We start from the raw sequence: 72,089 nt of genomic DNA, 5'->3' as shown, positions 1-72,089 counted from the left end.
TTCAACCAAATGTTGTTATTGTTGTTTAGGCACTAAGTCATGTCTGATTCTTTGTGACCCCATGGACAATAGCTGACCAGACTTCTCTGTCCGTGGTGTTTCTCAGGCAAGAATACTGGAGTGGATTCCATTTTCTTCTCCAGGGGATCTTTCTAACCCAGGGATGGAACCCATATCTCCTGCATCTCCGGCATTGGCAGGCAGATTCTTGACCAATGAGCCACCAGGAGAGCCCCATTTCAACCAAATACCCATATTCAAGTCTCAATGTTTTGTTTATACTGTGTGTAACCTAATCACTGGCTACCATGAGTTTAAAGGTCTCTTGGCATTTAAAAATTAAAAAATTAAAAACAGAGCTGCTGTATTGGGAGAAGTTGTAGAGAGCTGCCCTTTGGCCCTCCCCAGGGAACCCTAAGGTACTGAGGAGTACAGTTTGCAAGTCGCAGTTCATCCAACCTCTTCTTCGTACAGATGAGGACTGTGGGGATTACTGGCCTAGTTGTTTGTCAAAGATCACACAGATAATCAGACAGCCTGGGCTAGAAGCTGGATCTCCAATATCAAAGAAGATACCAACTAGCTATGGAAACTGGATATTATGCATGTCTGGATGTGATAGAAAATTGGGGGTCATTTTCTTCAAGTTGCATTAACAAAGCCTGGACCTTAGCCAGGTCCCATGCCCTTTGAGTTTCAGGTTCTCCACTGGACTTTTGGTTCTGAATAACTGCTACCTTAATATTCATTAACATGAAAAGAATGGTCATTTATATGCTCAGTGACGTACCAATTTTTCACTGAATGTTTTTATAAGTTTATGGATTTATTAGAAATGTATTCTCTAAGTAAAATACAAATATGTTGATGTTGTAATTAAGGAAAATCAATTTGAATAAAACATCCTTATGTAATCTGGAAATACACAGAATAAAAACTCAGAAATTGAACATTAAGTCTGATTTCTATTATTTATCTTCTCTGTGCTTCAAACAATGAAATTTATATGACTTTTAGGGAGAGGATTTATTTTTTAACACTTACTAAGAAATGTCAAATATACAAAATAAGATCTACTTGCCCTGACACCTGATTTTGAGCAAGGCAGAGTGACAGTGAAAAGAAATGCTTCGCTAAAATGCAATTCCTCCCTAATGGCAAAACTGAAGATTAAATGATTTGGGGTGTTATATATTGTATCACTTCCTTCTAGGGTGTGAACAACCAAAGGGAAGCGGAACTTCTTTCAATGCTCTGTCCCACTACCTGGGGTTGGCGGTAAAATGCTCAGCGCCCTCCAGGTCCTCCTTTAAAGTTCTCTCATTGCCGCATTAGCTTTCCTTGTGAAAACCCACAGACATCCTAGCCTGTGCTTTAAATCCTACTTCAAAGGCCTCAGATGGAAATAGGTAGGGGCTTCAACTAGAGAAGAGTAGATGAAGTGAGGTTCATTTACCCTCCACCAGCATCCCCTCCTACCAACAGCCCTGGACAGATATTTCTCTTTTTTTTTAACTGGCGTATAATTGCTTTACAATGTTGTGTTAGTTTCTGTTCTACAACAAAGTGAATCAGCCATATGTATACACGTATCCCCTCCCTCTGAAGCCTCCCTCCCAACAAGCCATTCTTCCCCAACACATACACTCAAAACAAAGGACACGAGTGCCCAGACCCTGCTGACAAGGTTTATTGTCTCAGTCAGTCAGTTGAGCCGCTCACTCATATCTGACTCTTTGCGACCCCATGGACTGCAGCACACCAGGCCTCCCTGTCCATCACCAACTCCCGGAGTTCATCCAAACTCATGTCCATCGAGTCCGTGATACCATCCAGCCATCTCATCCTCTGTCGTCCCCTTCTCCTCCTGCCCTCAATCCCTCCCAGCATCAGAGTCTTTTCCAATGAGTCAACTCTTCGCATGAGGTGGCCAAAGTACTGGAGTTTCAGCTTTAGCATCATTCCTTCCAAAGAAATCCCAGGGTTGATCTCCTTTAGGATGGACCTCCTTGCAGTCCAAGGGACTCTCAAGAGCCTTCTCCAACACCACAGTTCAAAAGCATCAATTCTTCGGCACTCAGCTTTCTTCACAGTCCAACTCTCACATCCATACATGACCACTGGAAAAACATTAGCCTTGACTAGATGGACCTTTGTTGGCAACGTAATGTCTCTGCTTTTCAATATGCTATCTAGATTGGTCATAACTTTCCTTCCAAGGAGGAAGCATCTTTTAATTTCATGGCTGCAATCACCATCTGCAGTGATTTTGGAGCCCAAAAAAATATAATCAGCCACTGTTTCCACTGTTTCCCCATCTATTTCCTAAGAAGTGATGGGACCAGATGCCATGATCTTCGTTTTCTGAATGTTGAGCTTGACGCCAACTTTTTCACTCTCCTCTTTCACTTTCATCAAGAGGCTTTTGAGTTCCTCTTCACTTTCTGCCATAAGGGTGGTGTCATCTGCATATCTGACGTTATTGATATTTCTCCCAGCAATCTTGATTCCAGCTTGTTTCTTCCAGCCCAGCATTTCTCATGATGTACTCTGCATAGAAGTTAAATAAGCAAGGTGACAATATACAGCCTTGATGTACTCCTTGTCCTTTTTGGAACCAGTCTGTTGTTCCTTGTCCAGTTCTAACTGTTGCTTCCTGGCCTGCATACGGGTTTCTCAAGAGGCAGGTCAGGTGGTCTCATATTCCCATCTCTTTCAGAATTTTCCACAGTTTATTGTGATCCACAGTCAAAGGCTTTGGCATAGTCAATAAAGCAGAAGTAAATGTTTTTCTGGAACTCTCTTGCTTTTTCCATGATCCAGCGGATGTTGGCAATTTGATCTCTCGTTCTTCTGCCTTTTCAAAAACCAGCTTGAACATGTGGAAGTTCATGGTTCATGTATTGCTGAAGCCTGGCTTGGAGAATTTTGAGCATTACTTTTTGGCCAACCACTTCAGTATTCTTGCCTTGAGAACCCCATGAACAGTACATGGACGTTAAAAGGGAACAAATGTTTCAGCAAAAGATGTCTGATACCAAGTGAGTAGAATAAATTGTAAATCGTCTGGGACTTTACAGAGAAATCATTGCTGGTATTTAGAAAAGACTTTGGCATAAAGATATGGACCATGAGCTAAGCCTTAAATAACAAGAATCAGATGGACAAGAAGGAGGGTGTTTCAGGTCGGGATGTTTTTCTGGATATTCTTGTGTATCCACAATTATTAAGGTCAACCCAAAATGGATACAGTTGTGCAGAATGAAGCTGAGGTAAGACCTCAGAGCCCACTCATAAAAGAGATGAGGGATCTTAAAACCTGTAATCATAGCAGTTGTGTTTATCTTAACCTACTGCTTTAGTGAGAACTTGTTATTTAGTGGCTAAATCGTGTCTGACTCTTTCGTGATGCCATGGACTGTAGCCCTCCAGGCCCCTCAGCCTACGGGATTTCCCAGGCAAGGAGTGAGTTGCCATTTCCTTTTCCAGGGGATCTTTCTGACTTAGGGATGGAACCTGTGTCTCCTGCACTGGCAGGTGGACTCTTTACCACTGAGTCACGAGGGACGCCCCTTAGTGAAATCTACCCAGTACTTAAAACCATGCAGCCCACACCTGCCAGTGACTCTCAGGGCAGATCAGCCCTCACTGGCAGCTTCTCATCCTGGTCTCTGATCTCCCTGTCTCTAATTTTCTGAGCTGTTGGAAGCCCTTCATCTGCTTCCCTACCATGCTCCTGGGGACAATGGGGTTTGTCGACAGACAGAGCAAATTTTTTTTCTTTTTTAATTCTTCCTATAAATGCAAACAAGCGACCAGCACTACAAGAGCTTTCATATTTGCAAATACCCCAGGGTGCTTCACAAAAATCAATCTGACCAAAACCCATAAAATATAAATTCACCTGCTACAAGCACAGGATGACTGCAGCGATTCCTACCCCCCACCTCCACCTTACACAGTGTCCATACAGATGATGGTGGGATCTGCACCAATTACCAGAGCCACGGGAAGAAGCTCAAAGTCAGGAGCATTTGCAGGGGAAAAGAAAGCAAATGAAATGCCTCTTTAAAGAGGTCCCTTACAAAAGAGTCTACTCCGAGGCAGATTTAAGCAAAAGTAGATGATTTGAACAAGAAATTTGCCATCTTCCCTTGGTGATGTTGCAACTCTCTGAGAATCACAGCCCCAGCATCCATTCCCAGAGGTGTTCCTAATCTGAAATCTTTGTGATGTGCTTCTGCTACTGGAGAAGAGGTGAGGGTTGTGCTGGGCATGGGGAAAGGCAGCCAGGAGGGGCAGAACTGCTGAATATTTAAACACATAAAATGTTTATCTTTTTAATTATAAAAAATGCTTCTTGTTGAAGCGTTACTTCTTGTTGAAACTTTAAAAATACAAGGGAAAAAATGTCACTCCTCATCCCTCTCTGGGCTTCCCAGGCAGCGCTAGTGTAAAGAACTCCCCTGCCAACGCAAGAGATGTGAGACATGAGTTCGATCCCTGGGTCAGAAAGATCCCTTAGACGAGGGCATGGCAACCCACTCCAGTATACTTGCCTGGAGAATCCCATGGAGAGAGGAATCTTCCAGGCTACAGTCTATAGGGTGGCAGAGTCAGACACGACTGAAGCAACTGAGCACACACATCCCTCTCTAACCATCGCTTGGCAGTACATCAACCAGCAGTCTCCCAGAGCCTGCAGCAGAATCTTCCTGTGCATACACAAAATCGGACTCCCAGGCCTGCCCCCTGCATCTGCAGAACCCACATTTCTGAGCATGGATGGGGCCCCAGCACCTGAATTTTGAAAGGCACCTCCAGCGATTCTTACGATGACTTCCTTTTGGAACTGCAAGCACTGCCAGTGCAGATATTTGGGTTTCTTCTATTCACTGTTTTATTCCTGAGCCTGCCACATGGGAGGTATTCAGTAAAGATGCACGGGATAAAATATAAATTCTTTTTTTTAAACCACATACACTTTTCTTTCTTTTTCTGAAACATGTCCTCATAGTTTCACTTAACGATAGATGAGAGATTTACCATGTACTTGTCACTGTCCTGAGTTGTGCAAGCATTATCACTTATACTAAACTCATTAAGCAATCATAATTTATAATCCCTATTTCAGATGAAAAATCCTAAACACAGAGAAACTGTAATTTGTCCAGTGCCACACAGCTAGTAAGTGATAGAAGCAGGTTTAAACCTCAGAACTATAGAAGACTGGAGCCTTTATGTTTCACGTTTGGATCCATTGAGCCTTTTCTCAGGCTTTCTACATTTTTATGTGATTGACTGACAAGAGCTTAATTTCCAAAATATATAAAAAGTTACTACAATTCAGTAACAAAAAACAAATAAACCAATCAAAAAATAGGCAGAAGACCTAAAGAGACATTTCTCCAAAGAAGACATACAGATGGCCAAGGGGAACATGGGAAGATGCTCATCACTGCTAATAATTAGAGAAATGAAAATCAAAACAGGAATGAGCTACCACCTCACACCGGTCAGAAAGGTCATCATTTAGAAGTCTACAAATAGTACATGCTGGAGAAGGTGTGGAGGAAAAGGGATGCTTTTACACTGCTGGTGGGAATGTAAACTGGTTCAGCTGCTATGGAAAACAGTATGGAGTTTCCTCAAAAAAAACCTAAAATTAGAGATGCCATATGATCCAGCAATCCCACTCCTAAGCATATGCTCAGATAAAAAAAAAAAAAAGAAACCTGTAATTCAAAAAGATACATGCACCTATACATTTATAGCAGCCTTATTTATAAAAGCCAAGACATGGAAGCAACCTAAACGTCCACTGATGGGTACAATGGACCATCGCGTGCATGCAAGCCAAGTTGCTTCAGTCGTGTCCAACTCTTTGCAACCCTATGGACTATAGCCCACAAGGCTCCTCTGTTCATGGGATTCTCCAGGCAAGAATAGTGGAGTGGGTTGTCCTGCCTTCCACCAAGGGATCTTCCTAACCTAGTAATTGAACCCTTGTCTCTTACGTCTCCTCCATTGGCAGGTGGGTTCTTTACCACCAGCACCACCCAGGAAGCCCACAATGGACTATTATGCAGCCACTAAAAAGAATGAAATAACCCCATTTGCCAGGACATGGATGCAACTAGAGATTATCGTACTAAGCAAAGTAAGTCAGAAAGAGAAAGACAAATATCATATGCTATTATTTTCATGTGTAATCAAAATATAACACAAATGAACATATCTATGAAATTAAAATAGCCTCACAGATATAGCAAACAGACTTGTGGTTGCCAGGGGGTAGATAGGGGAGAGAAGATTAGGAGTTTTGGATTAGCAGATGCAAACTATTATATATAGGATGGCTAAACAACAAGGTCCTACTGCATAGTACAAGGAATTATATTCAATATCCTATGATAAAGCAAAATGGAAAAGAATAAATATATTGTATATATGTATGTGTGTTTAATTGAATCACTTTGTTGTCAAGCAGAAATTAACACAACATTGTAAATCAACTATATTTCAATAAAATTTTTTAAAAAGCAATATCCTACTTTTTTAATGGTAATATGGTATTCCACTTACACATTCACTAGAATTTAAGAAATTAACAAACAGTTCCTCTCTATTTTTACAACACTGTTCCAGAAGCATGTTAACTAAATTTTCGCACAATCACACTTTTTCCTTTAACCATTTCCTAAAAGCAGATTGTCAGGTAAAAGGATATGATCACTTTTAGGACTCTTGATTCATGCTGACTGTTGTCCTACTAAAATGTTTTAATAATAAGACACAGATCTACCAGCATTATAAAGGTACCTATTTCTTCCATTAACAACATAGAAACTTTGAATATCATTTAAAAATATTTGCTTATGGACGTCAAGATTGGGGGCTTCTTCTAGTTCTTCTTTAAAAGGGGGCACTTCTAACAGGGCAGGACCTTGGAAGTACCAGATTTAGGCAGGGAAACACAGTTCATCTCCAAACCTCTGGTAACACCTGTTTTGGGGTTTGCTTTCTGTTTTTATTTTATCTTGTTTGACCTCTGCACCTTGACTGATGTTACACCCCCAGCTGCTGGGGATGTTTTCATTTCTGTGCATTCCACAAATTCACTCTGCCCCATTCCAGCTCTTGGTGACCCTGCTCCTCAGAAGATCTATGTAAGGTCTGCCGAGGGCCAGCAGAAACCTGGTCTCCTGTCGTTGTCCACAGAGCACAGATAAAGAAATCCAGGCTCAGCTAGGCTGAGTAAGCTGCCCAAGGTCACACAGCATGTGAAAAGGTAGAAAGGGGATTCTTAGAGCTGAAACTCTTCACCATCACCCCCCACTTCCTCTCCCTTGGCAACACTTGCTACCTGGGAGAGAAAATCTGAATAGTGAATCAACCATTGCCAGGGTGGACTAACTTAGCAACCCTTCAGTCAAAAAAGAAATTACATCTCCTCGTGCAGAGGAAGTGAGAAGGAAAGAGCCCCTACCCACAGCCCCAGCACTCCAAATATATGCAGCACTCAGCCCAGAGACACTGGCTCCAAACCCTCAGCCTCTGGTGGAACTGAAATCATCATTGCTCCAAAAGTGTTCTCTGAATGAGCTCACGGTCTACCTCAGCTGCCCGCTGGCCCGTCAGGTTCCTAGGAGCAGCTGCTTTCTTGGTCAGCTCTTCCAGGCTCATATTTACTCTGAGAAATTAGAAGTTAAAAGTAAAAGCAAATAGAGATGGAATTTAATTATATCGAGCAGATTTGCAACGTGCAAGGAATGCTGTTCTTCTCCTCTGAAAAGCAGAAGAGACAGCTGAGCTGGCACCCAGGCACTGCCTGTGCCGACAACTCCGTTCTCTTCCCTTCTCAGCATCTCTCCATCTATGGATTGCATGTAAACGCCATGGAGGCGAGGACTATGTTCCCGTCACTCAACATACTGCTATCTGTTACTATAGCTTTCAGCAGGAAATAACCGATAAAGAGGATGAGAATGTCTTGAACCATTCTGCACTGATTGTTTTTAAATGAGAAGCCCAGAGGAAGACAGCCTTAGAGTTGGTTTGGCAGCTTAACCAAACCATTAGGATCCAGACTCTCCTATGCAGTAATCCCCCTTATCCACAGTTTTGCTTCCTGTGGTCTCAGTTACTCCCCCATCCCCAGGTCAACTGAGGGGTGGGGCCGGGGGTGGGGGGGTTGGGGTAAGTGAATGCTGTCAACAAAGAAAGTGCAAACTCATGCCCACACAATTTGTATTTCCAGGCTGGTGACACGGGTTGCAAGTGAGCAAGACATGGTTGGCTACAGTTTTCCCACGTGGGGAATGTGGTTTACCTATATGCTCAGAGCAGGTGACACTGCTGGTGGAAAGCCCACCCGGGAAACCAGAGGTCAGTCTCTCTGTTAGGATCTGAGGATTCTGCAAACAGAACAGGAATCAAGGGAATGCTGGCAGCCAGGACCACCTCTAGGATGTACATGGAACCAGATTCACTGCTCTCTCACTGGGTCAGATGGTTCCGTGGATGAAAAAAGTTGCCTGCCATAACAGTAAACAAAGGCTGTTTCAGTCATCAAGCTACTACAGCCACCCCTGATGGTGAGCCCTGAGGAACTCAGGATGGAGACAGAGGGGCTGCCCACTGCCAAATCTTCAGCCATTGGAATCACTCCAACTGTGCAACACCGGATGGGAAAGAACAGGATGCTGGTTCTAGACAGCTGGGGTGCAAATGAATGGAATGGTTTCCGTGAGCCCAGACTCTTGCATCTTCCCATGCATAGAAAAGTACTAAATTCATTAACTTGAGATGTCTGGTTGTCTTTAAGTAACGGTAATCTTTTAATGTTCCGACAAGCTGGTCTTGGTTGCAAAAACCTCTAATGTCCTGTCTCCTTTCTTACCTCTTCTGAGTAGTCCTTCAGAGCTATCTGAGAGGTTGCGTCCCAAGACTGAAGTCCTCAGAAAGTCTGCCAAATAAAAGATAATTCTCAATTTTTAGGGTGTTCATTTGTTTTAAGTCAACTGTCACTTCTCTTTTGGGGGCCTCAATTTCCTCATTTATAAGATGCAGGAGGAAATAAAAAGAGGAAGAAATCACATTACATCTCTAAGGTCCTTTAACATTCATGTTCAATTTTGTTATAGAATCTACAAACAAGAAAAAAATGTTAAATCAGTGATGCAACAGAGGATATGAATAAAGATATGGCCCAACCATAACACAGTAAGATGCAATAGTTGAGAATCTGGGCTTGAGACTCAGCTGAACTTGGCCTCAGTGCCAAGATCTGTCACTTGTTTTTAAGCCCAAGATGAGTTTTCCTTGTCTACAAAATGGAGACAATAATAGCAATCTCATGAAAGAGTACTGAGAATTAAATAATATACTCATGTTGCCAGGTAAAGGACCAGGCACATACTAGGTGCTTCATAAACTTCACTCTCAACAAACGAAAAAGATAACTCCTTAGGAGTGGTGTCTGACTCTTTGCGATCCCATGGACTGTAGCCCACCAGACTCATCTGTCCATGGGGATTCTCAAGGCAAGAATACTGGAGTGGGTTGCCATTCCCTTCTCCAGAGCATCTTCTCGACCCAGGGATCGAACCTGGGTCTTCTGCACTGCAGGCGCATTCTTTACCATCTGAGCCACCAGGGAATGCAGACTTCCTTGGTGGTCAGGTGGTTAGAAATCCACTCTGCCAGTGCAGAGGACACAGGTTTGATCCCTAGTCTCGGAAGATTCCACATGCTGAGAGGCAGCTAAGCCACAGCTACTGAGCCCGTGAGCTGCAAATACTAAAGCCCACTCACCCTTGAGCCCATGCTCTACAACAAGAGAAGCCACCACAATGAGCAGCCCAAAAGCCACAATGAAGAGTAGTCCCCGCTCTCCACAGCTAGAGAAAGTTCGTGCACAGCAACTAAGCTCCAGCAGAGCCAAAAATAATTTTTTTAAGCTTAAAAAAAAATGAATCCTCAATTGATAATCTTCCTTTAAGACTTTAAAAATCCCCATATCTTAGTTTTGGTTTCCAAATCTTTGTTCCAAAAGAACCATCCTTTTTTCTGATTGCCAACTTTGAGTTCAAGGAAGATGCTGGGACCATCATTCTTCCTGAAAACTGGATGATTATGTGTTTTATAAAGAGGAATGCCGGGCTTCACTGTAGACTCAGGGAGGTGTGCAGAGGCCATCTATTCTGGCAAGGGTCCATCTTTCTTCCTTTCATGGGCCTTGTCTTGTTGGATAGCCAAATAAAAGGTTCTGCCCACTCACATTCAAAAATCTATTCATTAATGGGATGTAATTCACGTTATGTGCCACTAATTACCCTAGGAAAGCAGTAAAAATTAATAAGGAGCTACAGTTTAATTGTTTGATAATGACAGGGAGTTCCAAAGTGGTCTCCTGAGTAATAAAATTAACATTTAAACTAGTTCAGTCAAAGAACCTTCCGTTAAATATAACTCTTCACTATTAGTGTGGCTTATTTATTTCTTTATTATCTCTTTGGCAGCTCTAAAATATTACAAATATTTACTGAACATTGAGAATCTGCTCAGTGTTCCAGGACAGTGAGTAGCCTGTATGCAGAGTTTCAGGTGGACTGTGGGTGGTCCCCACCACCCACACACACAAACACACACACACACACTCACAAACACACACATTCACAAACACACACACAGTAAAATCAAATTGTTCTATGTTTATTTAACCAGGGGTAAAGAAGCTTCTCAGAAACTAAGGCATTTTCCCAAAGGGAGATGGGAGCTGGGAGAAGCTGCTAAAGCACTGCCTAGAGTAGGTCCTACAAAACCTCAGAAACGAAATTTTTGCTACAATGTTATTCTTTTACATTGGAGTGTATACTTCTATTCCAGGATACTCTCTGGGCTTTTAAGGGAATGTGGTAGTTTTAAAATATGCCTATAAGAACTGGAGTCTAATTTCCTCCCCCTTGAGAATGAGGAGGATTTAGTGCTTCTAACAAAATGTAGCAGAAGTGAGGTTGTGTGACTTGAAACTAGGTTCTAAAACGGGTTCAGCTTCCACCTGGCTGTCTCCTGAGATGCTTGCCCTTGGAACCCAGCCCCACGTTGTGAGGAAACCCAAACACAAGGAAAAGCCACACATGGATGTCTCGGCCAACAGACCCAGCTAGGCCCCCAGCCTGCAACAGCATCAACCGCCGGACTCATACTTGAAGGAGACCTTAGATCAGGGGTCCCCAGCCCCAAGCCATGGACCAGCACCCAGTCCATGGCCTGTTAGCAACCAAGTAGAGGTAATGAAGCTTCCTCTGCCACTCCCCATTGCTACCCATCACTCACATTACTGCTTGCACCATACCCCTCACCTCTATCTTCCTGAAAACCAGTCTCTGGTTCCAGACTCCAAAAAGGTTGGAGACCACTGCCTTAGATGATTCCAACACTCAGCCTTTGACCCTTCCTGCTTGTCACATAGCTGAGGCCCAGAGCTGGTGCATCAGATACAAAGCATGCCCCCTGTGCTCTAAATTCCTGACCCACAGAACCCGCGTGCTGTGCTGTGCTCAGTTGCTTCAGTTGTATTTGACTCTTTGTGACCCTGCAGACTACAGCCTGCCAGGCTCCTCTGTCGATGGGATTCTCCAGGCAAGAACACTGGAGTGGGTTGCCATGCCCTCCTCCAGGGGATCTTCCTGACCCAGGGATGGAACACACATCTCCTGCGCCTCCTGCAGGGCGGGTTGATTCTTCACTGCTGAGCCACTGGGGAAGCCCACAGAAACCATGTGAGAAATTCCATGATGATCATTATTTTAAGCTATGAAATTTGGAGAGAAGCTCTTACATGGCAATAGACACATACAGAAAATTGTATAGACACAGGGACTCTTGGTTCTGGAACCAAAACCTTAAGGCCAGCAAGGCATGACTCACACAGGTCACAGGGGAATGAAGAGAAGGGCTCAGTGTTGCTGACCACAGCCCCAGCCCCTAGCCTTTCAACATATTCATTACCTGCTGAATGATATACCTCAACAGAAGCTCTGTAGTTCTGAGCAACTTAAAGACTGAAGGGTTTACTTATAATTCACAGAGATAGGACTAAGTACTGTTTATCCACCTGGAATGTTTGCTTTCCCTGAAGAGTTAAGGATTGGCATTGATGATCCCTTGAAAGGTGGCTTTCAGAGAATCCCATCATGTAGCCCATTTTACACTTGCCTGAGACAGAGAAAAAGCCAACAAAGAAACGGCTGTGCTCTGAGACCAGTCATGCCCACTCCTCCACCCTCCACTCAGACTCCATGCCCGATGTCCATTCTCTCACACCAGCACTGCTATCTTCCCAGGCCGCCAGCTGTTTTCTTATTCGTTCATTCATTCACTCACTATGTATCTAGTGCCTACTGCATCAGGGGAGACAGACGTTAAACAACTAATCATACACACAAAGAATTCTACTCGGGACTTTCCTAGTGGTCCAGTGGCTCGGACTCAGCACTCCCAATACAGAAGAGCTGGGTTTGATGCCTGGTCTGGGAACTAGATTCCACATGCTGCAACTAAGATCCAGGGCAGACAAAGAAATAAATACTAAAAGAAAAAAAAGAATTCTTTTTGTCCTAAGCACTTAGAGGGAGAAGTCCTCTGGGGAGGTAGGGATATTTAAGCTGAGATGTAAAAAATTAAAGAATGAGTGAGGCAGACAGCGGTGGGGTGGGGTGTAGGGAAAGCATTCCAAACAAAATGCTGCTCTGTAGGGAAACAGAATGTGGTTTCTGGAGACTTAAAGACCAGGCAGGATGCCAGTCAGAATTGGAGGAAGCAAGAGAGTGCCCCCAGAAAAGTCTGGGCAAGGAGGGAACAACCAGATCATGTGAAGGAATATAGAAAGATCTTAACTATATTCTAATAACAGGCAACCCCAGAAGTGTTTAAAGCAGGACAATGGCTGGGTCAAATTTCATCTGTTAAAGCATCTCAGTCCCCTAACCCCACCATTTCCCTTCTATGTGCACACCTCTGTACAATCCAGATCACATTATATTAGTTAATTGTTTGGGTATCTTTCTCTCCCACAGTGCTTATGGGTCTCTTACCATATCTTATCATATTTGTAATTCCGTTAGGCTTCCTACTGCTCTTGGGATCAGAAGTAAACTCCCTCTGCAGCCTGCAAGGCCTTGTACCATTTGTCCTTTGCCCACATCCCCAGGATGGTCCTGAGTCACTTCCTTTGCACTTCAGTCATTCATCATGGTCCAGTCACTCTGAAAGATCTGTCATATCCTTCCAAGATGCCCTCGCTGGGATAAAGCCCCTGCTAAACACTCTCAGAGCAACCAACTCTTCTCCAGCAGAGCACCTAGCGGTATTCACATCACCACTCATACACATTATCAATTTAGTATCTGACTCCCCTCCTAAACTGTCAGTTTTATGAAAGCAGAGACCTCATATGCCTTGGCCACTGTCATATCTCCAGGACCTGGCATTTTGACACTTACAGTTGGCATTCCACAAAGAGATGTTGAATGACAGAATGAAGGAGTGGGAATGCATGAATGGATGATTTCATGTATGATCCCAGTGGTCACCTAGGCCAATATAACAGCTGATGCTGGACACCTCTCTCTGATCACCATTCAGGTCCTTCAGGGACATCACCTCTCTGCTGGCCTCACTGACTCTTCGCTGGAAGAAGCCGATGTTAGTGAAGGCTTTATGGAATAAATGGAAAGTAGAAATGTATAGAGAAAGCAAAGAAGGCATTTCTGGCAATCTCTGAGTAGCTATTATCTTAATCCTTCTGCCAAGCAAGAGAGGAAAGCTGGCAAACACCAATGCTCAGTCACCAAGTCCGTGTAAATGCTGATGTGTATAGGACTTCGGCTGTATTCATAAGCTTTCCAAATCCAGAGCACTTCAAAGTCCTTTATGGGAACTAATGGGGTCAAATACAGTCCTCCAGGTCAGTGCTTCTCAAACTGTCTCTGGTAAAGGGCCAAGTTTTAATTTCATTTTAAATCCATCACAGATCAATACTTTACAAAGATAACAGGAATTAAATACTTAGAGGAGGCTGCAATGTCAAATTTCTATAAAAGTTTTCCATATGCTTACTGACCATTTCTGTACTCAATTCCTCATGGGTAACAAATATTTGAAGACCTACATCCATCCGCGAATCACACTTTGAGCAGCACTGATCCAGGTCAGTACTTGCACGCCCACTGCCTCATTTTTCAGCCACAGCAGACACTGCTAATCAATCAACATGCATTTCCCCATGTAGCCCATGTTTGGGTTTAAAATCTTCCTCATCCCAGTGTTCAAGATAACCACTACCCTTCACACCTGTTAGAATGGCTATGATCAAAAAGACAAGAAATAACAAGTGTTGGTGAGGATGCAGAGCAAAGGGAAACTTCATGCACTGTTGTGAGAATGTGAATTGGTGCAGCCACTGTGGAAAACAGTTTGGAGGTTCCTTAAAAACTCAAAATACAACTATCATATGATCCATCAATTTCACTTCTGGGTATTTATCAGAAGAGGACAAAAATACTAACTCCAAAAATACATGCACTGCCATGTTCAATGAAGCATTATTTACAATAGGTAAGATATTGGAAACTACCTAAGTGTCTATCACTCAGGTGTCTTCACAGTCCAACTCTCACATCCATACATGACTACTGGAAAAACCATAGCTTTGACTAGATGGACCTTTGTTGGCAAAGTAATGTCTCTGCTTTTGAATATGCTATCTAAGTTGGTCATAACTTTCCTTCCAAGGAGTAAGCATCTTTTAATTTCATAGTTGCAGTCACCATCTGCAGTAATTTTGGAGCCCCAAAAAATAAAGTCTGACACTGTTTCCACTGTTTCCCCATCTATTTGCCATGAAGTGATGGGACCAGATGCCATGATCTTCATTTTCTGAATGTTGAGCTTGAAGCCAACTTTTTCACTCTCCTCTTTCACTTTCATCAAGAGGCTTTTTAGTTCCTCTTCACTTTCTGCCATAAAAGAATTGATGCTTTTGAACTGTGGTGTCGGAGAGGACGGGAGTCCCTTGGACTGCAAGGAGATCCAACCAGTCCATTCTGAAAGAGATCGGCCCTGGGATTTCTTTGGAGGGAATGATGCTGAAGCTGAAACTCCAGTACTTTCGCCACCTCATGCGAAGAGTTGACTCATTGGAAAAGAATCTGATGCTGGGAGGGATTGGGGCAGGAGGAGAAGGGGACGACAAAGGATGAGATGGCTGGATGGCATCACGGACTCGATGGACGTGAGTCTGAGTGAACTCCAGGAGTTGGTGATGGACAGGGAGGCCTGGCGTGCTGCGATTCACGGGGTCGCAAAGAGTCGGACACGACTGAGCGACTGAACTGAACTGAACTGAAGTGTCTATCATCAGATGAATGAAACTGTGGATTATATAACTACAATGGAATATTTTTCAGCCATTAATAGAATGAAACCTTGACGTTTGGAACAACATAGATAGATCTCAAGGGTGTGATGTTAAATGAAATAAGTCAGATTGAGAAAGATAAATTAGAGTTATGATATCTCTTATATGTAGACTCTTTAAAAAAAAAACTTATAGATACAGAGAACAAATTGGTGGTTGCCAGAGGGGAGGGATTGAGGGGAGAAATGGGAGGTAAAAATTAAGTTTTTAAAAGAAAGAAACCCTGTAAACTTTACCTGTCATCTTCCTATTCTTCCTTCCTCTACAATCCCAGGGCTAAGCAATCACTAATTTACTTTCTGCTTTCTATCTTTCCTATTCTGGACATTTTATATGTCTGAAAAATAAACAAAGCCAGCCACAACCATGTACACAATCGGGGTATGATGGGAAATTACACTTATTTACCATCCCTACTCTCCATCGTCCACAGGCTTGGCCATTTGTCATATGCACACCCAGGAAAAGGAAATGTCTGTGTTTTTGTTTCCAGTTTAATGAAAAGTTCATGAAGAATGACCATCTAATCAAAAGGAGTCCTTCCTGATCATTCAGTCCATTAACAACCTCTTTGCAACTTGCTGCTGCTGCTGCTAGGTCGCTTCAGTCATGTCCAACTCTGTGCAACCCCATAGACAGCAGCCCACCAGGCCCCACTGTCCCTGGGGTTCTCCAGGCAAGAACACTGGAGTGGGGTGCCATTGCCTTCTCCGCTTTGCAACTTGAGAAGCCCTTAATTAACACACACTAAGAGAAGATACAGCAATCGATACTATGAACAGAAACTTCTGGCATGTTCTCAGATGTAAACTATATGGATCGCATTTGGGAACCTGAAATCACTAGCCCTTTACTGCTTTGACCCTTTTCTCCCTCAAATTCTCCATCCCTATGGCTCACCTGCTTCTACTTCAAGGTGTCACAGGGCTCATTCACAGTGAGTTATTTTCACTTCTCAGTACACTTTTTAACAAAACAGTGAGGTTTTCATTCCTCCCACATTCATTCTTTTCCCCAAGCAAGATTAAAATTCCTGGACCTTTCTTGGGTCAATATAAGGCTGTAAGTCAACCTCCAGTCATAGTCACTGAGAGGACAGGGAAAAAACAGCCACAGGGTGGAGAGAATTGATCTGCTGTCTCCCAGCTTTAGATCTGAAACTCACTCTTGAGAAAGGCAAGTTTCACTTTGAAGCTTTTCTCTCAACCTTGCCTTTAAAGTTCTCTTTGAAAATTTTTTGTAACTTCCCCCTGATCCCTGCAAACCACAGAATCACAGACTGTTGGTGCTAGATACGCCTTAAAAGGCCTCTGATTCATCCAAAGTCCTCTTGTGAGTAGTGGGGGAAAACAGCGAGGTCAGTGTGAGGAGTCAGCAGACTTGGCCCCCTTGCTAGCCACTGATGTCCTCAGAAGAGTTAATCCATGTTTCCGAAACTGTTTCCAAGAAAGACAGATAAGATCCCTAAAATGAGGTGATTGTGACCCACTCATGGGCCTAGTTGAGAATAAAATCAGATGATATAAACAAAGTTGCCTTGAAACGAAAGCACCATATGAATGGCTAGGATTTTAACAGTCCTCAGCATCATAGTAAACTAAAGGCCAACATCAGTGTAGAAGCATAGGGAGGAGAAAGAGAGGGTGAGCCGAGGTGCCTTTTGCCAAAGATCTTTTTTGACCTGGAATTAATTTAAGGAAAGGAATTGGGGTGTTTTGGACCATCTTAGTCCAAGCAAGAAAGGAAAGTTGGTTATAATTTGATCTAGGATGGTGGTCATGATAGAAAAAAATGGACAAATTCAAAAACATTTACGATGTAAAATTATCAAGCTAAGTGCCCAACAGCAGGTGAATGGATAAAGACAATGTGAGAGAGATATACACACCATGGAATGTTATTAACCATGAAAAAAGAAGGAAATTCAGCCATTTGTGACAACATGGGTATTCCTTAAGGATATGATGCTAAGTGAAATAAGCCAAGCAGAGAAAGACAAATTATGTGTGTGTGTGTGTGTGTGTGTGTGTGTGTGTGTAGATCTTATATATATATGTAGAATCAAAAAAAAAAAATTAAACCAAACTCAAAAAAAGAGAACAGATGCGTGTTTACTAGAAACACAGTTGGGGTGTGGAGGAAATAGATGAAGGTGTTCAAAAGGCACAAACTTCCAATTATAAGGTAAATAAACTCCAGGGATGTCCTGTACAACATGGTGACTACAGTTAACACTGCTATACGATATATATGAAAGTTACTGAGCTAAAATCCTATCAGTTCTCATCACAAGGAAAAAACAGTTTTGTAACTGTATGAGATGGATGTTAACCAAACTAATCATTTTGTAATATGTGTGTGTCATTATGCTGTGTCCTTTAAACTTACACAGCAAGTCATTATGGTGTATGTCCATGATCTCTCAATAAAAATGGCAAAAAAAAAAATCATCAGGGCTAGGTGATGGACTGGATACAGGAAGAGAGAGGGAGAGGCTTATTTAACTGGAGATAAGAAAGATTAGAAGAGCTCCAGTTGGGTACAGAAGGGAGATCACAGACTTGCTTTTGCACATGTTGAGTTTGACTCACCTTTGGGATCTCCAAGCAGATATGCTATATAGGCCATTGGAGCTGAGAGACTCCGTGTAGCTCAAGATATAAAGGGTAAAGGATACCCATGTAGGTGGGAATTGAAGTAATTGGCTAGGATGAGAGACTACCAAGGGACAGAACACAGGGTGGGAAAAGAAGGGGGCCTAGGACAAGTCTGTGGACAAGGGACCATAATATTTAACAGCAGAAGAGGATGAACCTTAAGAGAAATTAAGGAGAGACCAGAGACATACGGAAAAGCAAAATAGTGTTTTTAAGAAATGAAAGAACATAATTTAGGAAGGAAGAAAAGGGACTCCCCTGGTGGACCAGTGGATAAGAATCTGCCTGCCAACGCGGGGGACACAGGTTCAATCCCTGGTCCAGGAAGATTCCACATGATTCAGAGCAACTAAGCCCATCGCCACAACTATTGAGCCTTCATGCTGCAACTACTGAAGCCTGTGCACCTGGAGCCTGTGCTCCACAAGAAATGCCGCCACCGTGAGAGGCCCACGCACCACGACAGAGCAGCCCCCACTCACCACTGTAACCAGAGAAAGCCTGCACGCAGCAACAAAGACCCAGAGCAACCAACATTAAATAAATAATAAAAATTAAAATTAAATAAAAGGGAAGGAAGAAATAAATAGCCAGTGGCAGCAAGTACTGACGAGGATTCATTTAAGATAAAGATAGAGAAATATCTATCAGAAATTGAGGTGCCCTTTCATGATAGCATCCCATTATGGGTCCTTTCCAAACACAGGTTATGACTTGTCCCCATGACCATCCAGGGTTCAAAAGAGACCTGAACTCTCTGGGAAAAACCAACCATTTATGAGATCCTGAATACTAGGGCTGTTTTCAACATGACAGTTTGAGGCTTCAGCTAAGCCTGTAACTTTCTGGAGCCACCACTACACCCTACAAACCAAGAAATCCTATCTCCTGAGATTGGTTTCCTCTAGATCACAGATGGCAAGTATGTGGCATGTCTATCCACACCCATCAAACCTGGGTCCACATCAGTTCAGTTCAGTCACTCAGTCATGTCCAGCCTTTTGTGACCCCATGGTCTATAGCACGCCAGACTTCTCTGTCCATCACCAACTCCTGGAGCTCAAACTCATGTCCATTGAATCAGTGATGTCAACCAACCATCTCATCCTCTGTTGTCCCTTTCTCCTCCTGCCTTTGATCTTTCCCAGCATCAGGGTCTTTTCAAATGAGTCAGTTCTTCACATCCGGTGGCCAAAATTGTAGAACTTCAGCTTCAGAACCCATCCTTCCAATGAATATTCAGGACTGATTTCCTTTAGAATGGACTGGTTGGATCTCCTTGCAGTCCAAAGGACTCTCAAGAGTCTTCTCCAGCACTACAGTTCAAAAGCATCAATTCTTCAGCACTCAGCTTTCTTTATGGTCCAACTCTCACATCCATACATGACTACTGGAAAAACCAGAGCTTTGACTAGATGGACCTTTGTCGGCAAAGTAATGTCTCTGCTTTTTACTATGCTGTCTAGGTTGGTCATAGCTTTTCTTCCAAGGAGCAAGCATCTTTTAATTGCATGGCTGCAGTCACCATCAGCAGTAATTTTGGAGCCCCCCAAAATAAAGTCTCTCACTGTTTCCATTGTTTCCCCATCTATTTGCCATGAAGTGATAGGACCGGATGCTATGATCATAGTTTTTTGAATGTTGAGTTTTAAGCCAGCTTTTTCACTCTCCTCTTTCACTTTCATCAAGAGGCTCTTTAGTTCCTCTTCACTTTCTGCCATAAGGTAATGTCTCCCAGCAATCTTGATTCCAGCTTGTGCTTCATCAGGCTCAGCATTTCATATGATATACTCTGCATAGAAGTTAAATAAGCAGGGTGACAATATACAGCCTTGACATACTCTTTTCCCAATTTGGAACCAGTCTGTTGTTTCATGTCCAGTTGTAACTGTTGCTTCTTGACCTGCATACAGATTTCTCAGGATGCAGGTCAGATGGTCTGGTATTCCCGTCTCTTTAAGAATTTTCCAGTTTGTTGTGATCCATACAGTCAAAGGCTTTGGTGTAGTCAATAAAGCAGAAGTAGATGCTTTTCTGGAACTCTCTTGCTTTTTTGATGATCCAACAGATGTTCGCAATGTGATCTCTGGTTCTTCTGGCTGTCCTAAATCCAGCTTGAACATCTGGAAGTTCTTGATTGATGTACAGTTGAAGCCTAGCTTGGAGAATTTTGAGCATTACTTTGCTAGCATGTGAAATGAGTGCAACTGTGTGGTAGTTTGAACATTCTTTGGCATTGCATCAGACATCACTAATTGACTAGAGGTCCCCACTGAAAAATGTGTCTCTGGGGGTCACTATGTCTACATGCCATGTTCCAGGATGGAGGCACACCTCTGAACCCTGGACCCCGGCCCACCTCATTGTCCCCCACTCCCCATCCTCTCCTAAGGAGATGGAGATGAGACACGCCATGCCACGTCTCTCTGTCCCTGACTGCACTCAGCCTGAGCCAGACTGTTGCATCTGTTCCCAATACTGATGTGATCTGCAGTTATTTGCTTTGGAAGTCAACGCCCGAGGACTGTCAGCTTTATCTGGAGAGCAGGGCCTGCTCCTCAGAGAAGGCAACAGCTCTGTACACAGCAGAGTCGTGTCTGTTTGGTTTGTCCTGGGGGACATGAATACCCACCGGATCCTGCCCCGCACAGACGAGGCACGTGCCTCCTTGCCAGTCTGATTTGGGAGGATAATAAGCTAAACAAAGGAGCAGACGATCATGGAGGTTTATTTGTAGTGTGTATGGTATATATTTAGCCATCTTGTGACTACACTGCTAGCGCTGTGTGGCAGTCGCCCTTGGGAAATTCAATCCTGGAGAGAGTAGAGGTGGGACAGATCTGGGAGAGAGGAAGGAAGGGCTTAAAATGCCACTTGCAGGCACAGGAAGAAGAAGCAGACCAAATTTGTCCAAAACGCAAGCAGCCAAGGACAGTAACATGGAATAGACTGTAAAATTGTGTAAGAAGGGACATTTTTCTTAACCATCTGTAAACAGCTAGACGTAGGAGTGTGAAGTCCCCTCTTCTTCCCTTCCTGGCCACCTTCAATAAGCCTGACAGGGGTAGCAACTCAGAAAACCTGAATTCTAGCCCTGGTTGGCCATCAGCTGGAAGCCAAGTCTCCGGTCTACAGAACAGAAGGGCTAGAGAGGATGAGCCCTAGGATGCCATGACCAACCCCTCAAGATGAAGAGAGGCAACACAGGGGATGTGCGATGGGTGCCTGAGGCGGATGGTGAGCTGCCAGCTGAAACGGTGGGGGAGGGAAAGTCCCTGGAGTCTGGTGGTTAGGACCCTGCTTCCACTATAGAGGGCACAGGTTTATCCCTGGTTGGGGAACTAGGACCCCCTCAAGCTGCACCGTGTGGCCAAAAAGAAAAATTTAAAAAATCTTAACTAGAACATTCTGCAATCATTACAAATATGGTACTGATGTCACCCAACAAAAAAAAAAACTTGCCCTAAAATGTAATAAAACATGAAAATAATCTTTAGAGAAGCACAAATCACGATGCAAATCTATATTAACTGAGAGTAAAGGTATCTGTCACATCCTGTGGGAATTCAGCAGCCACTAGAGGCAGCCGCTTGCTGTCAATCAGGTAGCGGTGGGAGGGGCGAGACCATCACCCAGGGGGAAAATGAGAATCCAAGCTGGGCCTCAATGGCTCCTGAGGACCCCTCCCACCCTGTACTACGAATCCCAGAAACTGGTGCTGCCAGAGAAAGGAGGTTTTTCTATAGGGTTTTTGTTGTTGCTGGTTTTGATTTGTTTGGGTTTTTCATCTCTGGGATGGTCCATGCCAGCCCGAGGCATCAGGGGGTGAGTAAGGACACCACAGGTCCTCTGGTGGCCAGTCCCAGGGGGTCCCCCCTCTTAGAACAAGTCTGCAGCTTTAGGCAGAAGCCCGACTTCTTAATGGGGCCTCCCAGAGATAGTCCTGTCTGACCATAAACTTCTGACTCTAGAATGCAGAGGCAGAAAGGAAAGGGGCCTTAAAACATCCCTCAATCCCAAAGCAGTCCTGTTTCCAACAAGTTTTCTTTTTAAGTTGGTAGCCCCCTGAGCTATTTCAGTAAGACTCTGGATTCCAGGATCATGGAGGGTTTGAGTTTCAGGGAGAATCTTGCTTCTTGCATGTATTCACTCAGTCTCCCATATCAGAACCAAATGCCTCATCCCTATCAAAAGGCAAAGAGGATTCTGACTGTCTTGGTGTGATCTGAAAAGAGGATCTCGCTCATCACTTGCCAGAACTCCGCCCTAGCTCTTCACTACTTTGTGGTAAAGTATATTCTTCTGTAAAATGAAAGGAGGTATCAGTCAGGAAAACAGAACTCCCTCAGGGGAAAAAATCCCCTAAATTAGAAATTACACAAGGAGGCATCTGAGGGGGGCAGTTCTCCACTCTTAACTGTCTTCACCACTTGGATTCTTCCAATCAGAAGCGACTTTTCACATTGTATCATCCTTTGATAAAAAGAGCAGTTTAGACCCAGAGAGTATGTTCTTAAGCAAGATCACACAGCACACTGAGAACCAAGACTGGGGCCCCCTAGACCCTCTGCACATTTTGAAGGGCTCTTAAAGCTTAAATTCTAATCCAAGACTCCATGCCTTTGTTTTACAAGGCAATACGAACCACCCCCACCAGAAGCTCACTTTTAAATTTTCTCTGCTGGCACTAGCACCTGTAGCAATCAACTCTGTGCAAAAGGGAATCATCATTGTAAGCACACTTGGTGTGTCCGAATCAAGACACGCAGAGCTTGGGCTTGGGAGCTTGACGGGTCCCACAGCCGTGCAAACCCTGTCCGACTGTTAAGCATGTTACCTGCGGGCTTCGTTTGTTTTCTTCACGGAACTTAGTCCTTTGCTTTGGCGCTCCTGCCCCCTAGTGGCAGCACACTTCACTGCAGCCATATTCTTCAGACAAACGAAAGGGAAATTGAGTTGAGACTCTTCTGAAGAGGAATAGAGGCAATACGTATCCTTCTCTAGAAGAGAAGGCTTGGTTATGATAGTGGGGTTTCTTAACCTCATACACAAAAGCGTGACTAACTAGATGTTAGCCTGCAGCGGATCTGAATGTGCGGAGACGTGAGGCCAGAGCACCAAGGCTCCTAGGTTGAAGACAGGTTATATAACTGACTCAAGGACTCATGAGCTCTGAGAATCTGATGGGGCAGGAATAAAGGGACCTAAAATAGCAAAAGAGAGGAATATTGGCACATGGTACTCCCAAAATAACACTGGCATGAATGAATTCAAAGTCTTGCCCCCTAACTTTACCCAAGCTTTGTCCAATATTCAAATTCAAAATACTGGTCCCCATTCTGCTTAGCTAATGCCTGCTTCTTTTGCCCATCTCTGCTCAGCACTTCCCTTGCCTCAGCAGATGACATGGTCCTCTTTATATGCTGTCATAGCTCTGGGTATGTAGCCTTCATAAGAACTTTCACAGTCCCTAAGTCTGTGTTTCTCTGATTATTTTCATGCCCACACTAAAGCGTAAGTTCCATGAGGACAGTCACTGAGGCTATCTTGTTGACTACTGAATCTGTCTGAATCCGTGCCCCTAAACTAGTGAGTAACACAGAGGAGGCCCTCAGTTAATGCTTTTCAGTAAAATTACCAAAATCACAAGTGCTGGTTGAATGGCTGAATGATAGCTGTTTACAGAGTTAAAAAGTAAACCTCAATGGAGAAAGCAGGTGAGCTACTTGGGTTTTCAGGGCTATGCAGTGCAGGCTATGTGATCAGTGCTTTTCTTGACATGTCTTGGGATCCCTCCTAACCTATAAAAGGCACAAAAATCTTCTGAGAATAGAGACCACCCTTGACTATCACCCCAAATGGTCACCATCACCCTTGGGGCAGGTAGGTGGGCAAATGTCTTTACCGTCATTACACTTGTTAATGTTCCAGCTCAGCTTTCATTCCTGCCATGGGGGAAAAACCAGCCCAAGAACATAAGACCAGCAGACTAAGTGGCTACATGGACATCAGAAGACCTGACCTTCAGAGCTGCCTCTCTGTGTGACCTTGGATGGTGCCTTTCTTCACAGGCTCTCTGTTGTCCCATTTCCAAAGTTTTGGGGTATGCAGCATCAAAGCCACTGGTTCTCAGGTGTCAGAAAACCCAACCTAAACTGTCCTAAGGAGGCAAAAGACAGATACATATTACTCATGAAATCGAAAAGTCATGGATTCAGAATTGACTAGTGCAGGATATCAAGCAACTTCCTCCCAGCCTGGTCTCTCTCCTCCATTCTTCAGCACTGCTTCCCTCCTGTGTTGGTTCCCTGTTGGTTCCCTTTCTGGAATGTTCCTTACATATGGGGATCTCCAGCAGCTCCAGGCTTTCATCCCCACAGCAGAAAAACAGAGGGGCTTTCTCTGGACTGCCTCATGGGTGCCCTTGGGCCACATGCCCACACATGAGCCAGTTGCTGTGGTCAGGAGAAGTTCTGGGCCCCACCAGAATCACGTGGATTGACACAACCAGAGACCAGGCACCCTCAGGGGTGATGAAGGAAGTACTCTCAGAATGTGAGGGAATAGTTGCTAGACATGCAGAATCAGAAATGGCGCTGCCGAGTAAGTGATCTGGAACGCTTTGACTAACCTTATGTGACTCTGATTGGATGACAGGGAAACGGAAGGAAGAATAAAGCCATGGACATGCTCTAGTGTTAGCCCAGCCTTAGACTGTTTCAGAAAGCTGAAATGCCAAATAAGACCCCTCACCCATTCTGGAGGGAGAGAAGGGGTGATGTTAGCAACCCCTGGAAAGCAAGGAGTAATGATGACCCTCCAGAAGCCAAGGGGCAGAAAATAAATGGCATTGATAACACGAAATGGAACATTTCTATTTCCCAAAAAGATAGACACTGTCAGTGAGATTCATAAAATAAAATAAAAAAATCTTATTAAACTTTCCGTTTCACTGCTTCTTTGTATCTCTGGTTGAAATGGAGCAGGATGCAGGTTGCCATGGTGACAGCTGAATTTTTAAGTAACAGGGCTCTGGAGCTCTGGCTGCTGGCTGTACCCAACCCAGGCAGGAAACAGTGGGGAAAAGAAGAGAAGCAAAGTGAGAAAAAGATGAAAGCTCCTGGGCTCATCCCAGGACATGGTAACTTCTCCAACTTGTTCGCCTTGTACTAAGGATAAGGCCCCCAAGTTGCAGACTCTGGCTTCTTCAGACAATAAGAGAATGTAGAGCCCAAATGCCTGAGGACAGGACCTCAGAAGTTACTCTGTCCATTCCCTCCCTGATTTTCTCTTGTGACAAAGGGATTTCTCCTACATTTACACTCCTTCCCATGAGCAACAGGCCCGGCCCAGCCCATCCACACGTTAGATGGGCCAGTGGAAAACTGACCCTAAGAAAAATGTTCAGAGACATCCTGAGATCAAGAACCCACAAGACTTTTAAGTGAAAGAGGAATTTGAGGTTAGGAGCCCAGTAGCTGCCAATTCAAAACAGCCCTGGCCACAAATTCTGGTTCTGCTCTTCTCTCTCTAGAACCATCTAAGAATGAGATGGAGAGATTCCAGAAGTGGTGAGTTCCCCATGCCTGGACATACTCAAGCCTGCATAGTCCAGCAAGGAGCTAACTGACAGCGATGTTTTTAAATAGTTCCAGGCATCAGAGAGTCAAGATGCAGCTGAGGACAGCGTCAGTGAAGCAACACAGCAAGGCCTTCACAGAATCTTTTAAACTCCAGGCCAAGGAAAGGGGAAGCCAGAAACTAAGCCTGAAAGAGCAACCAGGAAGCACAAAAATCTGCTCTGATGGTCTCAGCGCAGAGAGCCTTTCTCTGCCCAGCTGACCCCAGAAAGGACTGTATTTTTGGCTGGCCCCATGCGTTGTCTCCTGACCAACCTGGCAGGCTACCAAGGCCATGAGGTGTTTGTCAGAGAACGACTTCTAGAAGCTAAATAATAATAGTAACAATAATAATAATAAATACTAAGTTTGTTCCTCTAAGCTAGGAAAGTGTCAGGATTACTAAAACTGAGTGAGTCTGATCTTTCCCCCAGAAGCTGGCTGAGCAGAGGCCCCAAGAGTAAGGAGAAAAGCCAAGGAGTTGGGACCCCCTGGGCCTGCAACCTGTAGATCCGTGATCTGAATCCCCACCCTTGTCCTGTACTGCAGGACTGATGATCCAGCAGCTTGGGGTCAAGCAGTCTCCTTCAGATTTCTTCCCCAAGAAGACTGGAAGGAGCAGAGGGAATGAGAGCACCTTAAGAAAGAGATAAAAGCCAGACTCAAAGCAAGGGAGGTGGTCTCACATTTATACCTCCAGGCCACCCTCCTGTGTCTTCAAGAACAGGGCGAAGAACTGGAAGGCCCCCAGCCCTGAGTCTGGCCAAAGGAGGTCACCTGGCACTGGCCCTGGGTCACCTTGGCACTTCCCAGACCTACTGAGGGCTTCTCTGGTGGCTCAGTGGTAAAGAATCTGCCTGCAATGCAGGAAACAGAGGTGACTCACGTTCGATCCCTGGGTTGGGAAGATCCCCTGGAGGAGGATATAGCCTCCCACTCCAGTTTTCTTGCCTGGAAAATCCCATGGACAGAGGAGCCTGGTGGGCTACAGTCCATGGAATTGCAAAAGAGTTGAATACGACTTAACTAAATGGCAACAAACCCACTGGCCTCTCTTTCCAAGGGCAAGGTTAGATTCCAAACCCCTACATGCCCTCATAAGCCCTCCTCCCATACCCACACACACACACACACACACACACACACACACACACACCTGGAACTGGAGACAGAAGCAGCATCAGGCCTTAGAAATAGTGCCCAGGGATCCATATAACCCTGGTTTGTCCACATGTGAACCAGGTCCTGGAGGATGCCCAGAGTCCATCAACAGAAAGGGACTGGGAGACCAGAGGTTAGTGGCATGGAAAGACTTATTTTTCACCACATGCCTTTTTGTAGAATGTTTCTCACATGTGTATACTGCTTTTTTAAAGAACTAATGCTGCTCTCCTTTCTGGAACACAAAAATAGACTCTGTTCTTTGTCCTGGCCACCTGAAGTCAGGAAAACTAATTTCTAGTTCTTTTCTGCCACTAATACTGAAGCAGTGTGATGTCAGCCTGGTCTTACCCGTCCTGCACTGTGGTTCCTCGGGCTGTAAAATGGGGGTGATAAAACCTACCCTACCCTACCTACCCTACCCTCCTCATAGGTAATTTAGCAGTTTGATGAGATCCAACAGTAATAGCAGCGATAATAATTAAATATATTGAGTGCTCATCATGGATTATCTCAACCCTGAAACAATCCTATGAGATGGCAACTAATAGAAGCCTCAATTTAAAAGAAAGGGACTTCCTTGGTGGTCCAGTGGCTTAGACTTCTCACTCCCAATGCAGGGGGCCTGGGTTCGATCCCTGGTCAGGGAACTAGATCCCACATGCCAACCCTTAAGATCCCACAAATCGCAGTTAAAGTTCCTATGTGCAGCAACTAAAACCCAGCGCAGCAAATAAATAAATAAACATTGAAAGAAAATTAAAACTAATCAAAGACAATAAAAATAAAGCAGAGAGAAGGAGCCTTGCTCAAGTCATGCAATTACATATCCAGCCATCTGATTCCAGAGCCAAACTTTGCATCCACTAAGCACAATGTGACAGTTTGATATTGGCATTCATTGTTCTAGGTGCAGCTGCCTGTCCCAAGCAAGAGGTTTGGGTGAGTGAGTGATTAGATTGCCTCCACATATCTGCCCCAATATCAGAGTCTCTGCCTTTGCCTAAGACTATTTAATGAAGAGATAGAATTTAGAGAGGGATATTAGGCAAATTCCCAAGTAGACTCTCGGTTCTAGATGTTAGGATTTGTTTCGTGACAGAGACCAGGATTGTGGATCTGCCCCTAACAGCAAGAAGCCCCACCTGAAACTCCTGTACACACGATTGTCTTGTTACTGCCCCAGCCCCACTGTCACCATGGCAACAAGGGACCCAGGAGGCCAGTCCTCAATTGCTGTTCCTGATTTACAGAGTCTTCCTAATTCACACTTCCTCCTTCAGTCTCCTCTTCTCCCTCCTGTCGACTTCACAGCCCCTTTACAATATCTGTCAACTGGATAGTCACATAGCTTCCTCCTTGAACACCACCAGGGACAAGCAGCTCACTACCCAGCAGACACAAACCATTCTCAAACCACACTAACTGCTTGCAAAGTCCTCCTTCTCTTGCCCTGAAGTCTGTCTCCACATTTTGTCCAAGCTCTAGCTTTAGTGCTGCCCTCGAGGGTCTCATATCACACCTCCCCTGACAGTCCTTCAAGTAATTAAAGATGGTGCTCATATTCTGTGTGGTCTTCTCTAGGCCAGTGGCTCTCAAACTCAAGCGTGCATCAGATGTAAAGATCTTGCTAAACCACAGAGTGCTGGGCCCCACCCTTAGAGTTTCTGATTCAGTAGGTCTGGGGTGGGCCGAGAAATTTACATCTCTAAGATGCCGATGCTGCTGACACTGCTGCTGCTTGGGAATCACACTTTAAGAACCACTGCTCTGAATGAACACCCTTGTGCCTTTGAAAACGCCTTCTGTGTGAGACTCCCAGACTTCTTTACCATTCTAGTCTGTCTCTCTTTGGGACCTGCTCTGGTTTGCCAGTATGGTGCCCAGAGCTAGACACGGAATCTTAAGCAGATGTTTTGGGTTTCAAGGAACGAAGATTCCCTCAGGTCACCTCAAGCAAGAGGAGGTGTTTATAGCGGACTTCAGAAAAACAAGAACCTCAAGTTTCTGGCCAGCCTGACTGGACACCAGGCTGATGAGGCCTCTTGGGAAAAATAGAAATGGTAGCATAGCTGGATCTCCAGCCCAGGGACGAGAGACCTTGCTAATCCCTTCTCAGCAGGGTGACATTTGCCTTCAGGACTCTACCCCTTCTTCCACCACTGTCGCTGCCACCAGCCAATTCCTTATCCCCCTCCTCTTGCAGATTTTCTCTACTTCATAGCTTCTGCTTCCTCGTTCTTGCTTCTCTTTTCTTATGTGCCTTATGTCCGCCTTTGGCCTCTACAACAGCTCCCTGGCCTGCCGTCAACCTCCTGACATGATCCTTTTTCCCCCAGTTCAGACTTCCAGAAGAGTCAAAGTGAGGGAACTTGTTCTGGTTTGGATAAAGCTCTTTACACAGCTTATGGATTCGCAGACCTTGAGTCTATATCCAATCCGCTGTGGCCAGTAAAATTCCGGATTACATGATTTAAGCATAATGATTGTCCTTGGAAGGAGACAACGGGAGGAAGCCTGCAGTCCATTGGCTACCAACAGGTTTCTTCTTGCATGCCAACTCCATTCAAAAAATGCTGGCTGGGGACTTCCCTGGTGGTGCAGTGGCTGGGACTCCATGCTCCCAACGCTGAGGGCCTGGGTTTTGGTCCCTGGTCCAGGAGCTAGATCCTACATGCTACAACTAAGACTCAGTGAAGCCAAATAAATAAAATTAAACGTTAAAAACACATATATATTGGCTGGACTTTCACGGCAGTCCAGTGGTTAAGTCTCTGCCTTTCAATGCAAGGGGAGCAGATTGAACCCCTAGTCAGGATCTAGGGTCCCACGTGCCATGGGGTGTAGCCAAAAATTAAAACTAATAAAAATATTGACCACCTTAAAGACCTGTTGAGAAGGTTACCTCTGAATGCAGTGGAATATGATGAATTAGAGTTATCTGCTGAGGCGTGCAAACACGAAGCCTCAGCCTGCATGCCAGTTACTCACCATCCTCATATTATAGCATGTGATATGAAAGAAATGAAAGTGTTAGTCATTCAGTCACGTCTAACTCTTTGTGACCCCATGGGTGTAGCCCGCCAGGCTCCTCTATCCATGGGATTTCCCAGGCAACAGTACGGAGTGGGTAACCATTTCCTCCTCCAGGGGATGTTCCCGACTCAGGAATTGAACCCAGGTTTCCTGCATTGCAGGAAGATTCTTTACTGGCTGAGCCACCAGGGAAGCCCATGTGATCTGAGGAGGCAGACTAAGTGGAGGCATCACTTTCCTCATCCTGAGTTTACAAGGACTTTAGAAGGACTAAGATTTAATTTGCCTAATTAGACAGCTGGATCACACTACAGCTTCACAGTGAACTTCAGCCACATAAAACCCAAGCCTTTTTCATACCTGATATTAAATCTCACTTCTCCCATTCTGTATTATGCAAATAAAGAAAAAGAACCAAACAGTTGAATTTTACACATTCCCCTAATAAAGGTCATCTTGCTTAATTTAGCCTACCACTCCAGCCTACTAAAATCATCTTACCGTGTTTTTTTTCCCTTGGCCTATTTGATAAATCGCTCATACTGTATGTATCTGCAGGCCTCTGTCCATGAAATGAAGGTTAATTGTTTACATTAACTCCTTTACAAGAGTGACACAAACATGAATTTAGATTATTTGTTTTCATGGACCTACTTTGTACCCCTTGGGATACAGTTGCTCAATAATTTCAAGAAATTATTTTGGGCTAACAAATCCTTTGCATCTTTGTCCGTTGTGTGTTCAGTGAGAATAAACAAAGACAGTTACAGTACTTCATGGAAGTGGCTCCTTTCATAGGATAATTGCTGTCACTCACTGAGTATCAGTCTAGGTCATGGGTTATCTAACACATTATTTCTAACCCTTACGACAACTTTAAAAGGTAGGTTTTACTATCCCTTTGGGGGAGGGGGAGGCAATGGAGATATAAAGCACTGAATTATTTTCCAAGATCGCACAGCTAAGGCATGGTAGGGCTGAATCCCAGTCCCAATCTGCCTGACCCCAAATCCTGCGTCCCTTCACAGGGCCACATGCCTTCTTCCTGTGCATGCCTCTCTGAAAGACAGCAACCCTTGCTGGAAATGAGAGAAGGCAGACATCGGGGCAGAGATGAATATAGAATAGATACCCATGGATCCCATTTTTTTAAAGTACCACTTTTTCAGGTCTTTAAAACATGATCTAGCCATGCTTCAGAATATTACACAATTGCTGAAAAGAATGGGGTAGATCTACATTTTTCTTATAAAAGAATCTAAAGATGTCCTGTTAAGTGTGTCTATTCAAGATCCTATTTTTTAAACATCATATTAACATAGTTTATATACAGACTTTATTTTCTTGGGGCTCTAAAATCACTGCAGTCAGTGACTACGGTCATGGAGTTAAAAGATGTTTGCTCCTTAGAAGAAAAGCTATGACAAAGACTATTAACAAGCAGAAACATCACCTTGCCCACAAAGGTCCATAGAGTCAAAGCTACAGTTTTTCCAGTAGTCATGTGCAGATGTGAGAGCTGGACCACAAAGAAGGCTGAGCGCTGAAGCACTGAACTGATGCTTTCAAACTGTGGTTCTGGAGAAGACTCTTGTGAGTCCGTTGGGCAGCAAAGAGATAAAAAACCAGTCCATCCTAAAGGAAATCAACCCTTAATATTCATTGGAAGGACTGATGCTGAAGCTGAAGCTCCAATACTTTGGCCACCTGATTCAAGGAACTGACTCACTGGAAAAGACCCTGATGCTGGGAAAGACTGAAGGCAGGAGGAAAAGGGGGCGACAGAGGATGAGATGGCTGGATGATGTCACTCAATGGACACGAGTTTGAGCGAACTCCGGGAGATACTGAAGGACGGTGAAGCCTGGCATGCTGCAGTCTGTGGGGTTGCAGAGAGTCAGACACGACCGAGCAACTGAACAACAATGACAATTAACATAGTAGGTAGGAGGTAGAGAATTATAAGTGGCTTCCTGCTTCTTTTATTTTGCTTCCAGTTTTATTGGCATATAGCACTGTATAAGTTTAAGGTATACAGCATAATGATTCAACTTACATACATTATGAAATGATGACAATGAGTTTCATGAATATCCATCTCATATAGAAACAAAACAAAACAAAAAATGCTTTTCCCTTGTGATGAGAACTCAGGATTCACTCCAGTTTCTATTTTTAACATTTCTGTTTTGATTGAAGTTTTACATCTACGTACAGTAAACCCCCGACATACGAACCTACATATTGCAACCTTCAAGTTGAAAACTTTCAAAGATGTGAACATGTGTTCCATCAACGTCAGGCATGAGTGACATTGCAGCTTGCCCTCTGTCTCCTATTGCTGACCATGCTTCAGCTCTACCATCTCCCATCTCCCCTTCCTCCTCCAGTCAGCAACTCTCCTTGCCTGTTCACTTGAGGCCAGGCCCTGTGTGCCAACTGTTTTACTGTACTACTGAACTTTTCAACTGTACTGTAAGATTTAAAATGCTTTCCTTATTTTTTGTGCTTGTTTTTATGTATTATTAGTGTGAAAAGCATCAATATTATAAATCTATTACAGTACAGGACTATTTAGCCAATTGTGTTAGTTGGGTATCTAGACTAACTTTGTTGGACTTATGAGCAAATTGAACTTATGTTCTCAGAACAGAACTTATTCATGGGTAGGCAGATCTGAGCTGCCTGTGTCTGTGGTGTCAACAATCAGAAATGCATTGTCTCACATAAGACCTAAGTTAGGCTAGGACTTGGGTCAGTGAATCCAGTGGTTACCCGAATTATGACATCCTAGAGCATCTTTGCACTCTCCCACCCTCAGCATGAGCTCCGTTCATATCATCACCTGGTGCCGCAGCTGCCACTGTGATACTATCCAGTAAAAAAGAGGCAACTATTGCTTTCTGTGTGACTCTTTTTAGCAATAAGAAGAACCTATTCAAGAACTATCCACAGCAGACTTCTCACATCCTATTAGGCCTGCATTCCATGTCCCTGCTAACCCAATCACTGGTAAAGGGGACAAAGTTATTCAGCCTGGAATGGGCAAACAATTTTTTCCCCAAGACTGGAGAGGCCCATGACTTGCCCAGTCTCTGAACAATACTGGAGTTCTATTAACAAGGAAAAAGAGGGAGAAAGCACATAAAAACATAATCAATGGTGTCACAGCTGTTCCCTAAATTAATTATGATACCATGCTCCTCTTACAAATGTTCTCACCCAGCCATTCTATGTCCCTCCCTGAAACTATGTCTTTGCAGAAGTATATGTGTTTCTGAGCCACAAATACTAGGTTTAAGGACCATTTGCATTGTTACAGTATTAGCTAAAGTGCCTCTGATTTTGTTACTGTTACTTCTGCTGAGAGGGATACTCATTAACCTCTGTGATACTCATAAACCTATGGGAAATGTCACTGTAAAGATGATTGAAACACACTGATTAAAATCAACTGAAGATCCAAAACCTTGGTCTAGTTGATTTCAGAAACAGAATTCTGAAAGCATGCAAGCAAATGATTTTTAGTAGTGGTAATATTTGGCTCAATTTAGCAGGATATACAGTGTTTGACAAGAAGCATTAAACTGAATAGCTTTTAGAGGAAAAATTTAAAAACAGACAGATCAGTCTTGAATATTTGAAGATACAGCTTTCTACAACCCTAGGGTTCAATGAGCTCTTCTACCCTTGGGAAAACTTAGAAGAAGGTAGCTCCCTGCATTGTTCAGCCTTTTGTCCATTTGGAAAAGTCATCAAGACAAAAGTCTCAAGCCCCATGCTCCAAAGTGCAGAATCTCTGACATGGAATCAATAACATTTCTAGTAGGCAAGGTAGCTAAGCATGACCGACAGGGAGAGAGAAGGTGAAAGAGATTTCCCAGCCCCATCAAAGCTGGACCTTCCATCTCCTGACACAACAAGATAAAAACAAAAATAAATAAATGGGACCTAACACCACCCTTATGGCAGAAAGTGAAGAGGAACTAAAAAGCCTCTTGATGAAAGTGAAAGAGGAGAGTGAAAAAGTTGGCTTAAAGCTCAACATTCAGAAAACGAAGATCATGGCATCTGGTCCCATCACTTCATGGGAAATAGATGGGGAAACAGTAGAAACAGTGGAAACAGTGTCAGACTTTATTTTGGGGGGGGCTCCAAAATCACTGCAGATGGTGATTACAGCCATGAAATTAAAAGATGCTTGATTCCTTGGAAGGAAAGTTATAACCAACCTAGACAGCATATTGAAAAGCAGAGACATTACTTTGCCAACAAAGGTCCATCTAGTCAAGGCTATGGTTTTTCCAGTGGTCATGTATGGATGTGAGAGTTGGACTGTGAAGAAAGCTGAGCGCCGAAGAATTGATGCTTTTGAACTGTGGTGTTGGAAAAGACTCTTGAGAGTCCTTTGGACTGCAAGGAGATCCGACCAGTCCATCCTAAAGAAAATCAGTCCTGAATATTCATTGGAAGTACTTATGCGGAAGCTGAAACTCCAGTACTTTGGCCACCTGATGCTAAGAACTGACTCATTTGAAAAGACCCTGATGCTGGGAAAGATTGAAGGAGGAGAAGGAAACAACAGAGGATGAGATGGTTGGATGGCATCACCGACTTGATGGACATGAGTTTGAGTGAACTCTGAGAGTTGGCAATGGACAGGGAGGCCTGGCGTGCTGCAGGTCATGGGTCGCAGAGTCAGACACGACTAAGTGACTGAACTCAACTGATAGCAGGAAACTAACACAACGTTGCAATGCAAACTATATTCCAATAAGAATTAATTTTAAAAAATCTACAATGAGACACCACCTCACACTAGTCAGAATGGCCGTGATTAAAAAGTCAACAGATAACAAATGCTGGAGAGGGTATGGAAAAAAGGGAACCCTCCTATATTGTTGGTGGGAATGTAAGCTGGTGCGTTCACTGTGGAAAATAGTATAGAGACTCCTCAGAAAACTAAAAATAGAATTTCCATATGCTCCCGCAATCCTACCCCTAGATATATATCCAGACAAAACTTTAATTCAAAAAGATTGATGCACCCCTATATTCATAGAAGCACTGTTGACAACAGCCAGGATATGGAATGTCCATAGACAGATGAACAGAACCAGAAGGTATGGTATAGCAATTCCCTGGTGCTGCTGTGGATAGGAATCTGCCTGTCAACACAGGGGACATGGGTTTGATCCCTGGTTCGGGAACTAAGCCCATGCACCACAATTGCTAAGCCTCTGCTCTACAGCCCGAGAGCTGCAGCTACCAAACCCTTGTGCTGGAAGCCTGCTTGCCTAAAGCCTGTGCTCCACAACAAGAGAAGCCACCACAATGAGAACGCTGCACATTGCAACAAAGAGTAGCCCCTGCTGGCGACAGCTAGAGAAAGCCCACGCAAAGCAATGAAGACCTGGCACAGCCAAGTATAAATAAATAAACAAACATGCAAAACAATCATTTAAAAAATAAAGAAGATATAGTACATACAGACAATGGAATACTATTCAGCCATAAAAAGGACAAAATAATGCCGTTTGTAGCAACATGGATGCAACAAGAGATTATCATACTAAGTGAAATAAGTCAGAAACAGAAAGACAAATACTATATGATATCACTTATATGTGGAATATAAAATATGACACAAATGGGGACTTTCTTGGTGGTCCAGTGGTTAAGACTCCATGTTTCCACTACGGGAACACGGGTTCAGTCCCCGGTTGGGGAACTAAGATCCTGCATGTCACATGGTACAAGCTCCCCCCGAAAAAAAGTAAAATATGACACAAACAAACCTGTCTACAAAACAGGAACAGGATCACAAACATCGAGAACAGACTGGTGGTTGCCAAGGGGGAGGGGTTTAGAGGAGGGGTGAAGCAGGAGGTTGGGCTTAGCAGATGGAAGCTTTTATATATAGAATGGATAAACACCAAGGCCTCACTTTATGACACAGAGAACCATATTCAATATCCTGTGATAAGCCGTAATGGAGAAGAATATTTTTTTTTGAGAAGAATATTTTTAACAGTATATATATATATATATATAAAATGTGTACATACATAGATATATGTTACATATAACTGAATCATTTTGCTGTACAACAGAAATTAACACACCGCAAACTAGATATACTTGAATTTAAAAATATACTGGCAAAACTAAAGCAATGTTGGACCCTGAGTTCAAATGATCTTCATTTCTTCCCCTAGCCATCGTCGCTCTGTCCCCTAAAACGCCCTTGGCTTGACCGGCCCCTGTGCCAGGTGCCTTTGCTTGCCCCTCCTGAGCCATTCCCCACTGCTCTCCACCCCACTCTGTTGTAGCCCTGGGACGCCCAGATTGGAAGGATGCATCAACTGACTCCTCATCCTCTGACCTCCAGTTGAGTCTGTCACTGGTAAGTGATCAGTGGGAAGCAGTAGAGAGAACTTGGGAGATTTATTCTCCAAGTTCCCTCCCAGTGGGGTCCCCAAGGGCCAGCTGCATTCTAAGGTCTCAGCTCAGCTATGCAGCCTTCTCCACAGTCCTGTCTCCCCAGTTCCATTAGCCCACTCTGTCGCCTGCCCTTAGAGGTCTCAGAGGGGCAATAGAGGCCCACTACTACTAATCTGGAGCTCTGCACTATGCCTTGTGGTTTCCCTACACTCTGCCCACACTTTTGTAAATAGTTTCTTTATGAACACTTCTTGAGTTCTCCTAATTTGAGGTGCCACCTGTTTCCTGCTGATACCTCTCTCTAATTTGATCTTGTATAGGCTGGATGCTTTTGCTTGCTGATATATCTGTGTTCCTGACTCCCGAATCACCGCTGTGTTCGGTGGTAACAATCTCAGCCTCCAAAGTTGCAAAGAACCCACTCTACCTTCTGTAGCCAGAAGACTCCAGGCTAGTCACTTTATCTCTTTGAGCATCAGTTTCTTCATCTGCAAAATGGCAATAATAATAATAGTGGTATCCACTTATAGAGATCCCGTTAGGATCAAAAATCACAGTAGGGAGTGATGGGAAGTGTGACAAACTCATACCTCAACTAAAAGGAGATACCAACTCCTTAAATCTGAGTGACAGTTGTCTTATGGGAAAGCCCTGCTCACAGTTATCAGTTCTTCCGATACTTTGAGCCAAAAATCCAGATTTCTATATGAAATCTCACCTTTACTAGAATATCAGTACCATGGGGACAATAACAACTATTTTATTCATTACTGTATCCCTAGTGACTGGAACAGTGCTGGGCACACAGAAGTGACCAAAAAATATTTGGTAAATAATTATCCCACTTTCTAGACATTAGTAACTAGTGAGTTACTTCGAACTGTGGGGCTGGAGAAGACTCTTGAGATTCCCTCGGACAGCAAGGAGATCAAACCAGTCAATCTTTAGGGAAATCAACCATGAATACTCATTGGAAGGACTGGTGTTAAAGCTGAAACTCCCGCATTTTGGTCATCTAATGCAAACAGCTGACTCATTGGGAAAGTCCCTGATGCTGAGAAAGACTGAGGGCAGAAAGAGAAGAGGGCATCAGGGGATGAGATGGCTGGATGGCATCACCAATGCAACGGATATGAACTTGGGCAAACTACAGGAGATGGTAAGGGGCAGGGAGGCCTGGCGTGCTACAGTCCATGGAGTAGCGAAGAGTCGGACACGACTGGGTGGCTGAACAACGAACAACTACACCAGTAAGGACAAAATAAAACCGGGGCCATGCAAGTGGTACGTGACCATGGGAGGGAACATCCCCTCAAATTTCATATTCTAAACACCTCACTCACCTCATCCCAGCCCTAAACAAAACATTCCTATTAATTGCTACTTTAGACTTCTGCTCTAGAAAAAGCCACAATTTAATAGTTCTAGTAAATGATGGATCTTTTCTGAGCCCCCTCCTAATTAGATAAAGCTGTATTTTCAAGAAGTAGGGTCCAGCCATAATTTTCAGCATTGCCACTATGCAGCCTCTAGCTCAGTTCACCTGTAGCCAGGCCCCTAATGAATATGCTCAGGGCTGAGACAAAAGTAATACAGCAACTTGTTTTAGCCCAAACAGCTCACAGATCCTCCTCTCCCTCTGCCACAGCCTGAGGATATTAACCCAGTGAGCTGCAGATTTGTTACCCAGTTATAAATGCCAAGAAGGTGGCGCTCCAGCAAAAGAATGATGCGGTAGACACACCGCAGATACATAATGTGTGAAACACACTTCTATTTTAACAGCACTTTGCAGTGACACTAACATTGATGAAAATGTTAGCATGTATTAGATACTGTTATGCTCAGTGAAAGAGGAGGTTTGCAGGCTTCAGGCCACTTCTAGTCCAGCCACTTTTAGAGGTGTAAGAAAACATTCCCAGCTAATAGGTATTAGCCCTGTGTGAAACAGGCTGGTTGGATCACATAAAACCAACGCTTGACCTTGGCAAGTATCTTGTGGTGGTCACTGTAGGTTAACTGACACACAGTCCTTGCCCAATCATTCTCACCTAGTCAACTTCCTCTCCAGAGGTTAATAAGTTTTTCCCCAGATACCCTTTGGTTGGCAATGATCATGTAAAACACAGTTCATGAGTGGAACTCTGCTGAGTGAAAAAGGGAGTTCTGGGAAGAAAATGTGCTTTCCTGATAAAAGGGGCAGAAGCATTAAGTCAGAACTTCCTGCCCTGAATTGGGATGTGATGTCTAGAGCAATCGCACAGCCATTTTAAAACCAAGAGGCACAGGAAAAGAGGACTGCAGTGACAGCAGTCTCAATGTCACTTGAGCCTCCGAACCAGTACCAATAGCTGCTCATGTGCAGACTGTTCAGTTCAGTCGCTCAGTCGTGTCCAACTCTTTGCAACCTTATGGACTGCAGCATGCGAGGCTTCCCTGTGTATCACCAACTCCCGGAGTAGACTCAAACACATGTCCATCGAGTCGGTGATGCCATCCTACCATCTCATCTTCTGTCATCCCCTTCTCCTCCTGCCTTCAGTCTTTCCCAGCTTCAGGGTCTTTTCCAATAAGTCAGTTCTTTGCATGAAGTGGCCAAAGTATTGGAGTTTCAGCTTTAGCATCGGTCCTTCCAATGAATATTCAGGACTGATTTCCTTTAGGACTGACTGATTTGATCTCCTCGCAGTCCCAAGGGACTCTCAAGAGTCTTCTCTAACACCACAGTTCAAAAGTGTCAATTTACTGCAGACTGAATACATAACTATTTGTATAAGGTTCTGTAAATTGACTATGTTGTTCACTACCAGTGAGTGCATTCTGATACTTATCTTAACCCCTCTGTGCCTCTGTGGTATCATCTGTATGACGAGAATAACAAAAACGGTAACTTTAATGAAATCTGTTCAAAGCCTTAAAACAGAACTTGGATTTACACATATGCACTATTGATACCATGTATAAAATAGATAACTAATAAGAACATGGCTTCCCAGGTGGCACTAGTGGTAAAGAAGCTGCCTGCCAATGCAGGAGACATAAGAGAGATGGCATGGATGGGAAAGATCCCCTGAAGGAGAGCACGGTAACCCATTCCAGTATTCTGTTCATGGAGAACCCTATGAACAGAGGAGCCTGACGGGCTATAATCCACGGGGTCGCAAAGAGTGGGACGCAGCTGAAGCGACTTAGCATGCACGCAGTGGGGACATACTCTATAGTGCAGAGAACACTACTTAATGCCCTGCAGTGACCTGAACGGGAAGGAAGTCCCAGAGGGAGGGGATATATGAATGGCTTACTCATTTTGGTGTACAGTGGAAACTAACACGGAGAAGGCAATGGCACCCCACTCCAGTACTCTCGGCTGGAAACTCCCATGGAGGGAGGAGCCTGGTAGGCCGCAGTCCACGGGGTCGCGAAGAGTCGGACACGACTGAGCGACTTTGCTTTCACTTTTCATTTTCATGCATTGGAGAAGGAAATGGCAACTCACTCCAGTGTTCTTGCCTGGAGAATCCCAGGGACAGGGGAACCTGGTGGGCTGCCACCTATGGGGTCGCACAGACACGACTGAAGCGACTTAGCAGCAGAAACTAACACAACATTGTAAAGAAACTATACTCCAATAAAAACTATTTTAAAGACAAAAGAACTCAGTACATAGTAAAACCTTAACATTAGCATTTTTGCACACTACTGATTAAGAAGCTACTAGGTTTTTTTTTTTTTTAATACTAAGGTCATCACAAATAATGCCTGACTCAATGTAAGCAAAAGGCTAAAAGGAAATAAAGCAGATATGTGTGGGCAGGAGAACAGCAGATTTGGATTTAGAAGATCCAGGTTCTAAATGTCCAATGAGAGGGGAAGATAAACAAACAAAGGCACAGGCACTCTACAAACTACATATGCAGCCATTTAAAATGCATGAAAATCGCTTCTTGGCCTTTTGGCTAAGATCAAGGGTAGTATCTGTTCTTATCAGTTTAAAAGGCATGGGAAAGATATATAAGGATATGAGGAAATGCTTATGACAAGATGTTAAATAACAGGAAAACAGAATCGACGCACAGACATATTACACTTAAGTAACAATCCCAACGGTATTTTTTTAAGTGAAAATGAAAAGGCGTAAGCCAAAATAGACATAGACACACACTTATTCACTCAGTCATGTCCGACTCTTGCAAGCCCGTGCACTCCTGTCTCCCCACCAGGCTTCTCTGTCCACGGGATTTTCTAGGCAAGAATAATGGAGTGGGTTGCCATTTCCACCTCCAGGGGATCTTCCTAACCCAGGGGTTGAACCAGCGTCTCCTGCGTCTCCTGCATTGCAGATGGATTCTTAACCAGCTGAGCCAGCAGATTAGCCCCCAAAATAGACATCTATAAGCTGATGGATAGTTTTCTGCTTTACGATTTTCTGAATTTTCCAAATTTTCAATTTAAAGAATATTTTGTTGCATAGTAAAAATTTTTTATAATTTAAATTTTTTCTCTTTCATACTTTTCTCCATTTTCAGAATTCCTTTGCAGTAAACTTATACAATAAAATAAGTTAGTTTTTTTAAACAAGAAAACACACTTGTTGCCCAGAGGCAGATGGAATCCGACTAGTGTTTGTCGTATGGCAAGACCCAAGGCAAAAAATACATTATGGTTTCTTAAAAGCTACCAACAACATAATTTTAATATATTTTAAAGTATAACTGTGTTGTGGAGGGTGGAATTAATCGTGTACAAAGGCTCACTCCTGCTTACCAAAGACAAAGGCAGGTGAATTAAGGTGAACCTCTACGTACACTAGTCTGTTTTCAGTTACACTAGAGAAACTGAGGCAGGGGTGCTCTTTCTGTATCTTCCAAGAAGCTTATATGCTTCCTATGAATATTTTTAGAATAAAAGTTATCTTTTTATTTGAGATTTTGGACTTGTGGCCCAGCTTCACTAGTTATTAGCTACATGACACAGGACATAGACAAGGTGTGAAACCTTTGAAAACTGCATTCCCCATCTCTAAAATTATGGATTTCACTGGGGAAAGCTATGGCCAGCAAATAAAATAATGTGTGTTAAAGTACTTTATAAACTGTAAAGCCCAGTACAAACTTTAGTGAAAAGAACATAGGCTCAGATTAGGCAGCCTTGATTAACAGTAAGTGACACTTACTAGTGTGTGATGTTTCAACAAGGTATATAACCTCCCTGAGCTTCAGTTTTCTCATCTAGACATATTTCTTCATCTATGACACCCAGAGCATTGCAAACACATAACATAAGAAAGTTGTAATTATACTGTAGCCATTTCCTAGGAATAACTGAAATAGCTCTCCTACTTGTAAGGGCTGCGCCAGGAGGTAGGAGTAGGTCTGCCTTCCAAAACAGTTCCTCAAAGCACCTTAATGCCAAAGAAGGACAAAGAGGAAGAGGCAAGGCGCTTGGTTTCCCCCTCCCACACCCCAGAGCATTTTACATCCAAGCTCTGAAATATTATTAGAAAAGAGGGCAAGATAATCTAGATGTGAAGAAATATGGAAAAGGAACTATGGAGGTTAATGTCATGTGTCAATTTGACTGGCTCACAAGGTGCCCAGATACTTGGTCAAACATTGTTCTGGGTGTATCTGTGAGGGTGATTTTAGATGAGATTAACACTGGAATTGGTGAAGGGGGTGATGGGATGGACTGGGAGATTGGGATTGACATATAGTGTGGTGCTTAGTTGCTTCAGTTGTCGACCAACTCTTTGCAGCTCCGTGGACTGCAGCCCATCAGGCTCCTCTATCCGTGTGATTCTCCTGGCAAGAATACTGGAGTGTGTTGCCATGCCCTCCTCCAGGGGATCTTCCTCACCAGGGACTGAACCAGACTCTCCTGCACTGCAGGTGGATTCTTTACTGCTGAGCCACAGGGGAAGCCCCACACTATTGATACTGCGTATAAAACAGATAACTAATGAGAATCTACTGACTAGCACAGGGAACTCTTCTCAGTGCTCTGGGGCACCTAAATGGGAAGGAAATAAGAAGAGTAGATTCATGTGTATGTATGACTGATACACTTTGCTGTGCGGTAGAAACGAACACCAGGGCTTCCCAGGTGGTGCTAGTGGTAAAGAACCCATCTGCCACTGCAGGAGACATAAGAGATGTGGGTTCAATCCCTGAGTGGGAAAGATCCCCTGGAGGAGAGCATGGCAGCCCACTCCAGCATTCTTGCCTGGAGAATCCCTTGGACAGAGGAGCCTGGTGCGCTACAGTCCATAGGGCTGCCAAGAGTCAGACACAACTAAAGTGACTTAGCATGCACCCATGCAGACACTGACGTCACACGGTAAGCTAACTATGTGCTCAGTTCCTGTCATGTCCAACTCTGTGACTCCATGGACTTTAGCCCCCCTGGCTCCTCTGATCATGGGGTCTCCCAGGCAAACATACTGGAATGGCTTGCCATTAAAATTTAAAAATAAAATGGAATTGGTGGACTGAGTAAAGCAGATTGCTCTCCCTGGTGTGGGTGGGTCTTAACCAATCAGTTGATGGCATACATAGACTAAAAGGCTGAACTCCTGGGATTAAGATGGAATACCTCCTGTTGCTGAGCTGGGACTATTTTGCCCCTGTTTTTGAACTAAAAATGAACCATCAGCTCTTTCTGAGCCTTAAGCTTGTTGGCCTTTGGACTGGAACACCACCTGGTCCCTCTGATTCTCAGGTCTAGAAACTCAGACTGAAACTTCACCATTAGCACTCCTTTTGTCTCCAGCTTGCTGACTAACCCCACAAGCGGGACCCATAATCATGTGAGCCAATTCCCTATAATAAATCTCAATGTATATATAATCCTATTGGTTCTTGTTTCTCTGCAGAACCCTAATATAGGAATCTTCACCTTAACTAACAGAGGTTTGACAGCTGGGAGGACTCAAGAAACTACTGTGTCCCTAAATCACCAAGTCTCAGTAGCCTCAGCATATGCATAGATAGCAACTACTGAGTGTGTGTCCAGCTACCCACTGTGTCCCATCAATGCAAGCTGATAAATCATGGCCTTTCCCTTTTATCTGAGGATCGCAAATCAATACTTCCATTAGCATTATTACTCCCAAAGCACCTCCCCAAGAGCATCTGACATGTCCTCTCCCAAGAACAGAGCCACAAGGATGATGAATCTACCTCTGAGATCCCATTGATCACAGCAGGAAGGGAGGGGATGAGAAGGAGAGAAAAAAAATGCAAGGAAGGGTACAGGGGAAATAAAGAGTCTGAAAAAGTCAAAAAACACTGCTTAAAGTGTTAAGGGTGGACCCTGAATTTACACTTTGAACAAGTCCTCAGGTGATACTGATGTCACTCGTCCAGGAAACTCACTTGAAAACTACTGGTTTACACAATGGATGGATTCTTAGAAAGTAACATATATACATTGAGAATGCTTTTTCTTCTTATTCGGGCAGGAAAGTATAAGTCAAGCAGAGAGAAAAATCGCCTGCTACCTCACCACCCATGACCCACTGGATTCCATATAGACACACACACCCATACACATGTACACTTCCCTCTTGAAAAAAAAAAAATCACACTATACATTTTTCTACACTCACTTCCTTCACTGAACACATCAGGAAGCTTCCTCCATATAACTTCTACTAAATGCATAGCACGAGCATTTGTCTAGATTGATCACAACTGTGTGCGAAATCTTCTTCAGTAACTTTATTGTTTTAATTAAACATGTTCAGTGTAAGAATCAAACACTAGAGGAAAATGCAAAGAAAGGAAAACCCATCTTAATTCCCACCACTCCAGAGGTAATCCTGGTTGATAAATTGATGTACATTTTCAATGCACATATTCCTTTATGCATTTATAATTTTACATAAATTGAATCATATAATCCATGCTGTTTTGTAACCTGCTTCTTCCACTTACAGAAAATAAGTTTTGATACAGCAAACACAATCTCAAAAATCCTTGGGAAATGTATTACATAATGGAATCACCTCTGAATTTTAAAAAAGTCCTCTTATGAAAAGAAACATTCTTCATACAGTAAATTTTTGCCTACTACTCCTAAATCTACTTCATCATTGTTTAAAGTGTGTATGTGTGCGTGTGTGTGAATTCCATCTTTCATTTACCAGGTCTGCTTTAGGAAGAATTCACCTGCATTAAGGATTAGCCTTTTGCAGTAAATCAGAATCTGTGGTCTAAGTCCCTGTTCGCAACACAGATGGTCAGAAACTTAGAGCATCTAAAGTTTCTGGAGTAAATTCTGGATTTTCTCTAGCATCCAGGACTAAAGACACTGATCTCTGATCTCATTTGAGTTTCACCAGTGTTCTGGTTCTAAAATGAGTCACTGGCTAAAGGTCTAGTAAGCAAAAGGCGGAAGTGGGCAGACTGGGGGCGGGGCCTTGATACCATCGATATAGCTCAGAGAGCACACCCATGTCCCAACACCCGTGCAGGGGGGCCTTCACAAGAACCAAGCATTCCTTTGCATCACATAACATCACTACACTTTTTTATTTGACATCTTTTGGTTAATTTGTCCTGTTTCCAGATAACCCTTGATGTGAGATTCATTGAGATCATGCACAAAACGCACTGAGCCCAGTGCCCAGCATGTAGCAGGCACTCAGTAAGCATCAGTGTCACTGAAAAGGGTCTCCCACTTTGGGCCTGCCTTCCCTCACTGGGCCAGACCACATTCTGCAGACGTTAAGAGATGGACAATTTAGGACACCAAGACCCTTAAAGATGAGTTTCCAAAGGATGGGAATGCCCGGTTCCCCATCAAATCTAAAGCCTAACAAAGCCCAGATGTTACTTACACAGAACGCAGCCCTCTGCCTAAAGGAGGAAATCACCATCATCGCAGCAAACATGACTTTCAGAGCAGACCTAGCTGGCCTAGGACATAGGAGGACAACACATGGCTTCACCCATAGCATAAAGCTGGCAAAGGGGGGGAGCCTTCAAAACCCTCATACTCCTTTGCCCCAGAAGAAGCTGGGCACCATAGTAAGGTCTAATCACATCCTCCTTTTGCCTAGTTGGTAATACAAAAACACAATGTAGCCCTAATGTATTTATAGAAGGCAAGGAAATAGAGATTCAAATAAAGGGAGAGGGGGACCACAAGAGGGATGTATCCATGTGTCTCATTCTAAAAAGGGATCAATTAGCGCAGCAGTTCATGCTAAACAATACTTGTCACATTCTGTTAATTCCATCTGATGCCATGCAGAGGGGAAAAAATCATTGCATGGCAGTGCCAGGCATCTCAAGCTTCATTAAAGCGATTTTTCCCAGGAGTCTCCTATAACAGCATGGAAAGCACTTAGTACAGTACCTGGAACGTCATAAGTGATCAATAAATACAAACTAGTAAAAGCGGCAGCAGCAAGAATGACTTGCCTAGAGCATCCATTTAGCTAGTTGGAACACTGCTCACCTAGAATCCAAGCCTTCTCACAATTAAATGAGAGCTCCTCCCATGAACCCTCCCTCACCATTTCTTCATTGCCTGAGACTTGGCCCTTGTGTCTCCAGTCTTCCAAGTTTTCCAGCTGACCTTGGATTTATCCTCTCCAACATCTCTCGAATCCAGGATGATAGAGATATCCCAGCTAAAGAACTAAACTTCACAGGTCTGACACTGACACAACCTATGGAATTCAGTTCTCAAAGCTGAGGATACACATAGGCTTTCCAGAGTCTCGCACAAAGACCCCTCGTCATGGTCCGGGTCCATCCCAACCCTGTAAGATACAAGAAGAGCAAAGTCAGGTGAACCCAGAGCAGCCGCTTCCCTGGACCAGGTCTAGTTCTGGCACCTGTGAGTCCTAACCACCTGGAGGATGTGCTTCACAGATAGTATTAGTCACTCAGTTGTGTCTGACTCCAAGACTCCATGGACTGTAGCCTGCCAGGCTCCTCTGTCCATGAAATTCTCCAGGCAAGAATACTGGAGTGGGTAGCCATTCGCTTCTCCAGGGCATCTTCCCAACTCAGGGACTGAACCCGGGCCTCCTGTGTTGCAGAGTCTTTACCATCTGAGTACCAAGGAAGCCCACCTCTCAGACATGCATGTCATTAAGCACGGTAGCTGGCCTTTCCTGCCTTCTGGTCCTCCCACACGCTCTTCCCCTGCCTGGAAAACTCTTCCCTTTCTCCACCAATTCGTTCTCAGGTTCTTACCTTCAATGTCACTGCCTCAGAGAGACCATCTATGGCAGAAACTGCTCATTGTTTACCCTACATCTCTTCTCCCCCTCCTTCTGAGTAACAGGATCTCCAAGGTTATAACAGAGCCCCTAAGGGCACATGACATCCGGCATATGACTTCCTTTCCCAGCCTCATGTGATTAAGCCTTGGATATGAGCAGAAATGAAGAGCTTTCCAGGGCCCCCTCCCTCTCTTAGTGCTGGACTATAGACAGGGTGGAGAATCACCAGGGACCATGCAGATGAGGACAGCGTCCCTCTCTGGGGAAAAAGAGCAACATGCCAGGAGATCCCTGAAACTGTGGGCTTCCATATAAGGCCCAGACTGCTTACACCTGTGCTACTGTATGAGTGAGAATTCAACATCTACCTTGCTTGCTAAGTCGCTTCAGTCATGTCTGACTCTTTGCAACCCCATGGACTGTAGCCCACCAGGCCTCTGTGCCCATGGGATTTTCCAGGCACAAATTCGGGAGTGGGTTGCCATTCCTCCTCCATGGGTCTTCCCAACCCAGGGATCGAACTTGTGTCTCGTTCATCTCCTGCACTGGCAGGCAAGTTCTCTGCCACTAGCACCACCTGGGAAGCCTCTTCTACCTGGCTTAAGCCACTACCATTTGAGGATCTCTGTTGGAACACTTGAATGTTACAGTTTTCCGAATACCTCTTCCTTAACCCCCAATAACTCCTGCTAGTCTCTGTCATAAGATTTGGCTCTTTCCCTTCATAGTATTTACCAAAACTGACTAACTACAAAACTTTTTGTATGGTTATTTAAGCAATATTTATCTCCCCAACAAGATTATGTTTACCACAGTGGCAGAGCTCATGCTAGGCTTTTTTTAAGTGTATATAATAGTTTTATTGAGATACAATTCACATATCATACTATCCTATTTAAAGTGTACAACTTGGTTTTTAGTATATTCATTGAGTTATGTATCTATCAACATAATCAATTTTAAAACATTTTCTTCAAACAATCCAAATGGATCGTTTCTACTTTTTGCCTATTATGAATAATACTTCTGTGAACACCTGTGTAAAAGCATAAGTGTAGACCTATATTTCCATTTGTCTTGGGTATATCCCTAGGAATAGAATTGCTGGGTCATATGGTAACTCTATTCCAAACTGTCTTCCAGGGTCGTTGCACCATTTTACAACACTACCAACAGCGTGTGAGGGCTTAAATTTCTCCACATCCTCCACCAAGACTTGTCATTATCTTTCTTTTGATTATAGCCATGCTACTGGGTGTGAAGCGATACCTCGTTGTGGTTTTGATTTGCATTTGCCTGATGACTAATGATGTGGAGCCTCTTGTTTGCTGGCCATCTGCATGCCTTCTTTGGAGAAAAGTCTTTTCAGATCCTTTACCAAGTTCTTAATTTGGCTGTTTTTCTTTTTATTACTGAGTTGTAAGAGTTCTTTATATGTTCTGGATACAAGTCTCATGTGTATGATTTGTAAATATTTTCTCCACTCTATGGGTTCTTTCAACTTTTTTGACGCGTGTGCGTCTGTTTTCCATAACATTATTTCCAGCTTCAAGCATAATGTATAGTTCATATAGGCACTGCAGTGATTTGGGAGAAAGGAAAGAAAGGGAGGAAGGGAGGAACTTTTAGGGACCATGTGGTTTAATTTCCCTGTTTTACAGATGGGGAAACTGAAAGCCTTGAGACATTAAGATGCTGCACAATGAGATAACAAAAACAAGGAGCTAGAAGTTAGACCTTGGAGAAGGCAATGGCAACCCACTCCAGTACTCTTGCCTGGAGAATCCCATGGACGGAGGAGCCTGGTAGGCTGCAGTCCATGGGGTCGTGAAGAGTCGGACACGGCTGAAGCGACCTAGCAGCAGCAGCAGAAGTTAGACCTGGGTTCTAGTCCCAGCTTGTGAGAACTAAGTAGGTCACATAATCTCTCTGCACATCAGAGAACTCCTCCTTCCAAGCAGGCACTGGAAGGAACAAAGTGAACGAATGCATAAGAAAGCACTGCTTGAACATGATTTATAAGTCTTGAGGCCCAAGATCAAATCACTAAATCAGTCAAGTCAAAAAAAGGTGGAAGATGGCCCAATTTCTGGTCTGGGTGCATGCTGGGGTATTATAATGCATTTTTCAGATTGTTGCTGATTCCCATCATCAACTGGGGTATCTTCTGGTTCAACATAGGGAAGTATCTATCCAGAATCAAATTGTGAATCTTCCTAGTCACTGAGCGTCCCAGACAAGACGTGATGCTTCTACTAAGTACAGTCCCCGAGCAAGGCTTGTGTCTCGTTCACTGAGGAACCCTCAGTACCAAATACTGTGCCAGGCCCACGGCAGATGCACAGAAGCACTGTTTAGTGAATGAGCACCTGAGTGAACGAATGATCACATGTAGCATGAACCTCTATCCCACAACCTTCATGAAGCAGATGGGGAGGAATTTTTATGGGGTAGAAGGATTCTGAGGTAGCTTCTGGGCTGTAAAGGACAAGAATTGATAGCATGCTCTGGTGTTTGGTGACCAGGTTCTAATCCCAGCTCTGCCACTGGCCAGCCTGGAGACCCTGGGCACGTTACTGACCACTCTGGGACTGTTTCCTCCTCTGACTAGGAGGATAATAGACCCACCTCTCTGAGTTGTTGTGGGAGTAAGCAAGATGACTGAGCATAGAACACAGTGCTTGACTTGCAGTAAATACTCAAGTAATATGAGCTTTACATCAGAATCAGGAATGAATGCTGTGACAGATGAACCAAGTCTGCCACGAGTGCAAAGAGGGAAAGACGCAGCCACATATTTTGATCTCTACTTAAATGTACATCTGTTTATATCTATCACTGTGCTACACCCATGCCTTCCACTGCTGTTCCATGCCAGGCTTCATGCTCTGTTCATCCATGGCCCTAAGCCAAGGCTCCAGGCATTTTTCATTCTGGTTGGATCCACACAATTTGGTGATTACTATATAAACACCATGTATTGCTCACACTGCAGCATCAGTTCTGCTTACTGTAAACAATCCACTTGGCACTCACTTCCCCCGGGGTAGTGTGGAAAGCCTTCTCTACCATCCTCAACTCAACCTGTCACACTTAGAATTCAATGTCATGTACAATGCAAATACCCAGATTTGAGAAGCTCCACTGATTCACTGCTTCAGTAAATCTCACTTCCTCCCTTTTTTATGAAGGAAACCCAAGAACATGGAAGGGGAAAGGGGGATACCCTTACTGCCAAAAGCTCCAACTTAAATGACTCTGAGATATAAGAGGTAGCGACACAGGAATATAATGGGAGTCAGGGAGGCACACAACGTGAAAACCACCAAAGCACCAACCGCTTGCCAGACGCATAGGAGGCACTTCACATGCAAATCGGTGGGAAGTAGAGACTGTTGCCTTCTCCACTTTACAAAAAAAAAAAAAGAACTTGAGGCGGAAGAGGAAGAGAAAGGGAAAGAGGATAAAGGCTAAGCTGTTAAAACCCTCACCCTAGTACACACACACAACAACAACAATTGTAACCACTCTGCCCCACTGGTTGCCTCTTGGAAAAGGTTCCTTCCTTAAAGCAATGTAAAGATTAGCTAAGGTGGTGATGTATATAGATTAAAAAAAAAGTAATTGTAGAAGGCTGCTGCTGCTGCTAAGTCACTTCAGTCATGTCCGACTCTATGCGACCCCATAGACGGCAGCCCACCAGGCTCCCCCGTCCCTGGGATTCTCCAGGAAAGAACACTGGAGTGGGCTGCCATTTCCTTCTCCAAGTACATATAATATATGCTAAGATAGGCTCATGGATATATTGCACAACATGGGTAATAAGCTAATATTTTATAATAACTGCAAATGGAAAGCAGCCTTTAAAAATGTATAAAAATTTTAAATTTTTAATTCAATTTTTTTTTTTTTAAATAGGAATTCCCTGACAGTTCTGTTGTTAGCACTCTACGCTTCCACTGCAAGGTGCACAGGTCCAATTCCTAATCAGGGAACTAAAATCCTGCATGCTGTGTGGAGCAGCCCAAAAAAAAAAAAAAATGAAATCTATATGCTAATCCTGGCATCAGCAAGAAGGACCTTGAGCTGGTAGAAAGAAGACCTCACTCTAGGAACAGTTCCCAGGAAGGCTCCCCTCACAATCGACCTTGTCTCCATAAATGGAACCCAGTGCCTGGGCTAGACCTTGGCTTACCTGACTCCTCTTTCTTTCTCACCCTCCCTTCCATCTCTCTGCAAAGCCTGTGAGCTCCACCTTCAGAGCACACAGGAGCCTTGCCTCTCTCTCACCCACACCATCACCTCCCACTGAGGACCTGGCAACAGCCTCCTCGCTGGGCCCCTAATTCCACTCCTGCCCCTGCTGCCCATCCTCCAAACAGTGGCTGGGAAGAGCCACTCCAAAGGCAAACCAGCTCAGCCACTGCCCTGCATAAAGCTTCCAAATTCTCTCAAAGCAACACCCAGCCCCCCATGCACAGTGTATAAGGCCTACGTGATCTGGTCCCTGTCCCATCTCCAGCCTCATCTCTCACCATCTTTCCCTCACTCATCCATTCCTTCCCACCTGGCCTCCTTGCTGTTTCCAGTTCCTTCATGCTGCGTCCTTTTCCTGGGACATTCTTCCCCCTTCTTCCAGAGTCTTCTCAAGTGTCACCTTGTCTGAGTCACCAGAACACCTCCCCTCACCTAAAAAAAAAAACCATACACACACCCACACTCACCCCCAAGGACTCTAGCTCTATGCCTGCTCTTTTTTTCTTTATAGAATTTCTTCCTACTTGACAGTTACAGCTACTTATTTGTTTATTGCCTGCCCCACAAGAATTAAAGTTCCAGGAGGATAGGCACCTTGACCATAATAATGCCTGACAAGGAGCGGGTCAGTTCTCTACCTTTTTTTTTCATGATCATCTCTCAAGAGCCTTTTTAGAAATTTTTCCTAATCATCTCCACTATGAAATTTTAATACCATAGATATGTCATATATCGTTCATGTACCATATCTATATCTGTGCTTTATACAGAAAAGGAATGAAACTGTTCACCTCCCACAAGCCAATTTTTGTGCCTTTGAGGGGGTCATAGTTCCCCTGTTGGGAATGCAGAGAACAGGTGCTTGATAAATATTTGTAGAACAGATAAATTGCCTGAGGTGGACAGCAGGCTAAAAGACAGACATTATTCAAGGTATTAAGTTCAGGTCAGGAAATTCCCAGCGACCTCGCCACCCAACCCTCCAATCTGCAAAGTGAGTACATCCTGTCAAGCGGTGTCTGGTGACTATGTGGTATTTTTCTAATTCAGGTTTTCAGCTGTTTTAAAAAAAAAAAAAAAAAAAAAACCCTAATCTTATTTTGCATCCCAACTCTTACCATTATTTTGGATGCTTAAATTCACTATTCCTTCACCTCAACCCCAGGCATGCTTTAAAACCCAGATAAGCGCCACCTACCCCCAATTCATGCACAATACATTCTTCATCCAAAAACCTTCATTGGTTTCTATGTTAGCCAGATTCTGGAGATGAAAAGACAATTATGATCCAACTCCTGCCCTCTGGCAGCTTTAGGCATGTGAGGGTAGGCAAGATGTTTAATATAATACAAAACATACGAGGAGGGACAAAGTGCTTTGAAAGGACAGTGGAATCTCTCCATCTACATCCAGCTATCCATTCGTCCATCCCTCATTCACAGAGCACCTGCTATGTCATGATCTGGAGCACGATGCTAGGGGTACAGCAGGGAACAAGACGAGCATAGCTGCTGCTCTGGTCTTCCTGGAGATGACCAAACCACAGGAGAGACCGAGGTCTTACTGATAATCTCACCAAACAAGTGAGCTCAAATGTGAGACACGCTACCAATGGAAAAGTAGATGATCCTATCAAGTACCTGGCAGTTAGGAAAGAGCGGCATTTACGGAGAAGTCCTGAAGGATGAATAGGCTGTGGCCGGGAGTCCAGGCAGAAGGAACAGAATGTTCTGACACTGTGAGACAGGACGGGAGCAGGCACACAAGTGGGGAGTAAGAGGGACCCCTCTCCTGGGGAGAGTGCCGAGACCAGGGATGACAAGGTCATCCTAGAGGTGAGGGAGGCCCAGGCAGCCAAGATCCAGTTCATATCACCCTTTCTTAGGAATTAGGGAAAAACAGAAGAAGCACAGAAATGATGTGATCCTGACTGCATTTTTTAAAACATTCTGGCCAGATGCGATGCACAAGTAGGGGAAGGGCATGAAATAGTCCTGTTTAGCCAGCGTCTGGTCATGCAATGATCCGTGGGTTCTTGTATCCATCAGTGCGTGTTTGTGAGACCGAAATTCTCAAAAACAGGTGTCTATTGCACATGATAGACAATCACAAAACATTTCTTGGGTAATTATTCTTTGATAACAATTTCTATGTCTTTCTTATAACGAACAACTCCTTGCCTCTGCCCTGTGAAAGATTCCCTCCTGTCCCCAACTGTCCCACGCCCTCTGCCACTGTTACATTCTGGTTCTGAAGACCACCACACCTTTCAGAAAACCTCCTCACAAGCTCTCTGAATATTCACTGCATCGCCCAGACAGGGGACATAGGAGTCACCCAGAGCCTTCAACCTCTGGTTCTTCAGAGCCTCTATCACCAATGAGGCAGGAGTTCACACCTGCGCTGCTGAAGGAGGCCACAGTGAACTTCAACTCCACAGCTAGAACCATTTCTCAGCCGAAATGGAGAACAGGACAGAGCAACTCAGCAAAGTAATTGCCTCCTATTTACCAGGACGTACTCTGCACTGTGAGATAGTTTATCAACTTCATGAGATTTGCAGTCAGAACACACTGAAACAAAAGAACAATACGAAGGCCTTTTAACCACGGACTGTTTACATTTATCAACACTCCTGTTCTACCCATTATTAGCACTTCCCCAGGACAGAACCCAGGGGAGAAAACTGAAGTTGTATGAAATCAATAAAAACCTGAATTCTCCAGGTACACAAGACAGAATTCTGTTGTATAACTCTGTTGGATAAATGTATGCAATTTATCCTGTGGAAAGAAACCCACACCTGACCTGATCTTGATGTGTTATGGTAGATGAACTCTTCATTTCTGTTTCCAAGAATTCATACCCTTCTCCATCATGCATTTTCCCTATTCTTTGAGGGAAAAATAAAAACTAACCCAAAAGTTGTCATAAATATGATCTTGCCCCCCAAAATTACCACCATGGCACTCTGCTCTGGCTATACACAGTCAGAATATAGGAATGCGTGTCCAGCACGTGAGACTTTGAGGAGAGCTACTAACTAATCTGGTATAACTTGGCAAACCTACAATCCTTTCAAAGCTAAATGAATCCTGGTCTTCCAGTTCGTTTCCAAAAGGTGTAAAGGAGAAGCATCCAAATTGCTTTATATGCTCTCCACTAAAAAAATAATCCCTTACATAGCACTTTTTTTTTTCCTCCGTGTCTCTTCTTAATCTACACCAAACAACGGTGTCTAATTACAGTGTCTTTTCTTTTTTATTTAATTTTTATTTTTTTAAAATTTTTATTTTTACTTTATTTTACTTTACAATACTGTATTGGTATTTTTTTTTTTTAACAGTCTGCATAATTGTCTTGTTTAGGTCTCCACGCACAGCCTTAGAAGGAAAGCTGGAGCAGACACGGCCATAAAGAAACAGGGTCAACAAATCTTTGCCAGGAAGAAACTGCAGGGTTATCCTCCAGGGTTAAACTTCGTTAGCCCTTTGTATAAAACAAAATCCTCTTATAGACAGGTAGCAAGTTCTTGGGAACAGAAAAGAGACTTAATAAAACACAACTCACCAAACAACTGATTGTGGCCCATGTATGGGAAAGGGGTCAGGGAGGCACCTCAAGGCTCTGGGGCCCAGTCGGCCAGGATTTAGACAGAGCTTGCTGCATAATAGGCCTAAAGCTGCAGAAACTGATGGCTGGGTTCATTCAGCAGAAGCCAGCAATACCTCTCTCTCCAGTAGTCCAGCTTATCCACTTCAAAGGAAATTGTTTCCTATTAGGGAGGGGGAGGTGATGGGGGAGGGGGGTTCTAAGTTCCCTGTCCTGTTTCCAATGGCCTTGACCGTCTCTCCCTCAGTGCATAGGCTCTGCCATATCCAGGGTCCATGCCCTTGCGGTTACTAAGGTACCAATTTCTGGGGATTTTTCTGACTCTCTCCCACTTCCCCAGGCTAGCATGCTCACCTGTAGAAACACAAATTTCCAGGGCCTTCAACTCTGTGGATACACAAAACGAAGAATTTGACCTGCCAGGGGTACTCCTTGCCCCTGGCACAATGACTGGTTCACAGAGGGCACTCAAATAAATGATAACTATAACAATTACCATAATATCTAAGATACATTAAGTGCTTATTATGTGCCACTTGGCTAAACGAAATATTGTACTTAAAATTCACAGCAAAGCTGTGAGGTAGGTTCTATCATGTCATTTTATAGATGGGAAAAAGTTCAAGTGACTTGACGAAGGCCACACAGTCAGCAAGTTAAGGAACTGGGATTTCAACCTAATCATTCTGATTCTTGAACCCAGGTGCCCTACAGCCCAGTTGCTCAGGCTGAGTGAATTAACCAAGTTTCACCAAAGCCAGCAAACTAAAGAGCCCCACCTGGCCTACACCCTCTCCAGCTCGAGCCAGAGCAGTCCTCTCCTCTTCAAACTATTCCTGGTTTCACTGGAGGAAGTGAGCCCTTTGGACAAGGGTAGAAACAGCTCACACCCACCACGTCAGCCAGATTTTCCTAAGATACTAGAAAAAATCATCCCCATGAGAGGGGTTCTTGGACAAGCTTCATAGCAAACATGGTTTTACAAAAGCTGCTGTTACAAAAGGGAAAAAAAGCCCTCTGGGTGACAAAGTCACATGAATGAGTGGACGACAAGTCTTTCATCCAGCCCTCTCTGAACTGCAAGATGATACTGTGTTTCAACAGTAAATAACACAGGGTTCCCAAAGACACCAAGTGAACAAATCAAGCAAATCCTCAGTCTTCTCCTCATCCCAGATTTCTCTTTTCCCACTGGCATTATCATCTTACTTAGAAAATCCTTTCTGGGCCCTTCTGCTCTACAGAGCAAGATTGTCACTTAAAAGCCTGTTCACTAAGTGGAATTGCTCTTCTGTGGCTGCAAATAAAAACCATAGGCAGCTCGGATAAGTTTATCATGGGAGCTGATTAATTAGCAGTTACAGAGCCCTGAAAATAGAATTTCATTTCATTAACACAGATATGTAACTTCGGAGTGAACACTGTTATGATTTAAACACATTTGCTCCATAGTGGGGAAGCTATGGAGGTAGCAGAAAAATGGGAAGTCTGTGTGTTTATTCGAAGTGTGAGAAAAGATGAAGGGTTTTTTAATAATGGCATCAATAATAGCTAACACTGAGCTAGGATCTGTCCCACCCATGTCTGTTCTGAGTGTTTATGTGTATCTGCCTGATTGGGCCTCAGGACCATCCTAGGAGACAAACACCATTATTGCTTGCATTTTACACAGGACAAAATAGAGGCCCACGGCTACTGAATGGTGGAGCCAGGGTTAACAGTCAGGCAGGTAGAACCAGACCAGTGGTTCTCAATTGGAATGACAGTGGGCATGGACGTTGGCCTCCAGGAGTACGTGCAGTGTCTGCACATAATTTGGATTGTCATGAGTAGTCTGGGCTGCTAAAGGCATCTGGTAGACAGAGACCAGGGATGCTGCTAAGCATCCTACAATGCACAGGACAGTCCCCAAAGAATTTTATCAGTCCCAAAATATCGATGGTACTTGGGAGGAGAAATCCTACTCCAGAGCCTCATCCATGTGTCGTAGGGCTATGCTCAGGAAACAGGGCTTCCTATACAAGAGGCAGGTCTGCAATAGTGACCCCTTCCCTATGTACTAGGGAGGTACACGTGCTCCTTCCTGGCCAGTCACCTCGGCAGCAGCAACACCCATACTCAAGGCTAATGCTACCATCCTTGCCTGAGGTCTGGGTTTAGTTGCCCCACAGCCTGTAGTATCTTCCTGGACCAGGGATTGAACCCATGTCCCTGCACTGCAAGGTAGACTCTTATCCACTGGATCACCAAGTAAGGTCTGGATGTGACCTCTTGAAAGCCTGTGAGATTTCAGATTCCCTATCAAGAGCTATGAACTCTCTAGAAATAATATTAATTAAACATATGCCGTGTGGGGCAGAAATAGCCAAAGCATCAGTAGAATGAAAGTAAGATTCTAAAGAGACATCTGTGTATATGTGGGAATTTAGAGCCACATGAAAATATCCTTTCAAAAAGCAGCTGAGTGAGGTTTACCAGAATGCTCTATACTCTCTATGCAACTTGTCTATACAGCCAAAACTACCCTAAAGTTAAAAGTTTATTTAAAAAAAAAATAAACAGCAGAGGGGAAAACTGGTTATCTATAGAGGAAAATATTAACATCAGATCTAACACTTTATGAAAATATGCTTCAACTGGATGAAAAAGTTAACTGCAAATAAATAATGTGATAACAATTTAAACTATAAAAGTTTCATAAGTAAATATAAGAATAAATCTTTAAAGCCTTCACTTGAGAAAGGCCTTTCTAAACAAGGCACATGGACTTCTTTGGTGATCCAGTGGTTAAGAATCTACCTTGCAGTGCAGGGACATGGGTTCAATCCCTGGTCCAGGAAGATACTACATGCTATGGGGCAACTAAACCCATGCATGTACCACGACTACTGAGCCTGCACTCTAGAACCCCCACTCAACAAGGGAGGCTACCACCAGGAGAAGCACATGCACCGCAATGAAGAGTAGCCCTGGCTCGCCCCAACTAGAGAAAGCCCGCACACAGCAATGAAGACCCAGCACAGCCATAAATAAATGAACTTTTTTTTTTAAGGCAACTAAACCAGCAAGGGAAAGACTGGCAGGTTTGAGACCACCTAGGTGGCCAAACACTTGCACACTGAAAACAGAAGGAGTATCAGTTCAGTTGAGAAGGAAATCAGAATTGCTTTTACAGCTTTCCTCTGGGAGAAATTTCACAGCCAAAGCTCTGAATCTCCGATTACAGAAGTCAAAGCGAAAGGGGCTGGGGCGGACTCCTGCTGGCATTCCTCTCTAACGAGCTTTAGATTTAGAAGGGAAATTCTCTTTCCTGGTGTCTCCGGGCTGGAGGAAGTCTCTGGCAAGCAGATGGAGTGTTAGTGAAGCATAGGTGCAACCCTAGAGCCTAAGTCTCAGCTCTGAGAGCACAAGGGGCTCTTCCCTTGCTATTTTAATATCCAAGTTGATCTGGGTGGCAGTTCCTCGAGCAGTGGGAGCAGAGGTCACAACTATTACAGGCCAGGCAACCTCTGGTCCCTGCACACGAGGCCCCTGGCCAGAAGGGTGGCACTGCCTACACCTCCCTGTGCCTCAGGAGACAAAGCTGAGATAACTTTTCAGCTACACACCCCAAACTCTGGTTTTAGTTTCCCCTGTGATCTGTGCAGCTTTATGGCTACAGTTCCAAGAAATACTACAAATTCAGGATGGTCATTTTTTCAGTATGACCTATATCGCCAGTAAGAAATATATCCAAATAGTCATGATCTTAAAAGATACAAATTTCTGGCGGAGTAAAGGACCTAAGAAAAATCTGTATAAAGAGATAGGGAAACTCTCTGCCACTCTTTGATAGTATAATCATCCATTTGCATTTTCTCCATATCTTTTTTTTAAAGAATCAAAGACATTTTCCAAGAGAAATAACAACAAATATCATGCAAAACTCTGTATCACAGCCAATCTGGACTGGAAAAAAAATCAGAGGATCTGAGTTGGAGTCATTCCTGGGCAGTGGGGCCCTGGGTAGGATGTTTGAACTCTGTGTCTCAGTGAGAAAAATGGATATAATTCATTCATTCAAATATTTAATAAGCTCCCATTATGTGCCAATTCTACTGTCTTTACTAATCTTACAGATAAGGAGAATTACATGAAAGGACTCATGAAAATGTTTTGCAAATTGTAAAAATACTTCCTTCAGTCATTGTTAACATAAAAAGAATGTCTTGTTGTTGTTACTGTTATTATTAAGATTGAAGCCAGGACCAAAATAAGGAACTTTTGCCAGATTGTATTCAGAACAACCAGAGAGAGGAATCACCATTTGAATTTTTTAAAGTGCTCTTAAGAACCACACCCAAGCCTATAAAATGCTGATGGAGAAAAAAAAAAAGCATTGGCTACAGATTTATCCCAAAGAAGGTAGGACTCCACCAAGTTTCTACAGGGTCCTTTGAAAAAAATGGGATGATAGGAATTCAGAGATTAGAGGATGACCAAGAAATACCACAGACCTTCAAGTCAGCACTGCACTCCATCCTATGCCTGGGCCTGGTGAGGTCCTGAAGAAAAGACTCCAACTCCACGCAGCCCACGTGCTACCAATCCAAGCAACTCCAAACTATCTGAACAAACCCCAAAGTCAAGGTTTCTCCTTTCTTCTCCCTCTGTGAACTCCACCATGAAGAGTGTGCTTATCTGTTCTGAGAAGTGCAATGCCTAAGGACAGCAAGGTGATTTTTATTAAACAAAGGAAGAGAAATCTTCTATTCAAAAACCCATAGTTTACAACACAGGGGCAAATGTCAGCAGTGCAGGGCAATCAGAAGAGTTTGGGGCAAAACCAAGGGGAATTCTGGGCAGGCAAGTGAAATAATGGACACTGATTGCAAAAGTCCCAAAAGACAAGCAAATGCGATCATACAGTAATTAAGCCTTCAGGAAAGAAAAGCTACACTATTTGCCCCCATTAAAGTCAGGTTCAGCATGTAAAAATTAAAAAAAAGAAAACTATTACAGACTGAATAAGATCCAACATTATGTAACAACCTAAATGGGAAAAGAATCTGAAAAAGAGTGGATACATGTATGCGTATAACTGAATCACTATGCCATACACCTGAAACTAACCTGACTTTGTTACTTAACCATACACTTCAGTATAAAATTAAAAGATTTAAAAAATTAAAAAAAGATTGTATGAGATCAAAAATAGGAACAAAACTGACAAAATGGTCATAATTCCTCACTGGGTAGCCCCCAAGTTACACCATATGTACTGTGCAATATTTCCATGCTATTTTCACTAAAAAAAAAAAAAAGAAAAGCTTATGACTTGCTAAATAGAGGCTACAGTCTACAATTCCAGGGTTTAGAGCATATTATTTTATCATCCCTATAGATTCTACACTATTTCCAGGCCCCATCCCACCTCACCCTGAAAATAACAAAAGGTTAAAAATATTTTCCTTGTGAAACTGGAGCCACATCTTAACTAAAGCGCTGGAAATCTCTCCAAGCCCCTGACATTTTTGTATTTATAGACCATGACAGAAGTCTCACCTACTTTAACTCATAGTGTCATTTAATATGCCTTAAACATCTTGATTATATCTTTAATGTGCCATTTACTCTGCAATAACCCACTGTACAAAAGCCAGCTGCCTTTCAGACAGAAGATAAGTACATAATAAATCAGCTTGCAATCATTCTTTTTTCCAGCTCATACTCACAGCGAGCTCCTAAAATTTCATCTTACTTTATCTTTCCAATTCAGCGGCCGTCCTCGCCCTCCTCATTCTGCTACTCGCTTCTGTGAGTCCAGCCCACCCGCCCTTTGGCCCAGCTCCTGGCCCAGGTGTTACCACTCCACTCGGCTCTGCTGCCGCCGTCCAGGGAAGGATGAGGGCTGTCAAGAGTCTTGGAGCAAGAGCATCTTTCTAGAGAAAGGCTCTTGCTCGCAGGGGTAGAAGAAGGCACGCAGGGGCCTATTTGCATATGCTTTTATTCCATTTCCACACCCTGCACGCTAACGCTCTCTGGAAAGTCCCTTCTCGAATCCCTCCTCGGCGCAGAGAGGGGGGAAGAGGCTGGGCCGGAATGGAAGGTTCCAGCCTGGCGGGGTCAGCCTCTCCCCGGGGAATAGCCTCAACCTGCCTCCCGCTGCCCGCTGGGTCTGGACCCTCGGGTGGGGGCCTGGAACCCTCTCCCTGCGCGCGATGCGAGCCGACGACGGCCCGGGCCTGCGCGCTCCGGGGAGTTCTGAGCGCGATGCTCTTGCTCTGCTCCAGCCTCCCCCGAGGAAGTTCTGGTCAGGCGCTCGGTCCCGGGCTTCCTGTCTGTACTCTCCGCAGCCCCGCGGGGAAATCCCGAGAGATTTATCCGCTGCCCAACGAGCCTGTCGGCTTTTCAAGTATGTGCAGGTTGAGTTTCGGTCCAAACCTCAATTTAACGTTAACCATAAATAAGTAAATAAATAACATATGTGCAAGGCATTCGTTTTAAAAAGAAAGAAGAAAGCAAAGAGAAGCAGCCTTTGGGGTCAGGATCGGGCAGAAAGCTCCTCTCCTTGCTGCAGATATACAAGGCCTGGATCGGTTTGAACAAATGGATGCTTTGAAATGTAAACTGGCTGCTTGAAGAGAGCGCTGATCTAGCAGGCAGTAGACCCAGGAATGTTCTTCCTAGTACTGTTCTCTGAAACGTGGATGTACAAAGCGGTTTCACCCAGCTAATAGCAATAATCGCTCCATTTTAATTGATTCTTACTATGCACTGGGCATCCTACTCAAATGTTTCACAGGCAAGATCGTTCCTAATCCCACAGCATCCTGGCAGGGAGCCAGTAAAATGAACCCCATCGTACTGATAAGGGAATTTTATCTCCCAGGCTAGGGCAACTTCCCCAAAGTCACACAATTAGTAACTCCTGCCAGGAGTACTCTATCCTTTTCCCAAGCTGGAAAAGCCTTCCTAAACCTTTGGAATATGCCATTGTAAATGAAGATTCCCAGACGAAATAACTACCCTTCCCTACACTGGGAATTTACCCATGGACAGAAAGGAGCCAATTTAAAGCTATTTACTTCCAAGTAGAGTTAGTCATTTCCCTGACCTCCCCAAGGTGTTCACTGCTCACTTGCTGGGCTCCCAAAAGCTTTGTTTGAACTTCTATTATAGGTAACTTTTTAAAAAGCAAGTATTTATTGAGTGCTCATTACACACCAGGCACTGTACATACATACATACGATTCTTATTCAATTCTCCCAACCATGCCAAAAAGTAGATCCTATTATCCCCAGATTATAAATGAGGAAACTGAGGCTCAGAGAGGTTATAAACTTGCCCAAGGTCACATAGACAGAAATGAGCAGAGCCAGGGTTTGAACTGAGGTTCACTCTCCTCAGAGCTCTGACACTCAGGTGCTGCATAACTTAAGGGAGCCAACATCAAAACTGTGCTTCTGTGAGATTCTCTGAAAAAGGAGTTCCTTGGGAGTAGGGGCCTGATGCCTGTCATCTGAGTCAGCTCTGAGCTGAATTTTAGGCATTATTTGGCATTTTTATTAAACGCTGGATGGATGAGAGGGAGGAAGGATAGAGTGATCAAAAGACTTAAGGATGTTCTTAACCCATCTCACACTGAAGTAAGCAGTAAGTGATCTATTTGTGAAGCCCCATCTCACACTGAAGTAAGCAGTAAGTGATCTATTTGTGAAGCCCCATCTCACACTGAAGTAAGCAGTAAGTGATCTATTTGTGAAGCCCCATCTCACACTGAAGTAAGCAGTAAGTGATCTATTTGTGAAGCCCCATCTCACACTGAAGTAAGCAGTAAGTGATCTATTTGTGAAGCTTTTATAAAAGGTTAAGAGCTGCATCATGTCAATCAGTGACAATCTTGTTTAAAGAACCATTTAGGCCCATTAACTGGAGCTTAATGCAAATGGATAAACAGAAGAAACCCAGGCCTGGCTGGTTTCCGCTAAGTTCATTACCCTGTTCCAGTCAGTTAACTTGACTTCTGGGTCTGCATTCTTTAAGTCTCCATTGGTATGGTTTTCTAGAAACCAAGACGTGCATGGACAGAGCCAGGATTTAAATACTATATGCCACCAGCTGGGTCTTCCCTGGTGGTTGGGTGGTAAAGAATCCACCTGCAAATACGGGAGACACAGGTTCAATCCCTAGGTCAGGAAGATCCCCTAGAGAAGGAACAGGCAACCCACTCTAGTATTCTTGCCTGGGAAATCCCATGCAGAGGAGCCTGGCTGGCTATAGTCTATAGGGTTGCAGAGAGTCTGACATGACTTAGCTACTAAAACAGCATGCCACCAGCTGTGTGTACCTCACATACAAACCCTAAATTTGAGCCAGGTTTTTATGGATAATATAAGAATTTAGCCTTTTATAATCAAAATTCATATCATTTTTATTTTATCTTGTGGGAGGGGTGACCTTAAATACCATTTATGGAATTTATATGCCAGGCAAAGTTCCAGGCACTTTAGCTACATTCTCATTTAATGCACATAAATTAGATGTTACCATCCCCATCCTACAGATGAGAATTTACAGATGACTGAGACTCAGAGAGGTTTCATCACTTCCCAGAGTTACAGACCCAGGAGGGTGATGCTGGGAGGAGAGGAATTTTTGAGTGAGTATGAATCTTGCTGGGTGACAAGAACACTGCCTTTCCTGATTTGGAGCCCCAGTCTAACTAAAAGCTGTGCCATTCTTTCCAGGTGCTCACAAACACAAAAATTAATAGGATTACTGGGCTGGAGCTATTTTCTACCCAGCTACTTGGGAGGCAAAGGGTACAATATCAATATGAAAAAATTTGATCGCTGCATTGTTTTAAATCCAAGCAGGGCCATGTTTCCTTTTGAATAATTCACTCACCCATCCCCCACTTTCTAAATATTACATATAAGGCAGCCCTTGATTTTTCACAGTACTGTGTTAACTAAAACTACTGTTGGGTTAAAGTTCATAAATTCATACAATGTTCTGAGGAGGCAACATTATGCTGAGGAGGCATTTAATAGTTATTAACATTGACTTCGGAGAAGGCGATGGCACCCCACTCCAGTACTGTTGCCTGGAAAACCCCATGGATGGAGGAGCCTGGTAGGCTGCAGTCCATGGGGTCCCAAAGAGTCGGACATGACTGAGCGACTTCACTTTCACTTTTCACTTTCATGCATTGGAGAAGGAAATGGCAACCACTCCAATGTTCTTGCATGGAGAATCCCAGGGACAGGGGAGTCTGGTGGGCTGCCGTCTATGGGGTAGCACAGAGTCGGACACAACTGAAGTGACTTAGCAGCAGCAGCAGCAACATTGGTTTTGTAGGATTTTTTCTGAATTTTGGAGCCAGTGAGTTCTTCCCCCACGAGCCTTGGAAAAGCACAGATAGTGTCCAGAGACTCTGATATGTTACCTGGGTCCATGTTTAAGAGATAGCTTTGCTCCATGATTCATGATACACTTACAGGAAGCCTGAGAACCTTGCCACTCTCCACCTTAAATATCACAGTGTGGGTTCAGGGGTACAAAAAGGTCAGACTGGAAAGATGACCTCAAATGTGCCCCTGCCTGCTTTGGGGACATCTCTACCTAAGTAAGTTCTTTGGCCCCCAGACACTGTGATTTGGTACTAGGAAACTGTGGCATAGGTGGCTATGAAAAATACCCCCAAGTGTCATGATGATGCTTGTGTTTCCAGCCCACTAGGTTGCTGAGATGTTTGGGGTTCTTGAACCCAGGAAATCCCCAAATAAGACAGGCTCTGTAGCGGTGAGGGTTAGAGCTGGTGCCTCAAACAGCTTATAGTTCAGCTGGAGCCCAGAATGAGGATTCAATTCATCCTCCTCTCTGCAGGCCCAAGGGAGGATTAGCTATGCCTGGTGGACTGCCTCTATCCAAAGGAAAACCCCATGTCACCAAGCGCCCTTCTGCTCGGGTGCCACCTACAGAGCCTGTGAGCAGCAGCAGGCCTCCACTCTGCCACATCCCAGCTTCCCCTCCCTCTGCCGTATCACAGGACTGTCCAGCACGCATGCTTGGCCCAATGTTTTTAACTTTTCATTTGTGCACAGCTGGTCTCTCCAACTTGACACCCTTCAAGACAACAAGGAGTAGTACAAACAGCCAGATGTTAAACTCCAGCTGAGAAAAACTAAGCTTATTGATTTCTAATATAATTGGGAATAACTCCTATCTCACAAAGTATGTTAAAGCTTAAATTTTTTTAAAAAAGCAGTGAAGTGCCAAATACAATACATAATCCTTGGCAGGTCCTGAAAATGACAGAGTAAAAAGATCACCTATTAAATAACTTTGTATTTCTTGAGTGGCCTTTCCCCAGGCTGGACCTCCAGAGAGGCAGTGCCCAGTGAAGAGATGATACTACACTGTGACAGAAACAGGCAGGAAAGTAACAAGGATGCCAGCCGTGTTCCTGCACTCTGAGAGGCCACTCCTGAACCCGAAAGCCACGCCCCGTCAAGGTGGGAACAACATAGTGGGCCTGAACGAGTGAAAGAGCATCCACACCCCTGGACGTGGAGGACTGAATAAAGCTGTCTTAACATCAAAACACTGGCAGCAAGTCTGTCAAAAATAGTGTAAAATAGATAGCTAGTGGGAAGCTGCTATATAACACAGGGAGCCCAGCCCAGCGTTCTGTGAGGACCCAGAGGGGAGGGATGGAGGAATAGGAGGGAGGCTCCAGAGGAAGGGGCTGTATACGAATACATACTTACAGCTGATTCATGTTGAGCAGCAGAAACAACACAATATTGTAAGACAATTATCCTCCAATAAAATTTTTAAAAATAGGGAGTTGGCTAAATAAATATGGTGTATCTACCAAAGAGTTGTATCCACTCTATTTAAAACGATGCTAAAGAATGTTTCATTGCAGCTTTCAAGATCTTCTAGATATTTTAAAAAGGGAAATAACACTATAAAATACATGTTTTCATGTAATTCCTATTTTTTTAAAAAAAGTGAAAGCAACACACTAAGAAAAGTAATGTACAAAACGGAGATGTAACTATGTGAGATGTTTCTTAAATTTTCTCATCTGTGCTTCTACATTTAAAAAGTAATTCACATGTATTGCTTTTACAAAAAGAAGGAAAGTGTTTGAGAGAGAGAGAGAGAGAAAGGAAGAAAGGGGAGGAGGAGGAGAAAGAAAAAAGGAAAGGAGGTCAGCAAGCAGGGGTTCATAAACATCTTCCTACCAAGCTGCTTCTCTACGAATTTTTCTGCTCTGCTTTCTTCAAAACCTCTGCTGAGAAAAACACCAGCCGTGCTGCTACTGATGCTAGTAAAAGATTCTAGATAAAAGCCCAGGAACATATATCCCATGCATTAACAGAGAATAAACATTTACAGATCAAAGATAAATGGAATTTAACTAATTTTAAGCAAAAAAAAGTACTTTGTCTTTCCTATGTGCTCCTAAAAGTATGATGAAAATAACCAAAAGCTTTCAACTAAGCAGAATGATCCAGAGCAAGTTGTAATATAATCTTCTTCAAAAAGCATCCTGAGAAAAAATATAGTTTATAGAAAATAGTATTAGGGGAAAAAAAAAAAGAAAGAAAATAGTATTAGGGAAGTGATTTTGCAGAGCAGAACTATTTGAGATCACAACCTGGGTCTGGTAAAAAAAAAACAACATGGTGTAACGTTGAAGCAGTGGATCCAGAACCAGACTGCCTACATTGAATTCATGTGCTTTCACTTTTCAAGAAGGCAACTTCATTTCATTTGGTCTCTGTTGCCTCATCCTGGGATAGAAAAAAATAGCAGTCCTTCATAGGGTTTTCATTAGCACTAAGTGAGTTTGATGCATATAGAATGTCTACAACTATAGTCAACATACAGTAGGTACTCCAAACATACATAATTGAAGATTTTACTAGGCACTTACTATATACTGGCTGCCTAGCATCCATTTCCCTTCCAAACACGCCTTTGTGAAATCACTGCTCCCCTGTTCTCATCCCTTCTATTTTGAATGGAATTGATCCTACTCTCCCTTTCGAATGTGGTTGCTGACTGACTTAAACCACTCTTCTGAACAATGAAGACTGGTTCAGGAAAGGGCACATGACCCTATTCAGGCCAATTAAAGAGAAGCAATTCTGAGACTCAATGTTGTTGTTCAGTCACTAAGTCATGTCCGACTCCTTGCGACCCCAAGGACTGCAGCATGCCAGGCCTCCCTGTCCCTCGCTGTCTCCTGGAGTTTGAACAAGTTTATGTCCACTGAGTCAGTGATGTTATCCAACCATCTGCCTTCAATCTTTCCCAGCATTGGGGAGACTCAGTCCAGAATCCTCTCTCCCCACCTGGAAGATGTAGTATATGCATATGGGTCTGCAGCTGCCACAGACATTTAGTGACCATAAGGGGAGTCTGGAGCTGCCAGAGGGCCTCATGTAAGAGCTGAAAATTAAGCCATCATTTAAAAAGCCCTTGATGATATCACTGGAGTCCCTGGACTGGTCCTTACCTTAGGCTAGCCCTACTACTAAACAACTCAATTATGTGAAGCAACAAACTGTGTGTTACTTAAGCCAGATTGCTTTGGCTTTCTGTAGCTTGCACATGAGAAGGACTAATCGATTTCTTTTCTGAGGTAAACAGTCCTTTGCATTTCTTTCCCTGGAACCATGTTCCAGGCATTCTCTACATCAATTAAATTTAATTGAGTCTCAGGCTATCATTCTATGAAGAAAATGAAAGAAAACAAGCCTTCAGCTTCCTTAATCCTTTCCTACCTCAACTATTTCAACCCACCCCAATTTCCAAGGTACCCTCCAAAACCAACAACATGACTTGAAAAATGGTCCAGGTATTAGCAAAAAGAAAAACATAGAGAATAGTCAGGGACTTCCCTGGTGTTTCAGTGGCTAAGTCTTTACCTTCCAATGCAAGGGGTGCAGGTTTGATCCCTGGTCCCGGAGATAAGATCCTACATGCCTCATGGCCAAAATGCCAAAATATAAAACAGAAGCAATATTGTAACAAATCCAAAAAGACTTTAAAAATGGTTCACATAAAAAAAAAAAAAAACCTCGAGTCAAATGCATAAAATTCTATGTTGTGTGTATATATATGTGTCTTTTAACGTGGTTAATTACCAAGAAGGAAAACAAGAAATATGCATATGGTGACAATATTCTTAACCACTTTGACAAAATTCTACCACAAAGTTGATGTTTTCAGGATGTTTTGATGAGCTACTTGAAGGACAGGGCACGTTATCACTCAGCTTTGAATCGCCAGGGCACCCAGGCCATTGTCTCCCACATAACAGATCCCAACCATCACGTGTCAAATTGAAATGCCCACCCTGTAGGCCACACCCTGTTCAAACCACAACTTCAACCATTTTTATGAGTACCTACTGTTCACCAGGGGCTTTGCTAGGCAATTCACACATAATTTCTTAGATAATTTACTTCAGAGCGTATGTGCATGGGTAAATAGCGAACTTCCATTCCTATTTATAGAGGAGGAAACAAGGTCAGAAAATTTGCCCCAGGGGCCACGCAGGTAGTAAATGAGGGCACTAAGATTAGAACCCTAGCCTAATATGTAAAAGACACATCACAGTGAAACACACATCACATGAGTATCAGTAGAAGAACAAAAGGTCATGTGGTTACAAGATTTAAAGGTTAAGGGCAAAGATACTTCAGAGGCGAGAGGCAGCATGATGTAGAGGAAAAAAGGCACACACGCTCACACAGCTCTGCTATGATGGAACTTCATGAGCTTAAACAAGATAGTCCATTCATTTGTTTCATCAATAAATACTCTTTAAGGGTCTGTGGCCGTGCTCAGCCACTCAATCCTGTCTGACTCTTTGCGACCCTATGGACTGTACCCCACCAGGCTCCTCTGTCCATGGGATTCTCCAGGCAAGGATACTTGGAGTTGCCATTTACTTCTCCAGGGGATCTTCCTGACCCAAGGATTGAACTCCTGACTCCTGCAATAGCAGGTGGATTCTTTACCACTGAGCCACCTGAGAAGCCCTCATTAAGGGTCTACTGTGTGCTTAATACTCAGGAAAGAACAGTAAATAAAACAAACATGGTCCCTCTCCTTGTGGAATTTACAACTCCATGAAGATCCTAGAAGTGGACCTTCAGGATCACCTAGTCCAATTCCCTCTTTGACAGATGCAAAGATTGAAACCCAGAGACGGGGAGAGACTTGCTCAGAATTTACAGTCAGTCAGTCAATGGCCAAGCTGGACTAAATCCCAGCTCGTCATAGGACCCACTGCAGTGCTTCACAAACAGGAAGAAGATTAACTGTCTTCCCTCACCCCATAGGATTCCCAAAACAGCTGAGATAAGAGTGTCTAAAAGCAGTCAAGAGACATAAAAAGATGTTCATTATGGCACTGTTAGAAGTAGCATACACAAAGACACACATACACAGGCACACACACACACATACACTAAAAACAAATGCCCCCCAAGTAGTAAGTTGTTAAATAAACTGTGCCACATTCGTATGATGAATGCTTTTGCTATTAAAAATAATAATTGGGAACGCATGTACACCCGTGGTGGATTCATGTCAATGTATGGCAAAACCAATACAGTATTGTAAAATAAAATAAAGTAATAAAAAAAAAAAACATAATGTTGAAGAAACCTAAAAAAAAAAAAGAATTTATAATACAATGCTGCAGAGAATTAGTTCTAGCAGATATCTTTTATTTTACAGTATTGGGAATGCTTTCAACATTTCACCATTATGTTTGATGTTTATGGTGGGTTTTGGTAGTTACCCTCTGATCAGATTAAGCAATATTATTTCTAGCATTGCCTTCTATGTTTTTTGATGTCATAAAAAGATAATACATTTTATAAAAAATGATTTTCTCATCTACCAAGATGATCATGTCATTTTTCTGCTTTAATGTATTCATGGTATATATATTCAATAAATTTTTTGTTTTCTGATTTAAAATTAATAATAATAATAATAATAATAAAATTTAATTTTATTGGCTCGGTCTACAGAATAGCCATGGTGCTTTATGAAGCATGGGGGAAAGTAACTTGCAGACTAATGAACATAATCCCATTTCTTGCTGGCTTCTTGCTTTTAAGGAGAAAACATAGATGGATTTATAAGTTTTATATACTCATGTTTAAACATAGCAAAATATGTAGAAAAGATATACATCATTGGTTTTCTTAAAGGGTAGAGATGGAAGACAGAAGGGACCATTATTAACTTTTTCTTTATATTCAAATTTTTTTATCATCTGACTTGGCACAGACATGTATGCTTTTTATTTTTGATCATTCTTTTTTGAATAGGTAATATAATCACATGGCTCTAAATTCAGAAGAGACAAAAGCGTATAAATAAAGGATGTCCTCCTCTCGCCACCCTCCAGAGAATCCAAGTCCCCATGGGCTATCAGTTTCCTATGCACTTTCAGACATAGTTAACACAAAAACAGAGATCTACATGCTACAGATACTGCACTTTGCATTTTTTTACTTGATAATATAACTTCTCCCACTCCAGTCCTCTTGCCTGGAAAATCCCATGGAGGGGGGAGCCTGATAGGCTATAGTCCCTGGGGTTGTGAAGAGTTGGACATGACTGAGCAACTTCACCTTCACTTTTCACTTTCATGCATTGGAGGAGGAAATGGCAACCCACTCCAGTGTTCTTACCTGGAGAATCCCAGGGACAGAGGAGCCTGGTGGGCTGCTGTCTATGGAGTAACACAGAGTAAGACACGACTGATGCGACTTAGCAGCAGCAGCAGCAATATAACTTGTATATGCTATTGTCTCAGTCAACTCAGGTGGCTGTAACAGAATACCAGAGACTGGGTGGTTTAAGCAACAAACATTTCGTTCTCACAGCGCTGGAGGCTGGAAGTCGAAGATCAGGGCACCAGCAAGGTCTGGTTCTTGAAAAGGACCCTCCTCCTAGTTTGCAGACGGACCTCTTTTTGCTGTATACTTAGGTGATGGAGCAGAGAGAAAAAAGCGAGTTCTCCCTCTCTCTACTTACAAGGGCACTAATCTCATGAGGGCTCTACCTTTGTTACCCAATTACCTCCCTAAGGCTCTACACTGGGGATTAGGTTTCAACATACAAATTTTGGAAGGACATGAACATTCAGTACATTGCATACAGTATCATATCCATACAGAACAAGCTTTCTTTTCTACAGCTGTGTTTGTTTAACCAGTTCCTTACTGATGGGCATCTAGGTTGTTAACAGTCTTTGTTCAAATGACCAATGCTAAAAAGACTACTTTAAATTATTATTTTAAAACTACATCAGATCATGCTACTCCTTTACTCAAAAATCTCCACTGGAACCTGGTCTCATTTAGAGCAAAATTAAAATCCCTCTGATGGCCTACACAGCCCAGGGCAACGTGCACCCAACCCACCACCTCTCAGTTCTGGGACCTCATATTCTACCATCAGCCCTGCCCTCTCCAGTAGGTGACAAAGGCCTCCTCGCTGTCCCTCAGAACTCTCCTCTCTACTGTCTCCACGGCTCACTCCTTCACCCACCTCAAGGCTTTGATCAACTCTCACCTTCTCAAGGAGGTGCCCACATGTTAAACAGCCCACACACTTCAGTATTTCCTGTCTTATCCACTCCCCACTATTTTTTCCCATACAATTCATCATCTTCTAACACACAACTTATTATCCTCATTGTCATCTGTCTTCTCCAAACAAATGTAAGCTCCTCAAGGGGAGGAATTTGTGTCTGTCTTGTTCACTGATGTCCCCAGTACCTTGAATATAGTCACTGGCACACAGGGTGAGTTTACTGAGTGTTCGTTGAATACATACGAATGAATTGCACGTGTGTGTGAGCATCTTTTGTTACACATATACTTTCAACAATTAGAGGATGTTAAGCTGTAGGAAAAAGGAAAGGCGCACTATTTGGAGGAGGGAGCAGGGGAGTCAAAGATATGAATATGCATATAACCTAGCACATATTTCATGAGATCTGTGTCACTCTACACACATATCTCAGACAATCCTCACAATAATCTGTGACTTAAGTACTGTTGTTACCCCTTTTAGGGTTGAAGGAACTTGAGCAAAAACCAGCACAGTGAGGTATCCACAGTCACACAGTGGGAAGGGGGAAGAATCCACTGTGGGATCCAAACACAGCAGCCTGGGTCCAGAACATGCTCTTATCTCCCCAGCTTCAACTTTGATTTCCTCTCAGGCTAGAGGCCTTTGTAATGCAAGCGGAAGCCCAGAAAGCCACTAATAATCACCAAACTCCTTAACTGTATTTCCGCAGGTGCACTGGGAGAATCACACACCTGTCCAGGCTAAAGGCCTAATGAGATTTAAGTAACTCACTCAGGCTCCCACTGCTCTGTGTAGTGGACGTGAGTGAAGACATTGCTTGTTCCTGAGCTTATCCTCCAAGCACCACACCACACTGCCCACACTTGGGCCAGAATGAAGAAAAAATAAACAGGAAGGTTGCATGCATGTGAAGACCAAGGAGTGCCCAGAAGTTTCCTTGTCCCCAAGGACT

General features: G+C 43.6%; 1 pseudogene; it reads left to right on the top strand.

Annotated features, from left to right (window-relative positions):
• The first annotated feature begins 40,337 nt into the window (after window positions 1–40,337).
• On the top strand, window positions 40,338–40,484 carry LOC128051845 (uncharacterized; annotated as a pseudogene).
• Window positions 40,485–72,089: the final 31,605 nt, after the last annotated feature.

This window comes from Budorcas taxicolor, chromosome 7, assembly GCF_023091745.1.
Source record: "Budorcas taxicolor isolate Tak-1 chromosome 7, Takin1.1, whole genome shotgun sequence".
Taxonomy (NCBI): Eukaryota; Metazoa; Chordata; class Mammalia; order Artiodactyla; family Bovidae; genus Budorcas; species Budorcas taxicolor.
The sequence above is the reverse complement of the archived record's forward strand: the minus strand, read 5'-3'. Positions and strand labels throughout refer to the sequence as shown.